Source organism: Ammodytes marinus (assembly GCF_949987685.1).
Source record: "Ammodytes marinus genome assembly, chromosome: 5".
Classification (NCBI taxonomy): domain Eukaryota; kingdom Metazoa; phylum Chordata; class Actinopteri; order Uranoscopiformes; family Ammodytidae; genus Ammodytes; species Ammodytes marinus.
Genome location: NC_137234.1, coordinates 32,230,000 through 32,287,882, shown reverse-complemented (window position 1 = coordinate 32,287,882; position 57,883 = coordinate 32,230,000). Strand labels below are relative to the sequence as shown.

At 40.6% G+C, this 57,883-nt stretch overlaps 2 protein-coding genes across 4 annotated transcripts; both read right to left on the bottom strand.

Annotated features, from left to right (window-relative positions):
* Nucleotides 1-8,699: 8,699 nt before the first annotated feature.
* Nucleotides 8,700-23,563, bottom strand: calb2a (calbindin 2a; the record flags this gene model as incomplete). Of its 3 annotated transcripts, none has more annotated exons than XM_080028119.1 (11): nucleotides 8,700-8,816; nucleotides 9,709-9,780; nucleotides 11,679-11,732; nucleotides 11,944-11,983; nucleotides 12,125-12,180; nucleotides 14,232-14,309; nucleotides 16,206-16,262; nucleotides 18,507-18,587; nucleotides 19,441-19,530; nucleotides 19,616-19,692; nucleotides 23,470-23,563. In XM_080028119.1, the coding sequence occupies 11 exons, from the start codon at nucleotides 23,561-23,563 to the stop codon at nucleotides 8,700-8,702; spliced, it is 816 nt and encodes a 271-aa protein (XP_079884245.1). The 3 variants fall into 3 exon arrangements, with proteins under 3 accessions (XP_079884245.1, XP_079884246.1, XP_079884247.1); XM_080028120.1 differs by having other exon boundaries at nucleotides 9,712-9,780; XM_080028121.1 differs by having other exon boundaries at nucleotides 9,721-9,780.
* Nucleotides 23,564-31,155: 7,592 nt separating this feature from the next.
* pnp6 (purine nucleoside phosphorylase 6) lies at nucleotides 31,156-38,464 on the bottom strand. Its single transcript, XM_080028370.1, has 6 exons — nucleotides 38,344-38,464; nucleotides 35,405-35,574; nucleotides 35,188-35,291; nucleotides 32,535-32,710; nucleotides 32,255-32,445; nucleotides 31,156-31,693 (listed from the first exon to the last, which is right to left on the bottom strand). The coding sequence occupies exons 1-6, from the start codon at nucleotides 38,376-38,378 to the stop codon at nucleotides 31,497-31,499; spliced, it is 873 nt and encodes a 290-aa protein (XP_079884496.1). The 5' UTR covers nucleotides 38,379-38,464; the 3' UTR covers nucleotides 31,156-31,496.
* Nucleotides 38,465-57,883: the final 19,419 nt, after the last annotated feature.

Here is a 57,883-nt window from a genome sequence, read left to right as displayed (position 1 = left end):
ATGTGTTTAAGTCCAAAAATGAAACAATTTAAAACAAATCTAAATGTGATTAGGCTATGCCTAGCCTATAGGCCTATCTTTAATTAACACACCACACACATCAATAACATGTGTTTAATGATGACTTTAATGCTAAAATAGCAAGAACTGTGCCAAACTACATTCAGTAGGCTATACCTTTAGTTTCTGTTATATAACATACAATTAGAATTGTGTTCTTTAAAATGTGACAACTCTTGTCAAAATAGAAAAATTGGTCACATTTATTTTTCACATTTTGCATAATGTGTTAGCTACCCTTTTTCATCTTTATTAGATTACTTGACAAAATGAAAGGGGCACTATCAAAAAAAGCAAATGTTGACAATATTAAAATAAATAGACTTTCCTGATCCATTCAATATTCATGGTTAGATAGCCTGGCTTTCATAAATATACATTTTAAAAGAGAGGGAGGATCCACTGTTTGCTTTTGCGTTCAGTTGATTTTCAAACATTGAAGCAAAGATGGAGACCCAGAGATAAGGGTGACAGCACAGCTGATGGAGCTTATGCAGTCTTAGCTCACAGTTTGTTTTTCTGGCAGCCTCCTGATTCCAGATGTTTCTTAAAGCTTCTGGTGCTTGGGAGCAGCAGGTTTCCCTGGTCTGCTTACTTTGGCGCAGAGCACACAGTACAAATTATGGATTGGTCATAGTGCAATGTGTGGTCGGGGCTGCTCTCTCAAAGCTGGACGGTGTTAAACTGGCACACAATAGTGAGGTATTGTCTCTACAGAAAGTTCAGCAGTAAGTTAATAGCTTATAATGCTGCGTGTTTGTCCAGCACAGAGTGCAGATGTACAGAAGACACAGCATGCCAGTTTTCCTAGTTCTGCTGCTACTCCAAAAATGTGCCTATACACCCAGCGAAACCGCAATGACTAATCTGCATGGCCACCAGAATTCATTCAAGACTGGTTTAACATATTACAGGACTTAAAAGCTTTCTGGAAACTACATTGAATATTGTACTATTAAAAACATAGGACCACCCTTAAATTACTTAGCTGAATATATGTATTGAGCTCTTTTATAGTTTACTTCTTAAACTCCATTGTACTGATTAGTGGAGGAAGAGAAAGGTAGTGAATGTATATGACATCAAACTATGATGCAGCCTATAACCTGCCAGTACGTTTACATGCACAGCTATACTCCCATATTAACCCAGTGAAAGGAGAGGTAATTGATATGGTCCTTTTCTTCCTGTCACTGACTGCAGTTAGCAGTCCCTCCCCTCCTTCATTCCTACGTCATTACCACATGAACGCGCAGCCGTCTCTGTCAGATAGTGCCATGATGGAGAGAAGCGAGTCATCATTCAAAGGCACAGAAACCCGCCTCTTTGTGGAGCTCTGTCTCCCAAATTGGATAAAAATGAGCGGGATACTCAAATTTGTATCTGGCAATTACTGCAAAACTGAATGACTGAGACCTGTGTTACGTACTGCCCATAATGTTTATGTGATTGCTGTATGAAAGTGATTTAACACGTATATTAACAAAACAATATCACTTACTTCACCTTTAAGGTCATATTCCGACTAAGACATCACCATGTAAACAGCCGTTCTTGCTCACCTTAATCAGAATAAACTCATGTAAACCATAATCGGATTAGACAGTATTCTGATCTTAATCACATCATTGTGGCATATACACCTTAATCGGAATAAAGATTCCGACCAGAGCTTTTGCTGAATTTTCCGGCATTTGCAGCAGTTTGAGACCTAAGCCCTAAGTTAAACTATACAGTATACCAGAGTATGGACCTTAATCAGAATATGCTGTGCATGTTAACATAGTCAGTGTACTTTTTATTCCAGAGCAACAATGTTGTCCTTCTTCAGTTTGGTGTAGGGCTCTTGATGTTTGTTTTTAAATTATGTTATTTTATTAAGAATGAACATTCTTAAGAAGTGATTATATCATATTACGTCCAGATCAAAGGCCACAGTTGATTTAATTTGTGTAAGATTTACATAAAAAGTGCACTTTAGTCCACCGTAGATTTTCCTGGTGAATGTCCATCATCAGGGCTGCTTTTACCTGCCACTAGGCCCTGGGGCTGAGAGGTTTTGTAGGCCCCCCCCGGGCGGCGGTCTTACAATACAGATGCGTTAAAGCCATGTTAGTCTACACCACAATATCTCTATTGATGAAATACAAAATCACTTAAGGTAACATGTACTTAAACCCCCTCCTGGTCAAGTGACTTTTAATAACCAAACACACATGGTTGGTTACTGTGTTTTTCCAAGTTATTGAAGAGACAGCGGTGGGGACCCAGGACCTTCTAGGGGGGTCCGGGGGCATGCCCCCCCGGAAGAAAAATTTGAACCTTTTAAAGTAAAATGCATCAATCTGGTGCACTTTGAGAAGAAAACTAAGGCTAAATCAACTGTGTCCTATGTGAGCTATTTTCTGAAATCATTTGGAGACACAGAAATACCAAAAAGCAGAAACAAAAATATACAGGTTTAAAAAAATCCAGTCAGTCAGCATTCCAATTTTTTTTTAATAATCCCTTATCCCAAAGCTACTTCTCTCTTTGAATTCTTCATTTTGTTTTTAATGGCTCATCTCAATATAGGCCCTTGATCTGCGTTGCCCCGAACAATGTTATTTAAACAAAAATAACAAAAATGTACTGGTGAATGATAGGCCCCTTGATCTTCGTAGGCCAAAAATAATGTGATTTTTTTTCCTTTTTCTTTACTGGTTCATGATGGGCCCCTGATCTCTCTACGCCCCCCTAAGATCAGGGGCCTATCATGAGCCAGTCAATAATTTATTTAAATGACAATGTGCGGGGCCTTCTTAGATCAGGGGCCTATATTGAGACAGTAAAAAAAAAAAAAAAAAAAAAAATGTTTTTTTTTTTTTTAAGAGGCCCCTGATCCTTGTAGGCCCTGGGGCTTCAGCCCAGGTAAGCCCGTGCATTAAGGCGGCCCTGTCCATCATAGGTTTTTGCATGTGTCACTCTGCTTAAGCAAAATCCAAGGTCAAGCTAAATCAGCAGAGTGAAGCAATAACTTATTAAACATAACACTCTCTGTGTGTCACTATTTGATAGTGAGAGACAGTTTGGGTCACTCAAGGAGGTTTTTCTGCAACAGAAAATGTCAGTATTGATCATTTTATAGCACTTCCTTCACCTGCATCCCTTAATGAACCTCTTTTACATGTTTTTCAAGGAACATCCTATATTTGCTAGTTTGTAAGGAATGAACTTTTACAGACCACTGGGAATGTGAAAGGAATGTGTTCCAATACTGTAGTCACAGAAAACCTGGGTGCTCTTATTTACGTGGGTATGTTAATATGACTCTGGGTCACTGCCACTTTGTTTGGAATATTTTTACCTTCAGCATTAAGCCTTTTCAGTCACATTGGCTGTTGAATGATTATACAATGTAGGGCTTGTAATTATTGTTTTATAATGACTGAATAAATAATTACTACTATTAATACATATGCCTTATTTTTTATTTAAAATAATTAAGGATGGACAGAAATTCTGCTATGGAAGGTGAGTCATGTCAGCTAAGCAGAAAACCTAAATTATTATGATGAAGGGAGCAGTACTCTAGATGAGACAATGCTCCTGCAGACATAAAGACAAAATGTAAATCTTTCATTCGAACTCTCTTCCTGCTGAGATTCGCAACGCAGCCTCTCTGAACATTTTCAAGAACACCCTAAGAACCCATCTGTTCACCACGGCCTTTGGACTACAATATAATCCATCACGTTCCCACTATAAATCCTATTTTTTTCTTTATTTTCCTCATTTGTTTGTTGTTATGTCTGACTTTGCAGAAGGGCCGTGGGTCACTTGAAAGGCGCTAGATAAATTAAAGATATAATAATAATTATTATTTTTATTGTTTATTTTGCAAGCCTGCTATCAATAATGTGAATCATCCAGACACATGGGTGTGTTTTTCTTCTTCTGAGAATTCACCTTTTTTCATATTTTACTGAAAGGAATTGTTATAGATTGTAAAAACTATTATAATAATTTTAGTTGTCAATGCTGCTGTTTAAGTTTGTTGGTATTAACTTGTATCTGGTTATGAATGATGATGTACACAATGCTCAGAAATTAAAGGAAACTATTTTGCTCTGTGGCATGAATAAAAACACTTCGCCCAATTGATTCTGAGGTTGTATCCAGATCGCAAGAAAAAAAGTTTAGTGAATTTGAAAGAGGATTCGTTGTTAAGGCATATAGATGGCATGAGCTTCAGTCACAAAGATGCTTAGCTGTCAAGTGTTTCAACATGAACAGTGACTAAAGATGAGCTGCATTCAGATCTATGGGAAAGACATCAGCAAATAGTCGGAAATTGACTTCCACATTTGATGAGTGTGGTGCTCAGGCATTAATGTCATATAAGGAAATAAAGAAGAGAAACTCTTCATCAGGTTTAATGTCCATGAAAATGACGTGAATCATGAGTTATTCCAATCCTACCTTCAGTTACCAGATCTCAAGCTGATTGAACACCTTTGGAGGTTTTGGACCAACGTGTTAAACTTTGCTCCCCAACAACATGATAAGAAAACTAAAAGAGGGATTTTCTTTTGGAAGAATGGTGTTCATCACTCAAGTAGAGTTCAAGAGACTGAACCCATGCCAAGAAGCACTGAAGCTGTTCTGGCGACACCTTGTGGCCCAACACCTAACTAAGACAATTTATGTTTTTCTTATTTTATTTTATTTTTTTGTCAACCATATGTTCCTGTAGTAGGTGTGTGCACATACTTGTGTATAGTGTGTGCGTGTGCCCGGATGTGTGGGATACACAAGAATCTAGGTTGGAACATCCATTTTCAATCACTTATTTAATTCACATGAGCTATATTTAAAGAGATCATAAATAAAATACCAGGGTTCCTTTCATCAATGAATAAATCATGTCCGTTATCCTCTTATACTCACATTCTCTTCTGTTTCTGCCCTGCACACAACATAGCTTGCTGCCTCCAGTCTTTAATAGTTGGTTTATTACAGGGGGTTAGATGTATGATTAAGTGTGTTTACATGCACAACACCAGTATTCGGTCTACTCAGTTATTCACTTATTTAGTTTGCCTTTGTAATTACTGTTTTTAAAAAACCTGGATATGCTTGCCCCCATTGTGTGGAACCATGAAGACGATCTACAATGTGCTAGTGTTTGATGTCCTGAGGTAAACTCAGAATGTGAGTAAAGGACAGAAAATGGTGCAAATCAGTCAACACATAAATAATGACAAAAAATGATTCCCAATTTAAAATACTTGAACTTCTGAATTCAAGAGTTATATTCATGACTTTACCTTCAAATGCATGTTTTTAAATACAAAGTCCTGTGCCAAAAGATGTTGCACCATACATCATTTTCTAGTAATGCATGATAGCAAGTAATAGAATCAACTGTTCTGGCTACAGGAATAAAGTTAATAGTTCAAATAAGTGGTTAACTGCTTTTGGTGAAAGTCTGTCTTTTGATGTTAGTTTTGAATTATAATCATATAAATCTAGGCATTTGAGATACTCAGATTTATAACTGAAGAACAAAGTTCATCCAGCATCTGTTTCACAACAGTCAGATTTTAAATGTCAAGTCTACTTCCAGATGGTAGCAGAAGGGAGCGCTTGAGACTGCATCCAGGGATTGGAGATGTCTCCTGCCCTTTGCAGTGCTTTTAGTTCAGACTCTTCCTGCAGTCCCATGCACAGTTGATGGTCCCCTAGAAGACAATGTGGGAATTCTTCACAAGTTAGCAGCAACAGAGGATCTTAAGAAGTAACTGTACCTTTCTCCCTGCTGATGCTGAAAGTACAAAACATGGTTGGAACATGTGGAGATGGTTCCTTATTTCCAGGTGACTGACACAATGTTTTTGGGAAAAAAAGCACTAAGGTATCCACAGTTGTCCAATCTCTCAACAACTGCATCTTCAGCAAAGTGCTTAATTAGATGTGCCTCTTTACAAAATCTATCAGCAACTCCATTGTAATGAGAGTTGTAGTAAATTATTCTCACACCAATGCACCCACACCCTCAAGGAATTTTCAAAGCACTCTCCCCTGTTTGAAAGTCTGAAGACAACAGCTGAGTCATCTCTTTTCTTCAATACCAAACAGTAGCCTATTTAAAGATCTCACTTTGTCGAATCCTATATACTTTTGAAGGTGCTGCAGTTCGCTGTCAGCAGAGAAGGACAGACCTGTAGATTGTTGCCTACCTTCTCACAAAGCAGCTGCAGGTGGTAAAATATGTGGAAACTAAAAGCTTCAAAATGATTGTGTGCCCGTTTATGGATGCTAAATGGCAAACATGATTTAAGGTAATACAAAAGCAATAGCCTACAGAATCATAGAATTCTTATAGCTCAGCATTCAAGAGAGCAATCTGTACTGTATATTAGTCGTGCTTTAAACGTAGACTTTGTAACTTCTGAAAGAAGTATCTTTCCTTTGATGACATCGATAGATTACAAAACGCACCCTTGCTCAAGTCAGTACACTCTGGTATGAACATAAGTTTATGGTGGCTTATGTTAGCTAGGGCTAGCCAACTTCAGATTGATATTACTATGTCATTGATAGTATCAAATCAGTGACTTTAAGATTTTACATTATATGCAAAAGTTACACATTCTCACTTTAAGCCGTAAAAATACACAGGGGTTCGTATTTGTTCGATTATTATTGCAATTTTAGTAATAATGCACATTTCCATGTACATCTGTATTTCATAAAAAGATGTAAATGCTTCTGATTAATTGATGTGGGTTTGCACTAGCTTCAGTCAGATGGGAGCTTGTGTGCTTGCTGTATTATTCAGATGGCCTTAAAAGCATGTCAACTCGATTACAGTGGTTTTACGAGAAATAACACATCTTGTCCCACCATCACATCTCGAAGCAGGGAAAGCCTCACACCCCGGATTCATCTGGAAAAGATCAAGGCGCCTGGTATATGACTGTAATTTATGACATATATATTGGGGTGTCAAAATTGATCATTGTAAGGTTAAGGTTTGTAGTTTTATTTTAGGGTTAGGTTTAGGCTTTAATTAATAGGCTCTACATTAATATATCTATTGACATTTCAACCTTTAAGGACAATCAGTTCTTGCGTCATTTCTTTCCAAGTTTGAATTTTAATGTTATCTAAAATAATTACCATATTAAGGGCCTATTTAGCTTCAGTGTTTCATGTTATGGTCAATTACACTTTTCATGGCCGATGCTCTTTAATTAAATGTACTTCCCACAGAACAACCAAATGACAGGAGATAAACTGTGATTCCATTAGAAACTGATTTTAATTGTATGTAAACTGGAACTTTTGGTCAGCTTTTGTTTTTCACAAAAGTTGAGGTTTGCTTCACCAATTCAAAGAAGGGGGAGAAGGAAGAGGACGTTTTTTTCCCACTAGGCTGCCTCATGCCATTGCCAGTCAGTGAAGGCAATCCCTTGCAGTGCATACTCAGCGATATCACTCCACTTGTTTTTTCAGCCATTTCCATTATGCAACCGGGAAAGAGACATCATGCTGCAAATGCAGCTGTCTGAGTCAGTGCTGCAGGGAACTGGCCATTTCATCCAATACACTTGCAGGGAAAGCATTATAACTTTAGGTTGCTCAACACAGACAACAAACATCAATATCAGAGTCTAGTTTTAGTGTTTTTTCTAAACTTAATTTACTCTAGCTTTAAATTAAACACCATCCTACTCTTTGTAATTGCATAGATGGTTAATCCTTTGCCTGTACTGGTGTGTTGTAGGCGAGGGAGCAGTCAAAACCTAGGAAGCCTTGATAAAATAAACACGTTGGTGTACAGAAGGTCAGCACAACTGAAAGCTATCGAGATGTAACTTGGAGTGAATGACACAAATCTGAATGTAGTAGTATGAAGTAGAAATATTGAGACTACAAGGAAGTCCAGGATGTTATCCTTTTCAATGTAATATAAAACCAACACAAGCAGTTTTTCATTGACAAAATCATGCTAATATAATGTAAAACAGCTTTTATCTTAAGACATTTTTATTCATATTTTCAGATACAGTTTCAGCCAAAAAACATGTATTGAAAATGAAAATCATATCAATGGAATGGAACAAGAGGGCTTCAGGACAGATAGAGGTGGGGGAAATCAATACCAGTTCCATCAAAGACTAAAAATTAGATATATTATAACACAGTTTGTCTGTGCATTATGTTTGAATCTATTTTTTATCTTATGCAAAGTTTGAAGAGCGAAGGGTATGGAGCGTCAATGAAGCTGGGTTCAAAGTCCAGGAGTTTTCAACGGGTCTAAAGGTAATTTCTGTGGAATAATGTAGTTTGGGCTTTGTTGTTGTCAGGCACAGCACGGGCGGCAGGGACAGGGATGAGGTCAGAAATAGTTAAAGGCTTGGGGGGACAGTTGAGGAGGTCTCAAACAGGTTGTGGTTAGGGTTGAGAGGTCAGATTGCAGTGCGTTTATCATTCATTCTCAAGTTGTTGGGGAAATTATTGGTGGGAGGGGGTCTGGCACATGCACCTGGTATATGATGCCAGTCAGCTGGAAGTGGGTGTGGCCTGGGGAGAGCAGGGAGGGGCAGGCAGAGAAAATGATGATATACAACAAGAGGGCAGGAAGAGAGGGGTCACACAGTTGGCTCCTTGCAGAGGACGATTTCCAGCTCTCCGCGGTAGAGCTTCCCTCCGTCGGACAGGCTCATGATGCTCTGCTTGTAGGCCGGCAGGTTCTTCAAGTCCATCTCCTGAATGAGAGAAAGGGAGGTGTGACAGATAGAACCAGTTAAGATGAAGAAATCAACTGGGGAAATAAACCAAGAAGAAAAATACTGCTTTGTTTAGATCAAAACTAACATTAAAGCTGTACGTTTTTCAATTTAAAAAATATTTTTTTATATATAATTTTTCCACAATAACCATTCCACTTACAATGAACTGTCACTAGACTAGACTAGTCCTCTTCTCTACAGTTTTGAGTCTCTACTGGATGCCCCCTAAACACGCTTTGGAAAACTTTCGGCTAATTATTTAAACATGGCAGAGCAGTTAATAAAGAGACCACAAAATCCTGTTACATTGTTATATAGTACGGCTTTAAGCAAGCAAAATTCTATAAAGTTAGAATGTTTCAATGTTGAGGTTAATTAACCCTGGGGACCGTAAATCAAACATCTAGTTAGGTGGTTACAAAATGTATGAAAGTAGTTAAAACTGCTGGCCAATTGACCACTTAAGATTAATGTTGCTACAAATGTCAAGCTCTCCCTTTTCGATTCCTAAGATTGTGCCATTGGTTGAAAAACTTTTCACCAATTAACACATCTTGAACTAAGATAATAAACAGTTAAGAAGCTTGAGTCATTTGGTGCACTCAAAATAACTCATCACATGCAGCTTGTTCATTTGGCATTGTCATGACTTCTGACGCCATACAGGCAGAGAATGTAGTATTTTATAAGAGTTTAAAAATAATAAAATATAATTGTTGTTTTTTAGTTCTGTTTTTTTGTTTTTGTCTATGTTCTAAAATATGGGAGGTAAAAAGCTCAGAGCAGCACACATCATAGTGTAGAAATTAGGTTAGTGTTAGTGTGTAGAAATTAGGTTATCAGGTGCCTTACAAAAAGTACATCTCACCATTTTGTTTTTCTGGTAAAGGTCTCGTAGCAGTGCATCCAACTCCTGCTCATCAATGTAGCCATTCCCATCCTAAAAGAAGTTGACAGAAAAAAAAAATGTTTTTCTATCTCTAAACCAATAAGAAAGTACCGGAAGGAAAGAAAGGAAGGAGACTTGAAAAACATAATTGAACAGCAAGTGTTTAAACCACAACTCAACCATATGTAACTGCCCATCACATCTGATTTTGTTATTTTTCATAAAAAAATCAAGCATTTCTTTATTAAAAGATGCTTAGCCTCCTGATTTGCTAGCCCTGCTCTGCCGTTAAGCTTTATTCAATATTTATTGGCAGCCACTGTAAATGCACCTGCCAAATGGCCATTCATGAATGATGATTTGAAAAAACACTTCCTTTTCACAACTCTGTAAAAGGGGTTAGCTGTAAAGTCAATCTGGAGCCACTTTGCTAATGAATGAGTTATGTCCCGCATTAGTGTATTTGGCCCAATTTTCATTTTTAACTTTGGGAGATGCTTATTGATGTAAAGATAGACTGAAATCATAGGTTTTGGGGAAAAAGTGTGGTCATTTTCAGGATGAAAAACCAGTGACTCTGCAGAGAAATACCAAGTAGAAATCAGTCAACAAGCTGCGTGCCACATTTTCAAAGCCTTGCACAGATCGGGGCTGTGGCACTGTGAGCCATGTTAGTGTTCAGATGACCAGCCACACTTTGCCATGCTCACGATCTCTGGGCATCAGTGACAGCAGCTCTCTGTGTTTCAGCTGGAGGGGCTGAGCTCATAACAAAATGATGTAACTAATTACACAGAGAAATGGAAGTTCTCCATTTGCAGAAAGACTAAACGAGTATACCGCAGTGGCTCCTTTCATAATTGAACATTCAACCCTGTCCTCTGCAAGGGAGCTAGAACGATTGCTAGCCTTCAGTCAAATCCGAGACATCAACATGCACGCAATGGCACTGTGCTAAAAACACTGTACACTTTAGTTCAAAGGGAGAATTATACAATGTCAGTTACACTGGGACAACTGCTACAAATTTCACAAAGCCAAAAAAATGCTGTTTTGTGTTTGGTGCCAGAATCTTTTGGAGGAAGTAAACTAGGCTAAACAGGGGCTGGGTCCAGACTAGTATGTAGAGCGAAATCAAATCGCCGGTAGACTTGGCTGGGTTCACCCAGGCTGCAAGTGTCAGGAAGTGGCTGTGTCAATGCTATAAATAGGTTTCAAGTGAAATATTGTAGTAATATCCAAATATGCACACATTGAGTACAACATTCGCAAAAATGGATTCAGCATTATAAAAGCTAAAATAATGGCTGGTAGGCTACCTCAGAATACCAAAATCACAATATGCCATAAAGTGGCAGCTCTCTCCCCTGTAACTCTGCTCTGTTCGCTCCCGCCTTGCATCATATCGCTCCATGTAGTCCCAATTCGATTCCAATGCTAATGTGGAAAATGTGGCCACTCCAAAATCCTGGGCTGTTTACAAAGGGACAGGTGTGTCAAGCCTTAATCATTTCCCTAGGTGATTGTGGAGTGCCCTAGGTACAAAGCAATGAATTTGCATATTCATGATTTTATCAAATCCCACCACAAAAAAAGACACTGAGTCATCCAGACAACTTGACTCAAATACAAATTAAATTTATACAAATGTACCTCATCATTGTGGCCTAAGACTCATGGGTGTGGATTTATTGCTAACAAAATATGTTTTTCTGATTAAATGAATGATGAAGGTACCATTTTAGATCAGATTACATGGACAGACAATTCCAGTGCCCCCTTCTCTTAAGTATGGCAGACAAAATAAACCGTCTTTCCCAAAATTCAGCTGTCAACTGAAAGCTCATGGAAGAGAAGTTATCCCAAAAGTGATGCCAGAATTCATCTGTGTGCTTGGAAAGTAATAGACAACTATATTTATGTTTCATACTGAATACAATGCCACCTACCTTGTCATAGAATGTGAAGATGGCATTGAACTGTTCAGTGGTCATCTTGGAACCCTGTAAAAACCAGGTTTGTGTTGCATTACCAGGCGACAGTTTGCCAAATACCACAAGTCACAGTGAGACAAAACTTAATCAAAAAAGTTATGTGTTACAAAAGTATATAATAATGGCTGTACACCGTATTGAGTGTTCCAGTGACATTAATTGTGCATTTTGTAGCCATTTTGTTTGGCAAGAACAATCCTTTCTTTCAGTTGTTCCTTACCTGGAATTTGAGTAGGAAGTTCTCCTGCACAGGGAGCAGCCTGTGAGAGAGAAAGACTTCATTAGCAGACACAATAGTTGTTCAATTATTCAAGTCTGTGAAAGACGGTAAATTAACCTCAGCGAGCAATGTGAGTCAACATTTACATAGTGAACGAAGCGAGTAAAATTGCACACATTACCTTGCCATCTCTGACAGGCCCAACTTTCCATCTCCATTCAGATCAAACATCCTGAGCTACACAGAAGAAGCAGAGCAGAGATAGGAAGAGACAGAGGAGAGAGACTGAGAGGAAAGTTCTTTTCTGTGGGTACATGCTGCCAAGATGAAGGCAAATGTGCTCCCATGAGATTCATTTACTGAGACATGGAACGGATCCCCCTAAAGATTTCTACCTTTATTATAAATCCACAACCTATTTCTTCATAGTTGGTAGATGTTTACCGGAGTAAAGTGACTGTTAATTTCAATGTTTGAACAAATTCAGACAATTGATGGTGTATACATTTTTACATAGTAAGTAGGAAAGAACACAATGGATTTTGGCTAAATAAGATAATATTAGACCTCTCTCAAAGAGCTACAGATGGCCTTCTTATATTTGTACACAAAGGAATTGCAAATACAGTATATGTGGTATGAAGCTATTAAAGGTTCAGTAAGCGGAATGGTCAGTTTAGCTAACTTCCTGTCAGTGACTGCAGTTAGCAGTCCCCTCCCCCGTCCCCACGTCACCACATTTATACACTGTGGTCTTCAAGCAGCTACTAATCTATCATCATCTCAGATCCGAAAGTGTGATAAAACATGATAAAAACCATCAAAACAGACATTGGGAAGGATTTTGACCTGCTCCGCCATTGTAGGATACACATTCACCCACAGACATATGCATTCACCCATATGTCGCTCTGCACGTGCACCGGCAGTGAGACGGGAGCCGGTTGGTAGCATTCTCTCTTCTGATTGGTTATCAGTAGTGGGATCCCCGAAAAGTTTATTTGCCGATTACATGCAGAGCAGGTGACGGAGAGATCGGCTTTATGAAACACGCACACTATATAAGTGATCACTATATGAATAAAGAGCGATTCAACACTTATATTAACATAAATAAATCGCTTACTTCACCTTTAATTTAAAATGAGGCAAACTTTTGTTGACATAGAATTTTTGAGGACAGAATTCACATTTGAAGTGTCTTACAGAAGGCATATTAAACAGGTGTGCTGACTGATATGCTTTTATGCTACTCTCACAATAGCTGACGAAAGAAGACTGAGCTAAATTATTGAATTATGTTACAGGCTCAATTGTTCATTAAATTTTCCAAACATTTTTAAAAATAACAATGGGCTAAGTTGTTGATTAAATGTTAATTATTAATAGCCAATACGACAGGTCCTTTATCTTGTTGGGTGTGTACACGTGTAAGTGTTTGTTTAACTGTTTATTTAACGACTGTTCTGTTTTTGTTGCCCAAGCTGTTGATTGTGGTGAAGCAGAAGAACATTTTTCATATTATAGACAATAACGTTTGCTTACATTAACTGTCAAAATGTATAGGCTATATTCCCTGTACAAAACCGCCTGTCTTACCTGCGTGTCAATTAAAATTACTCATCATCTGCCTTCCTTGCAAGTTCTAATTAGAAATAGCATGAGTCCCTCTAGCAAATATTCAGCAGCAGCACCTGAATGCTTTTAACATTAATGGGGATTATTTGGCAAATCTATACGAACTTGCCAAATGAGTTTACCTGTATAGTTTTAAGCCTATGTGATTCTAGTGTGTAATAAAGGTATAAAGGCATAATAAAGACCAAATCTATGAGCGTGTTTACGATGATGCTTTAGAAAATCAGGTCAGGTCAGCTCTGGGGCTTCCAGGAAGAAGCAGATGTTACCGCATCTGCGCTGTAAACCCACAACCTGCAGGACATCACGGGTCACAACCACCCATCCGCACTGAGCTGCTGCCACCAACACCAAGGGGCCTCGGAGGAACTCCACGCCATGGAACGGGTCATAGACTCTGGGTAAAACAAACTTTAAACTGACTCCCTTTGCAATTTATGTTTTGGGTGACAATAAAAATTAAACTGAAAATGTTGATTCTAATGTTCCTGATACTGACTATCAAGTTCAATTAGTTGCAATGTGCACATGGGATCTTTCCTTGTGTGTGTGTGTGTGTGTGTGTGTGTGTGTGTGTGTGTGTGTGCGTGCGTGCGTGTGTGTGTGTGTGAGAGAGAGAGAGAGAGAGAGAGAGAGAGAGAGCGTCTTACTATGGTCTGTGTGTACTCAGTGAGCTTTTTGTCATCGTAATGTCTGTTAGCCTTTTCCAGCAGGTCTGACAGGAAGCCCTGGGAACACACATAGATTTGAAAGAAAAAAGAACAGAAAATTAGGAAGAACATGAAGAAGTACAGTATGGCATATACAGTACAGGGTTTGGGGGTTTTCACCGTTAGAACAATATAGAAACATTTAAATATACCATCTATTGAAGTCCTATATTAAATAAACCCTCTGCGGTCAGAGATTTTTACATCCTCCATTTAATGGTCAGAAATATGTAACACAAAACAGCAATCTCCTTTCTCACAAACTTGGAATACTGTAAAGGTGAGTCAATATCGGTTGAAAAAGGAGAAGCCGTAAAATGCACTCAACTATTCAATGTCAACAAAATAGACGAGTTAAAGTGAATTGTACAGTTTCGTTTCTTCATTTTTGGGTACCTAATTTTTTATTCAAGGTGGTTGATGAAGGATTAAAAGGAACACATTAAGAAAAAAAAGAAAGGAAATGTTAAAAGGATATACAATAGTAAATGAAAAATAGAAATGGAAAACTAAATCAAAATGCTGATAGCAGTATGTATGAATGTATCTTAATCTAAACAAATCTGAATGTATCTAAATCTAAAAGAATAAATATCAAATCAGATACATACATGTAAATGTTCCCTCTGAAATTCCCTCTGAAATTTGGTGTAGTAATAGTCTTTTAATTAAGTATTTTAACATGAAGATACTCAAGTAACATTATCTTAAATCTATTCCTTAAGCGCTTGAACATAACTAATATTTCCCATGCCTGCTAACATGAGGTGAGGCTCATGTCTGCTGCCTGCAAACTCAAATGCATTTTTCCATCCTTTCAAAATGCAACACCTGAGTAACTCATGTGCACCTGTCAGCTGGAACAAATGTGATGCCATAACAACCCAGGCAGCCTAATATGTACATGATGTGTGATCGCTGACCGCATTAATGTTCAACTCTGGAACACTTCCCTTTGAATAATTTGACACAACATTTCACAAGAGGTGTTTAAGTAAATAACATTTGTGAAATCTCTAAAGCATTTTGCATCTAAATCCTCAACTGAAAACAACACGGTCAATGGGGAATTTCCTGGGGGGCAACCACTTAGCTTGCCTCTTTGAAGGCTGCTGCCTTGTTTACTGGCCTACAGTATACATATAGAAAACACATTATATCTAGATTTTTCTGTAACAACAGAAATGTAAATAAATAAAGAAACAATTACAGGAAGTTTTAAGCTAGGTAATGTCTATTTAGCTTTATATGTAGTATACAGACGTGAGACCTATGTTAATATTCTCAACTGACTCGAGGCAAAACCGAATATAAGTTTGTTTTTCTAAAGTGTTGAACTCAACAACAACTTAGAATCTGTATGATAGCAGGGTACTAATCATAACACACAAAATTATAATTTTTGTCTCTTTCTTTCCTTATTTTATTGGTGCAAAACAAAATAAATCAGTAGAAACACTTTTACACTTCAAATTAATAAATAATATGGGAAATCATCAAGCATGATAAACGGGAAAAAAGGAAACTATGACAGTTGTTAAAATATGAGTAAAATGTAAATGATCACAGGAAAATACAGGGAATAAAGCTAAAGTAGGTAAGTAGCTGCTAAAGTAGGCCTAGCTCTTAGCTACTGCTATCAAATAGTTACAGTTTAGGGTATTTGCTCTGTTTGTGAGCAAGTCTTGGTGTCCTGATATACATTTGAATGTGTGTGGGGGAGGGGAAGGAAAGAAAAAAGACATGACAAAATAAGAATAATTATGACCACGAAAGCAAATGGATAAATTACAGATATTTGTAATATTTGTAAATAAGACATTGCAGGTTATGCTAGCCTTATCAAAAAGTTTTTATTTAAAGTCACTTTCACTAATAAGTTGCAGTGTGTCATTGAGGATCATATATATTTACCTTCAACTCATTTGCTTCAATGTAGCCGCTGCGATCTGTATCATATCGTCGCCATGCCTACGAGAAATCAACAAAGCAAAATAAATATTGGATTCAAAAGCAGTTTTCAGCACAGATGCAAAAAGTGCACACAGACACCCTTCTCCAGAGTGATTAACATTGCCCCCCCTCCCCCCCCCCCCCCACACACACACACACACACATTAATCCTCTCTGATCCAACGCCGGCTTGCTCTTTAATTGCTCTAAGCGTTCTCTCTGGTGCAGAGCAGAAATCGTTTCGGTGGGGAGTGACCACAAAGGCCTGGACCATCATTGTAATCAAACTCTTTTCAATACAATCCCATTCACAGGTGATACAGAGCAACGCTAGCGAGAGACATAGAGAGAAATAAGAAGGGGAGAGAAAGTCATTTTAATGAATGTTTTAATCTAGCAGCTGTCCCTGTCCAAAGAATGGCTCCTTATCAAAGATGGATGGCCTTCCCCCCTTCTCCTCCTACCATCCTCTGGGCACTGCAAAGAGGCGTTACAGTGGTGTTATCCATTATATATGAATCTGAAAATAGAAGGTTCTGCTTCCTCATTGTAACCCTTTAAAAACCTCTTCCCCCACTTCATCCTCCCTGCACCCTGCAACCAAGACTGATTAATCCTGCTCTCTTGTTTTATGTCCTAATGTTCTCGAACTCTGGCTCAACGACATTTCATTCACGTCCTCTCCGTTCCCGCTTTCTCTTGTTTGCCCTTTTGTATCCTTTCTCCACAACTTTTCTTTCTTCTATCCTCCTCCTCTCCTTTAATTATTCCCCTTCAATTTGACACAGTGGACAAGGACAGTGTCTTCCCCAAATGTAATTGGTTTCTAATTGGCTCTATTCTCTCACTGCAGCAGATCTAACATAAAATCTGCCATTTTCTTATCTTCTGAAGGTATTTTGTTGAATAAATGATTTCCCCTTTCTAGTACGTTTCAAGACACATCTTGCTCAGCCAAAGGCTTTTTGTTACTCTACAATTATTCATTATTCATAATCCAATGCAGCACTGAACTATACAGTACTTGGACATTTTCATATATAAAAATTATGGTTTCTTAAACTTACTGTATGCTTACAGTAACATTTTAATTTTGTCTTATTGCTCATTAGCAGAATTTATGTAGGTGCTCTGCTAACCGTCACTGTCTTGTTGGTAAGAAGACATGAATGTTGACATGGGATTTTATGATTATAAGTTATATATAAATGTTAAAATATTATTATTGCTTGATTGAGAGCTTGATTTGGAATCCGATTATCCTACTGCTAAAGGCCAGGACACCCCGGCCCGATAATCGCCGTCGTAGAGTCGGGAGGGGGCGGGGACACAAATCTGTTTGGTGTGTGCCGTGAAATCGGTCGTCGTAGATGTCGTCGGGCTTCTTTTGAGGCGGGCAGTCTTTCAGTTGGAGCAATTTGATTTGTGGAGGGCTAGCGAATCAGTGAAGCCCGGAAGTGAGGCGGGTAGCACAAACAGCTAACAACAGTTAGCCATCGTTTTAATGTGTTTGTTTGTTTCGTTCAGCGAGTACTCACATGCATCAACCCTTGTTGACTGCTCGACACCATGCTCGACACTCTCTGCTAAAAATGGTGCTCTTTATGGTCCATAAATATAAATACGTATTTCTATCTATGTTTATGGTCTAGAGAGCCGTCCCATCATTTCCGGCTTCCGTATTTTTTCGGGCCACAATACAGATTAGCGCCGCCTGATGTTATGGAGACATTACGTCCCATGCAAGCGCAGAGGGTACGGGATGTCAGCAGTCGGTTTGGTCTTTGCACTTTTTCGGCCGCGACGGGAAGACTGGAGCTCCCTGAATCGGCAGTCTCCATTTTCGGGTAGTCGGACTGGTGTGTCCTGGCCTTAATTCTCAACAGTAGAAAGAGACAAATATGGCCGCAGGATGTCTGCATTTTTCTATTTAAGATTACTCCAGTTTATTTCCCTAATTAGTACACCTTCTGCTACACAAAGGTCTTTGACATTAGCTGGTAGGTAAAAGAGAAAATGGGCAGGCTGTTACCCCTCCATGGTTGATTAACTCTGGTTTAAAAGTATGGTTGGTTGAGCAAGTAGGTCCTGACTCCTGACTGACTAATGGCATGTTTTCGTGAACCAGAAGCTTTTGTTCCAAAACTGTTTGAACTTATCAAATGTTTTTACATTCAGTTCGAGTTTGTCAGTACCAAACAGCAGCTTTGTATCAAATGAATATACTGGCACATCATTACACACTCAGAAACATATTCTTACCGCCATAAACTCAGCACTGGAGCTGACAAACTGTCTGAAGCAGAGCAAGAAGTTCTCTTCAGTTGGGAGAATCTGGGCCAGCTAGAGAGAGACAAGGAAATGTGAGTGGGGAGAACACAAGATGGTGGGGTTGATTTGCTGCGAGACAACAGATGGAGACTTTTGTCCGCAAAGCCTCAAATGGGAAACTCATATATAAATAATAGAGAGCTATAACCTCAGCTGGGCTACGGCCGAGTTAGGATTATTATTTTAATAATGGTTTTGGATGTTCGGGGTACAGCCTTTGAGCTGGATTTTCACTCCAACAATCGAACTGAAACTATATCTCACTTGCAGATTTTCCATATACTGGCAGATTTATTCATGCAACAGAAGCTGTCCTTCTTGCATCTCTGTCAAATCACAGTCCAAAAATAGTCAAATCGAGGGAGAGCAATATTCCAAACTGATGCTCCAGAGAGTCAAATCATAAAGACACTATTTATACATCAATCGGAGTATTGACCTTCCTCTCTGAAGCCTCTCATGTGCATAGCATCTGGTTCTGGGATTTTACTGTTACATTCTTTTACCAGTCTAGAATGCAAATCAAATTTTTTCAAACTTATTTTTGTTAAGTTGCTGTTTTAAAGCTTTATGCAAAGCTAAACAAACTAGCTGTCATCTTATGTTTGAATGATAGGTTTAAGAGTGATATCCATCTACTCATCTTTCTACTCATGAAAGTGAATTATGCCAAAGTATTGAATTTTGCAAGACGCTACCCCGCCCCCCTTTTTTTCAGTCTTGAAGCTAAAGCTAAGCTAAATGAACCCACTACTTGCTGTAGTTTCAAATCAGCTTATTGACCAAAATGACTTAGACTACTTCTTTCATTAAAAAAAGTGATTGTGATTCTTTCATTGTATAAAAAGCCCCTGAAAGGCCTTACCTCTGACATCTCAATCCGTCCATCTTTGTTCTTGTCAAACTTCTGCATGAACTCCTTCATCTTTTCTCTGAACTGGGGGTTTGAAGGGTCCTAGAAAAACATTTGTATTTAAAGCAAGTGAAATCTGAGTCTACAGTATGCATATCTGTGTTTGATCTCTAGTCCCTGAACTCACCACGCCTGCTCCTCTCCGGGCCATCTCCAATTCCCTGAAGAAGTTCTCCAGCTCCTTCCCCTCAATATATCCATTACCTGGGAGACAGACAGACCATGACATTGTGTTACAGTAACATACCATAAGGGTATTTTTTTCAGTTTTGCGGATATGCAGAAACCCCATCAGCTCAGATGTGGTCACAGTATCACAGAGTCAAACAGCTCGGTTTTGCCCCGTTTTTGATTAAAACATGAGCCTTTTACCAGTAACTCCCTTCCTTCCCTTCTTGCTCAATATATTGGGCTATTGACTGACACAATGCCAACTGATCACTCCTCAAAGGCTGCATGTTCACACAGGGTTGCACGCAAGGAGAAGCTATAAATGGAAAATGGCTTTTATAGGATTTGGAAAGCGCTGTTTCACAGGCAGCTTCTTTTATTCCACGGAGATCAATAATGCATCTGACAAGGAGAGAATATGGATAATAGTGCACTGTGATAGCTACTACCTGATGATAATGTAGACTTGTAAAAATGATAGTATTTTGTCATGAAGAACTGAAGCTTTGTACTATCCATCAGAAAATGTCTACTACTCATTTTGTACTGCATGCTATCAATCATTTTGACAAAAGTGTCACTTTTTTTCGTCAACACAAATTTAGCTTAGGGACAATAGAGTTGATTTTGGTCATATTTTAACCCTGTTCCCGGTGTTCTGTTACCCTGACAGTACCTATTCAGAGGACAAATGAATATGTCCGCTTCAGCCCAGGCAGTCGTGAAGCCATGCCAATATGCTTTGAACAAGCATGCTGAATAGACAGATGGCTCCAAACGATGTGACTAGATGCTTCAATAAAACCCTGGAAGGCTAAGACGCCTCATTGAACTCTAATTAAGATTATTATGCCATCCAGTTCCTCTCCCTTCCCTCCAACTCGTCATCTTCTAATGTAACTCCCTCTCCTTATCCATTGTCTTTGTTCTATACATTGACATGTGTGTGTGTGTGTGTGTGTGTGTGTGTGTGTGTGTGTGTGTGTGTGTGTGTGTGTGTGTGTGTGTGTGTGTGTGTGTGTGTGTGTGTGTGTGCGCGCGCGTGTGTTCCTTAGTGATGTTATCAAAACTCATGAATGAACACAAGGCTGTGCTGTTCCAATAAGTGGGACAGTAAAATGCCTCAGTGCAATCAAGCATCCCTCCTGTGGGTCTTATTGACATTTACCACTCCAGAGAGAAATAGCCTGCTTGGTAATTAAACCGAGTAAGACATGATTAACAACAAGGCAAAAGGCATCAAATGACAATAGGAATAGATTTACGAATAGATTATGCCGAAGTGCTGTCATACATTCAATATACGCACCATTATATGTGTGCATGGGAGCATCTTTTTCAATTAAATGCCATATGTACTGCTGTTTATTTACAGTATGTCCATATTGCAAGAAATTGTCCCAAATTTAGATCATGGTTTTCAGTCACACTTAATAGCAGTGCTGCTGCATCAGTGTGCACATGTAAAGTCAACACTAGCAGCTGCATTTACTGTAATGGCAGCCTCTGGTCATGTCCAGATAATTCCATTTAAATGTAAAATATTTCTTGATTTATATGTCAGAATGAGACAATCCTACTGACTTACTTTCATGTACTTTGGTCTTCCTGCATTAGCACTTATTAGCACTAATGCTTGCATCAACCAGCAAGATAAAAAGGTTCACAAAACTATACTTTGGGCCCAAAAACACTCTTTTGGGGATATTGCATCATTGAAGTCCTGGTAGATGCTGGTAAAGACGCTTTAATCTTCCACTAGTACTGGTTCTAAAATTCAACTCAGACACAGGGCAAACTCCCAAAGTGGGCCGCAGTGCCACCTAAGTGCATATTTAAAGCCTTAATAAAGTGCATTTGCCTTTCAAAGTAGAGTGCAGCCCTGTCTATTCAAATATTTTGAGTTGAGAACACTGCTGGGTGGATTTTGCTTGCAAGTTCAACATTTTCCATATCCAGGTTAACAAAGATCATTGACAGCAAATGCTCCATAATCAGCAAAAGGGACTGCATTTGTTCCTCTTTCAGCTTTGAAGTGACATAATTGAAAAAGGCTTGACCGAGATAGCAGAGAAAGATGAGAGAGGCACATAGTGGAGGAGATGCAGGAGGCACAATCCAGATGAGACTTGATCGTGGGCAAACAGGGGAATATGTGGTTTCATCATCTCTTGGTGCATTGCCTCCTGTGTATTTTTATCTGCAACTCAGAGATGTTTACTCAATCTGAGCAGACAAATGAGCTCTTCTATCTTTCAGCCGAGCCAATAGACACTCCCAGTAATGAGAGCAGGAATCAAACACTGTAGCCAAATCTGTTGATGCACACTGGTTGGATTTGATTTGCAAAGTAGTTCATCGCAGAGCACAATATGTAAAATGCCTCCGCAGTGGGACACCTGGCCGGCAGGGCAGGGCTCTCACCAGGCCAACAAGAATAAAAACAACAACCCATATGACAACTTTGTCTGCACATTGGCTCATAATGGAGGATCTGCGCTGACATTTGATTTGTTGGACTGAAGAGTCTGCTTTGGAAGAAGTGTCATCAGCACTTTCATCAGTTAACATGATTTCCCTTATCAACAGAGGAAGTTTCAGCAGACCATAAGTGAATTTAAATTACAGACCTTTCCATTATGAGGCTTGTGAGACTTTCAGGAATGAATATGATGTAAAAAAAAATCTTTTAAATAACAAAACTGTCCCATGTCATACTGTCACACTGAAACACAGACACATGCGCACAGAGAGAGATATCGTAAATAAATAAATGCTGAACCGACAAATCTGTATGATGAGGGGATAGATGAAAGAAGAACAGACACCGACCCGGAGTAAGACAGGGATGGAACTGATTGTGTGTGTGTGTGTGTGTGTGTGTGTGTGCGTGTGCGTGGGCGCATGGGGGGAGGGGGTTGAATAAATGAATATTAATGTTTTTGGACATCCCATCAGCTACACATTAATCACTTCCACTGTTGAGAGAGCCTGTCTGGCTGCACTTTTCAATAAGACCGTTTTTGATCGGAAACGGAAATCAATCCAATGGCAACGTCAGAACCAATTACGAATAGCATCCAAATGTCAATGATAATGTTGACTGTAACCCTAAAGAAACACTAATTAAATGATGATTGGATTATTAAATGCCACTTGAATTGCGCATTCAGGGTGTACTGCATGTAGGCTGAGAAGACATCTCTTGGAGCGCACTGTGCGCAAATAACGCTTAACTGACAGAGAAACAAAGGCTGGATCCACCTAAACTTTCGATTAAGACAAATTAAAACCATACCACTTCACTTGGTGTCGGGAGTGGTCCGTATCAAACATTCATTTTGAAAAACGTCGAACGTCGAACTTTTTTAAATGTTGCATCAGCACTTTAACAATATTATATGTTCCTCTTGGAGAAGTGATCCGCCTGTCGAGCGGGGAAAATGTGAATATACAAATACCAAAATGTCCTGTTAATATTCCTCAAAAGTCGCGACAGGAAGGAGTTTACAGAACGTTATATTACATTATTGTTATCCTTTTTTAAATATTCCTTATTCTCCCAAATCGATGCTCCAATGCCCCCTAACCACACACTTTTGCTACAATATTATTATCTGTTCATTCTATGCTTGATAACGGTTTTACTCTATTGCAGGAGGATGCAGTTCAACCTTTTCCCATGTATTTTCCTGCAAGATGGTTATTAACTGCAATTAAATGAGCTGCACTTTACAGCAGAGATACGTAGGCTAATTCAGTCATTTTTCAAGTTTGGAATAACTCTCAGGAAAAGATTATGTGACCTACCGTCAGCGTCGAAATGTTTCCAGATGTCGATGAACTGGGAGGCAGTGACCTCGGCCAGGTGAAGGTGAGGAGGCTGCTGTGCTTTGTTTGCCATGATGCTCTCGACGGATGCTCCTGCAAGTGAGATGCCAGAAAAATCCCCTTCTAACTTTTCTCTGTGTGTCCTGTTCAAATACACCCCACACTGTGGCCCCGACGCGCCGCCCGCCGCTTTTTAACCCCGGCGCAGGAGCGGCACCGCTGCTCTGCCGCTGGGGGCGCACTGCCACCCACAGCATCCGTCTGAGTCAGCCTCCCTGCGTTGTGTGTGTGTGTGTGTGTGTGTGTGTGTGTGTGTGTGTGTGTGTGTGTGTGTGTGTGTGTGTGTGTGTGTGTGTGTGTGTGTGTGTGTGTGTGTGTGTGTGTGTGTGTGTGTTTGCCTCCAAGCTTGATGAGTGGTAGGACGTCTTGGGCACTGCAGTGGACAGCCTGGTGTGTGTGTGTGTGTGTGTGTGTGTGTGTGTGTGTGTGTGTGTGTGTGTGTGTGTGTGTGTGTGTGTGTGTGTGTGTGTGTGTGTGTGTGTGTGTGTGTGCGCGTGTGCGTGTGTGTGTGTGTGTGTGTGTGTGTTTGATCTGGTATCCAATATGCATGTGACTTTTCATATTTCAGTAGGTCATGCACGTAAAATGCATGTGCGTGTGTGTGAGTGTTTAGAAAGTGTTTCTACATCTGTGTGTGTATCTAAGCATGCAGCCCCCATAGCCCGCCAGTGTGTGAGTGTTCACTGATTTAATTAGAACTCACACACTAATCACATGTCCCACACTGCCCCTAGCTAGCAGTGATTAGCCCACATAACAAATGTAAAAAAAAATTATCATAATAAAAAAGAAGAAGAAAAAGGGAGGGGGGCTTTTTCATTAAAGTCCACACTTTTGTGAATGGGTTGTGTGAGGTGCAAGCAAACATATCCTATTAGGAAAATGAGGATGGAAAAAAATGTACTTGTAAAAATGTCTCAGTCATACTGCAAGAGGTGAGATATTATTCAGTATGAAGTAATGAGACTGTAATGAGCAGATGAGGGTGAATAGGCTTATCCCTCGAAGCAAATTGCTGCTGTTGGATGAAATCTGCAAAAGACAGTTTTTCACACAGGAAGAATATGAATGATATTTTTCATTGACTCACACATGCTTTGAAAAACCCTTTGATAAGTAGCCTACTGGTTGTGTAAAACGAGCCCTAAATATTCACCTGACCCTTTTCGCAGACGAAGGAAGAACACATATGTATCTATTAACCAAAACGATGTCTCTATTCCATTCGAGTGTCCCAGTAAATAAGGCAAGGAAGTGGAGTACCTAAATCGAATGCAGTTGTTTTTAATTAATTAATGTTCTGCTATCATATGTCAAAATGTGTGATGTGACAGGGGCTTATTGAGGCGAAACAATAGTTTAAAGTCACTGAAGTCGTGAAAAAATCATTATTTGTTTGGCCACTGGGGGGCTATAGAACAGGCAGGGGGAAATTTGCCTAGCTTAGCATAAAGACTGAAGCAGGAGTTAGCAGTTGCAGCTTTGCTCACCCCAGAATTAAAAAAATATGCCAATTAAACCTCATACAACTATGACACATTTTTATGTTGTATCTTTAATCCAATCTCTTGTGGTTTTAACATGGATTACATGGTGTAATTACTTATTGACAAACAACAGTTTATCTATCTGGTAAGCACTAGCAGTATTAATGATCAATGAATCCATTTGTGAGCCTATCTTTAGTATTGGTCTCTGTACAGGAATAACCCTCTAAATAAAGAGTCACTAGAGCAGTTTCCCTCTTCCTGCTCCTTTCAGTCCTCATGCTGAGCTAAGCTAACCGCCTCCGGGCTCTGTCTCCATTCTTAACACAGACATCAGAGTGTAATCTTCAGATCTCACTCTTTAAAAGAAAGTGAATTGGCTTATTCCCATGCATGCATGTTGAACCATCCTATTGTGTCGATGTTCTACATATATTGGCCGCGTTTCCCAGAATCGTTAAGAGCCTCTTTGGGCTAAGTACTACTTTGGAGCGCTCTTAAGAACGCTGTGAAAGAAGAATGCGTTTCCCAGATTCCTTCTTAGCGAAAGTAGTACTTTCACTAAGATGGAACTGTACGACGGCGCTGACCCACTCTTTCAACCTTCTTAGCGACCAAATCGTCAGTGATCATGCCACATCAGGGAAATTTATTTCCTCCACTTTTCGAAATAATAAAAGAATGTTCAATGCGGACCTGGAGCAATAAACATAAACTAATAGTAGAGAAAAAAATGTTTTAATGAATTACACGTTTACGTTTTCCACACACATGTGAGTTTATAGTACTACACATAAAAAAGCATCCACAACCCTGTGGCATTTGACAGATATCAAGGAAACAGATTTAATTGAACTCAGCTGAACCTCATCCAGAGCGGCTCCACCTGCTATAAAGGCGTTGCCAAAGTCCGCGCGTGTGAGAAACCATGGCTGCAATACAACAGCCTCGCCGTGCACGAAGCCAGACGGTTTACATAGATGCATACGTGCGTCGGCACTTCTCCCCACTGGACGTGCTATCAGACCGGGCAGTCCAGGCAAAGTACCGACTGCCCCGGCCGTGCGGAGATCCAACGGCTGATCACTCTGGTGTCTCCACACACATGCAATTTTTCCTTCAGCCCGGAGATGCAGCTTCTGGCTGTGCTGCGTTTTTAAGAACATATCAACCTCTTCTGAGGTCCAACAACCCCCAGCCCCTACCCCTTTACCACCAGTCACCAAGCACTGATCACTAAACCATAAACCCACAACCACCACATCACCCATATAACTCTCAGGCCTGAAGGCTGAAATAAATAAACAGAACCAGCAGATGTAGGCTACATGTAACGTCCTGCACACTATGAGTATTGCTGCAGTGTCCGGGTGCTTTACCTGAAAGTCTGGCACTGGAATGCTGTTGAAAGGGCGCACTATACGCACACGTCATTAACCTACGCTTAGATAAATTACAAATTGCCTGGGACTTTTTGTTGCTATAGGTTTGACACTCTCATTTCAATGCAAAATGATCCACACAATACATGCTGAAAAGGAAACCAAAGTAGTTTATTGAAACCATATGGGGGAGGGGTTACTCCGCGCTGTCTTTACTGGGCGTCTGCATCACCTGCAACGAAGGGAGATTGATTAGTGAAACCTTCGCACTCTTCCTTTTTGTTTGGTTCTGGAACTCCTGCCACTTCTTCCTCACAGCACGCCAGTCACGCAGGCCACATGGGATGGAGGGGGACATATTTTCGGCTATGGCCTGCCTAACACGGTTCTTCACCGTGATGTTCTTTTTGCCCCTTGTTCCCCCGAATAAAACTGCCCGGTGCTGCCAGACCTCGTCCACTAAGACGCCCATCTCCTCCGCGGTAAACGACGGTGCCCGCTTGTTTCTTTTGCTGCCGCTTTCTTGCACTCTCACATGTGTGTGCCTATCCACGGGGTATATATGCGCTAATGGGCTTGATTACTACTTGGATACACTTGTTGCCACCCCCCCCACCCACACACACACACGATACATGCGTAGCCTAATTCCACCTGTGTGGGGGTGACCACGGGGCGCTGTGTGTGACTTATGCGCTGATAAAGAGGTGGGTGATCGATTCGCCTGGCATCAATTTATTCAGTTTCAGCACGACCGCGGTGGACAGCTCTAAGTACTTCTTTCGCTTCGTCTTAAGCGTTCTCCAAAGAAGGCACCAAAGAAGCCATCTGGGAAACACCCGTATCTTAACGCTCGTTCTTTGGCGAACCCTTCTTTCGACCCTTCTTTGGCCCCAAAGAACGATCGATTCTGGGAAACGCGGCCAATAACTGTTCCATCAAATGTTTCAGTAGTGGACGTGGCCAGTATAGTGTTTTGGGTAACACTTTACAATAAGGGTACATTAATTAACTGTTAGTTAATGGTAAGTTAATGCTCAATAAGCATTAACTAAGCAGTTACTATTAATAACTGCCTGATTAATGCTTAATGAGCATTAATTAAGCCTTAACTGTCTGCTATGCTTAGTTAATGCTTAACTAAGTTTTAGTTAACTAAGCATAGTAAATGCTAAACCGAGCATTATCCTACAGTTAATAACTAAGCATCTAAAGTTAGTTGATGCCTAATAAGCATAAACTACACATTAACTAACCGTAAATAGCATTAAATAACAATTAATTGATTAACCCTTATTGTAAAGTGTTACCGTGTTTGGTCATCATATCACAGCTATGAGACCTATGCGTATAAGTATTTTGTACTTTCAGTGCTAAGATTTTTATTTAAGATGCTCCACTAAACCTACTTGACATTACGATGCCTGTACATGCATTGTTGAATTTGACCTATCACGTCTTCTCAGAGGTAAATAAGTTATTTTCCAGATCCACCCTGCCCGCCGGTGCAGTGCTGACACGGTGCTGGCAGCTGACTCCTTTTGGGATGCAATGTGTGAAAGTCAGCAGACACATTCCCTCGCTAACGCTATTTCTTGTAAAAGTCACATTCAGTAACAGGAGCACTGCTGTCTCATAGACTGTGCGAGCTCAGGTACATGAGAGCGCATGAGACCGGCTTTTGTGTGTGTGTGTGTGTGTGTGTGTGTGTGTGTGTGTGTATGTGTGCTAGTGTTTAAGAGTGTACACTCAGCAGAGCAGTCCCGTTTTATTTCCTCAGCTTCTGTTTTCACCCTATGATAATCAACAGTGGACACTGGGCTCACTTGGCACAGCCACAATAGATAGATCAACATTACTGTACACATGAGGCCTGTCGCCGGCCTGCTGGGACTGCCGACTTAAACACACTTCATTCTCCTCTCTCATTCTCTTTAGTCCCTCCTATCGTCTGTCTTTATCCGGGCGCCCTGTCTCCCACTGCCCTCTATTCAAAGCAGAGTCGGCTATTTGCATCCTTCATATATCTTTGCAGGTGTCTCAATTTTCGCTGTGAGGCTGAGTTGTGAAGCATGAACGTGAACGTGAATGTAAATACAACCCAGCCCAGTATAAGCGTTGTGTTTGTGTTGTCGGGCTGCTTGGTTCATTTGTATTAATATTTCAGCTCCCCAGTGGGCTGCACCCCTACATTCTGTATGTAGATGAATTATGGAACAGAAAGGAACAGGGCACAGAACAGCCATTTCCACTTCATCTCAATCTCACTGCCTCTTCATCTGGTTGAAGTGTGTTTAAAGTGAAGGATTGCTGAACATAGTGAGAGAGCTTGGATGTTTTGGTGAGGTGTGTGTGTGTGTCTCTCTATCTGGCTTCTTTTCACAAATATCTCCCTGTACGTTGAGCCGCATGATCGTTTTCTCCTTGAAAACATCCATAATGATTGATAGAATGGTAATACACACACACACACACACACACACACACACACACACACACACAAACGCACACACACACACACAAACGCACAAACGCATGCACTCATCCCTGACAGAAAACACCAAGCATCCAAATGTCATCTGCATGTTTTTATTTGATTGCAACATTTGGTATGAAAATCCATTGTTTTTTGTTATTTTACAAGTGAAAAGGATTGTTAACTGAAACCTTGATACAGCACCAATGAAGAATAAAAAAAAAAAACAGACCGAACTGCAGAATAACAAGGAAACACAATGCAGACATTTGGATTGGAACAAAGCAAGTCTCCTTGTTTATCATGTATAGAGCAGCTCCCGATTTTACATTTGGATGCTGGCAGGTACCCTTCTGAGTGGGATTCCCCTTTAAGACTTTCATTAGCATCTCAAATGCATGGTGTAAGAGGTGGACTGCTGATGTAGGATTTATCTGGCCTTTACAGCTCTAATGAATGAGAGAGTCAAGGGAACCTGGCAGGAGGTTCCAGATCAGCGCAGAGAAGATTGAAAACTGCAGGCCCAGGTATTACAGTCCTCCCTGATGTTACAGTGGTGTGGTTTATCAATAAAAGTCATACAAATGCAATCAGTCGCAGAAAAAAAAACATTTATACATCACTACTGCTTGGCCAGATTAGCCTTTTGTCAGATTGTATTGTGCTTTTTATCGTGATAGATAAGATTATATATATATATATATATATTAGTGGTGGGCCGATAACGGCGTTAACGTGCTGCGTTAACGCCAGACTCTTATCGGCGATAAAAAAAATATCGCCGTTAATCTCTTATTCCTCTTATTTTAGCGCGGATGTATACCTGGCCGAATTGCACTGTAGTGCACGAGTCAGAACGAGTCCGACTTCGCACCTGTGTACCACATCAAACGTAACGTGCTCACATGGATGCAGCTAGGAAGCCGCCGGGTTTGCTTCAGGGAAAATGTATTTTTAAGAAGCTTCCCAATGGAAACCTCGACAAGACCAAGGTTGTTTGCACCTTGTGCAATGCGGAATTGGTTTACTGTAGGAGTTCTAACAGTCTGTGCTCTCGGAAGCGGCCGGGGCATGCGTGTGTGCAATGGGAGAGCTTTGTGTGGAGAGAAAAAAAAGAGGCAAGGGAAATCGCCAAAGCCAATGCATAGCCTCGACTCATTAAAGGTTGAAAATCACTGAATTACACAACATGTAGGCTAGCCTATGGCTTAAGGCTATGGAAATCATTATGGAAACAATATTTTTTTTTATCAGTGATAGCTCAGCTGATCTCGTTGCTATTGAGACCACGTCCGTCCGCTTTGTTTGACAACTGACAGAGCTGCCAAGTCTCACCCTTTTGGCCGTGAGACACACTCATATCAACCAGCTCACACTCTCACACGCTAGCCTACAACTCAAATTTCTCACGCGGAGAAGTTAATCCCCAAAATAACGATTGTTTTGCGGGACTTTTATTTTGACAGTCTTATATTGAAAAGCTAACGGACATGAGTTCCGTGACATCCTCTTTCTGCACGCGCGTTAACTTGATGCATTAGGTGTGCACCTGCACAGGAGATGAGCCCCTGGTCTGATGCGCCACCTGGCTTGAGAAACACGTTCTCAAAGACTTACTTTGAGTCATTATTTAGGAGCACACACATATTATGAATGAATTCAAATGAGCCATTTTAATCTAGATTAATCTAGATTAATTCCAAAATTAATCTAGATTAATCTAGATTAAAAAAATTAATCTATGCCCACCTCTAATATATATATACTTTATATAAACTAAATGATCTACAATATCATTAAAACTAAGAATCCCTTCATTATTGCACGGCATTGTCGGATACTCATTAAAATGAGTTAAATATCCTTTCAATATCACAAAATAAAGGAAAGTAGTTCCCAGTTGGTCCGTATGATCCTCTTTCATTACAAAAACAATTTCCTATTTTCTGTCATTATCAACTATAAATACGTGGATTAACATCTAAAACAATGCCAGAGAAGAAATGTTTACTCTAGTCCAGCTCAAACATGTCAAGGCCAACAAAAAAGTGCACAGTGTCTCTGAATACCCCTTAAGATAGCAAATTATGATATCATTGGTGGCCGTTGTATACATTTCTCTCATTGAAGACATATTCTGTATACTGTATAGCATGTGCTCATGAAACCAATGCAAGTACAAATAATGGAGGCTGTCACTCTAGCATTTGGTATCACACACAACATGTCAATGTGTCACCTACAGACACAAAGTTCTACTTTCATAACATTTCTTTACGCCTTCATCTGGTGGTTTAGCCTCTTACCACGCTGCTTTGATGAAGACTAGTACTCCAGGGTGTGTCAGTACACCATGACATCACTGGGTGTAGTTACAGCAGGTGTATACTTTTGACCACGCCCACCAATCACAGACAACGGTATTTCACCAAAAGGAAAACATAAAAAATAAACAAATAAAGCCCATTTCTGCCTTCTAATTACTAATTACTTGCTAGTTGCTGCTCTTTAAATTTCAACCATCATTACACATTTGTCAAAGATTTAACTGTGAGGCTGGAAGTTCTGGAGTTGTTTGTCAGCAGAATTGAGGTGAAGGTGCTAGATCTTGGTGATGAGGTTGCTGACGAGCCTCTGGAGGTCCTCGGCTCGGGTCTTGGTAGTCTGTAGCACTTCCTCATGGTTTACCCTGTCAGTGCTTTCATACTGTGTCACAACCTTGTTGGTGATGAGGGACAGACCCAAGACACGCAAGCCACAGTGACGGGCCACCACCACCTCTGGCACTGTACTCATACCTACATGGAGGGAATAACATGCCTTAATCACATCAATCAATCAATCAATCAATCAATCATCTATCTATCTATCTATCTATCTATCTATCTATCTATCTATCTATCTATCTATCTATCTATCTATCTATCTATCTATCTATCTATCTATCTATCTATCTATCTATATAGCACTTTCAAAAAAGTGGGAGACTTCTAGGAGCCCAAAATATATCCTGTATCTGCTGAAAACTTTCTAAAAACTCGCTTAATTTCCAAATACTGAACCAGAAATCAGAAAACTTTAGAAAACTTTATTGTCTGTCGTAACAGAAAATCAATGAAATTAACTAATTTATTTTCCTTGTCTCCATTTCTTTGGACGGCAAAACTGCATCCTGAAAATTCATGCCTTTTCTGCCACTAGCAGTTCAGATTCTGAGGCGACTACTACCTCTGAATTTGTTGTATTCATATTCACTTAAACCTCCTCGCTAAGCATCTCCTGTTGAAGATGTACTGAAGAGAAACTTTCCCACAACCCATCAGTATCCCTTTAAGTGAGCCTGAGTGAGCTGTACTAACCCACAGCGTCAGCCCCCAGCGTCTGCAGGACTCTGCACTCAGCAATGGTCTCATATGTCGGTCCGGCCACCATGCAGTAAACCCCTTCCTGCAGGAAGCTGTCGCAGCCCTGCTCCTCTGCTGTATGCCTGGCTAGAACCATCAGCTCCCGGTCATATGCATCCGACATGCAGAGGAAACGCACTCCAAATCTGGAATGTTATTAAATAAAATACAGTAAATAAGATATAGCAATACAAAGATTCACTTCAATAGTTCTGCCCTGAGGTTTGTGCTGTACCTTTCATCATTGGGGCCACAAAGCGGGTTTTCCCCTGCAAAGCCCGGCATGTTGATCTGATCTTTAATAAGCATGATGTCTCCCACATTGTAGCTGCCGTTGAGTCCCCCTGATGCATTTGTCACAATCAGAGTTTCCACACCCAGGAGGGAGAAGACACGAACGGGGTACGTCACCTGCAATGACAAACATGGCATCCCTCAGAGACAGAGCCTGTGGTATTTGTATTGCTTTGATGTACACCAGAATATAACCAGTTACGAGTTAGAAGATTGGTGTCACCTCGGAACAACAGAGGAGAAAATGCACCACTTGAAAAGCCAGAATTTTAAAAGGACATTCTGGCATTTTTTTATGTCAAAACACTGTAGGTTCTTATTCTGTTTTTGTTAACTGTGCATGTCTAAAGAAGTTGTGCTTCTGTACCTACCTTTATACGGCAGCTGATGGCCCGTAAACTACTGTTGTTCCTTCTCACTGCAGTCACATATGGAAATTGCTTTTTCTATGTCATATTTCCCTACAGCTTGAATGGCCTGTGAAAGTGTTTTTCTAGTTGGTGCAGAAGTTTTTTCAAGTAACCGGTTGCTTGATAAGGTCAGGGCTGTCATGTTGGAACATTGGCCTGTTTGAATCAAGTTTTGGATAATATAGTGATGGACTGTTTGTTGCAAGTGTACTTGTAGCCTTGTTAGATATGTAAGGCAAGCTGCATATATATAATAGCCATTGTTTGGCAGGTATTTGAGCAAAAAGTACAGTATTAAAAACATTTATTAAAAACAATTAAAAAAAGGTTTTGTACAGACCAACAGACTAACATTGCTATCCACAGAGCAATGCCACTAGTGTGGGTAATACAAACTGATTGTCGTCTAATATTCAGTCATCTTCTGTTCAGTCTAGGATTTTGTTCAGTTTGCCAAGAAGGGTTTCAAATCCATTACACAGGTCGCTTGATGTTTTTTTGATCCCCCCAACTGAGCCTTCAAGGCAGCGCTGCCTGGAAGGCCCAAACCCTAGCCTTAACCCTAACCCTTACCAGGCAGTGGTGCCTTGAAGGCTCAGTTGGGGGCACAACACACCAAACACCACACAGGTCAAAGCCTAGCACAACCACAACTTCCTACAAAATCATATTAGTAATATAGAATAGAATAGAATAGAATAGAATAGAATAGAATAGAATAGAATAGAATAGAATAGAAATCCTTTATTGTCATTGTATTGTTCAGGATACAATGACATTAGGAACACCATTCCTGGTTGGTGCATAACATACCAATGCATATAAAACACATACCACACACATTGCATACAGCCTTAAAACACCACGTCATACTGCAAAAAAAAACACACACAAAAAAACACATCGCACACATATATAAACCCATTACACAGTAGATGTAGCTTGTTAAAGGGCCAGAGTCAATAAATATAAAGTGCCAGTGTGCTACATATGATCTGGTGACAATTTTCCCCAGTTCGCATGGGTGCAATCTTTTTGAGTTCAGCTCAGTTTATGGTGATTCAGTTCGAGGCATTTCTGTCTAAAGTCCTAAGTGGATACAGGATGATCATAATGCATCTGGCTTTCTATTACTGTACGCAACTGGATTTTATGACTATGTGGGATTATATGGATAATTTTATGTTTATGGAACATCACAGTTTGTAATAAAATGAAACCAGAATAAAAGTGTCTCCACAGGTCAAAGTCCCCACATCAACACTATTACTGTCATCACTGAGCTGATCCTTCAACTCACATTGTATACTGCTAGCCAAAGGTTGAACGAGGATGAGATAATAAAGAAAAACATACATGTCCCTGAGAGCAATGGTTTATATATAAGGTTTGTAAAACTATAAGAAAGTAAATCCATGTGCAAAGTTCTAGTTACAAACACTTTAAGTAACAGGCCAACATTATTATTGAAACTTAATGGATGTTAAAAAGGAACTTAAAAAGAGAAAGGCATAAAACGAATCCTGTGTCTCCTTTTGTGACAAGAATAACAAGTGTTTGGACATGTCCATGGTTCAGAGATTAAGCTAACACTTACAGAAGCTGTGAATGTTTTCCTCAAAGTGACTTTAAAGTGCCTCAGTTATCCAGTATAGTAGATCATTCACATCAGCAAAGTTTCAAAGTGCAGAAGCAAGGTGGTCAGTGACAGAAATTGAGACCAAAAGCTCCTCACAAGGCAACTTAGTGTTGGAAGAAATTGATATGTCTCACATCTCTGCACCATCCAGTGTTTACATGCGGATATCATTCAAATTTAATTAACATTAATTCATTAATCATGTTATCGCAGCCTAATAGTAAATTAGACCATTGCCATGCAAATTTGTTAAGCAATCCTTTCTTCATCAACATGTGCAGGTCAGAATTTCTTCCCTTCTAATCCCGTGAAATATTTGATCATCTGCTGTATAGACTGCAACAGGTGGTTTACAGTTGTCTGTTACAAAGTTAGAATTTCCTCTGTGAGCATGTTAGCATGCTGACATTAGCATCTAGTTACATCTGTGCATACCCACACAGCCAATAGTAGACTGCCTGTAGGCTTTAAGGCTTGTTATTATTTTAAACTTATGTACAAAACCAGTTAATTTTGAAGGTTGTTGTTACCACACTAAAGCTCACCGTTTGCATGTTGTAGCCCTCGTAGAAGTGGAATCTCCCCTGCATGCACACAATCTCACGGCCCTGCAGTGTCCCGAACACCAGCTGACCAGCATGGCCTGGCACTGTCCAGCACATATACAGTATGAGAAGATACTAGCATGCACTTATGTACAGTTTCCAAACACCTTTAATTAGTCTTTGGATTAAAATGATCGTTTTTTCAGCGACAACTTACCAGTGCTGACAGGAAAACGTGGAATAGCTTTATACGGAAACACAGTCTTGTTACCCAGCAGGTCGGCCAAACTGCCTAGGCCTGAACCACAGATTATGGCCACTTTAGGACGCTGCTCTGTGTGTGCCAGCAGCCAATCTGCTGTCTCCTTACATTCTTCATAACTGTATCTGAAAGCAATGGTAAAAATATGAATTCATTTGGTTTCTAAACCAAAGCTATGATGTGTTAAAGCTGTTGCATCTAAGTTTCCGAGCAGCAGGAACAGGAATATGAACTCAAATGAAATCACAGCTAACATGAGGGAAATGTAAAAGTCTCTTTCACCAATAGAATAAGAATGTGTAGGGAAAGTACAGTGGAAGAATGTAATTAATGGAACAGATGCACTGAAAAAAATTAGCAAAATACTCAATTTGGAAACAACACAAAAACAACACATACACAAAACAATTGCATTGAGGAATCTATGGAAAGTAAAATGTTTTGACAAATACACTTCCTGAAACTAGCGCCATGCTGTCGCTCATTGTCATGAAACTATAAAATGTTCCTGTAACAACCGTATTAAATAACAGTCAAAAGAGCCATGGACGGGAGGACTCTGAAATAGAGGAGGAAAGGAATATTGTGCGAATTGTTTTTTTTATTAAACTGCGTGAATCACGTATGGATTTTTATTATGCCATATTGAGTGTACCAACCTAACTCGCAAAACTACATCATACAACGTCTGAAACACTCTGTTATTCTGGTTAGAAATGTTGTTGAGAGCTATAATTAGTAAATAATAATAATTCAAGGCTGCAGTCTTATCCAGAACCATCTGCACAAGAACAGAGCCTGAAGATTTTGTGCCCAATTTAGAGCTGCCATATTAGATGACAGCCATATCAGAATAGCCTTCGGTGTTCAATCTTCCCACATTTCACCCTTTTGGTATTATTTAATTTGAGCTAAAAAAGGAGCTGGCATATCTTTTTTTACAGTAAGGCTGTTTGTACCTGGGACTCGACAGGCAAAAGTCAAAGTAATGATCTTTCGCCATAGTGAATAATGCCCCAACCAATGCTCTGTGGTTTTCTGACTGGATGAGCAATACAAACTTCATCATGATAAAAATGAAGAATAAGTGTCTCTCTGTTTTGTCAGTAAATCTGTAAAAGGATGAGCAGAACACCCTAGAAGTAATCTATTTACTCTCTACAGCACAGCCACAATTGTTGTATATGACTGAATGCCTGTCAGTTGCAGAAGTTACCCCTCACATTGGTCTTCAGTTTATAATGGCAACTACACATAAACACACACAGTAACACTCAGGCGTACATACAGGTGACTGATTTAACTTATGCTGCTCTTTTGGTGTGTGATTCATAAACAAACCCGTTAGACCGGTGCCAGCAGAGGCAGGGAACAACTGACTGTAACTCTGTCAGTCCTTCATTTAACACAACTTAACTTAACTTACTTAACACAACAGATAAAAAAAAAAGTTTTATCTTATCTGTGAGTCATAAACCCAAGAAACTGAAACGAGCTGACGACAGCGGTGGCGTGCAACATATCTTATCAACCATAAAACATATTGCCATTTAATGTGTCTGTAATTATGCTGTAATATTTTATATTAGCGCCACTGAAATGTGCTCATGAGCAAGGAGCAAAGGGGTAAAACTTAATTGTGTCCTAAATGTCTCCCACTGATGAATTTCCGAATAGCTAAGTAGACTGTCCAAACCCAAAGCTAACGACAGAGAAAATAGTGGACATTTTGACAATGGCTAAACCTCCAACCTAACCTCAGCCACCTTTCATTAAACAACAATGTGTGATATTTTAAATATCTAGTCTACAATACCATTTCTGGCCTTGCTGTTTTTCCTGTTGTTTGGAAGCATTTACACAAAAATTATACCATGTAATGACGCTAACTATTTATATTTTTTTGTTAATAGCCTATGTGTGAAATCCCTCTATATTCATTAAGCAATAACTTAAACAGTAGCCTATACGCAGTTCATAACACAGGTCAACTCCCAGTCATTCAGCTTTGCAGTAATTGCCAGATAAAATTTCGAGCCTGTCCTTTTTAATTTCCCCTCATTTATTTATGGATTTTAAACCTGTAAACCTGTTTTTATTTTTTTATTTGAATCGAACTTCTTGTTTTTCAATAGCCTGCAATTTATTTTTGTCTCAAATACTGCTTAATTTTGTGTTTAACTAGGCTTATCTGTCAGCACATAGGCCTATGCCTCTATGCCTAAGCAACAGGAAGTGAGCTCGTGGGCTCTCCCCTCTCTGGAGCTCGCGGACCAGCCAGCGGCTCGTGGAGCTGTCCGAGGTGCTGCCATAACTTTGTATTCAAGCACCAGAGCAGATGATCGGAGCGGGACGGGACATGATGGGCTGTCAGCCACGCATATGGCAGCTATTTCGCAGCACATTCCTAAAACTGTCCGGACTGGTTAAGCTCTGAGGACGTCAGTGAACAAGATAAACAAGACTGGCGTCATAAAAGCATGTCTGCAACAAAGATAAACGAAAGGAATTGTTTGTGTAAAGAGAAAGCAGACTTCAAAGTTACCTCGTATGGCTACCACCTGTAACATAGCCTACACAATTAGGCTACGTCAGAGAGAGGGGTCATCCCGGGAGGAAAAGCCCCGGTAAGGCTATGCTACTAATCCTCAGAATAAAGCTTTCTTGTTAGTGTTAGGCGTTCCAGAAGAATCCACATAGCACATGTAGGCCTAATATGCTATAGCTCTAATGTGTTTTACAAATGTCACTAGCGAAATGCTTTGAACACCTCTGGATGTAGTAGCCTATAGCCTACCTTAATAGGCCTATAATTAGGCAACAGGGTAGCCCTGACAACCATGAGGTTCAATTCCCTCGGGTCCACCACCAACATCCAGCATTATCGGTCTTACCTGCACTGGCTGGAGAAAGAGCCCTCCGCTTCCATATCTGGTGATAATGAGTGGGATCAACGCACTCACAAGACGTTGTTTGGGTATTTGTTGACAGACGCTTCCCGTGCTGAGCTGGCTGATGGAACTGCTGATGGAGATTCTGCTGCGCCGGACGCAGTGGCGGAGGTCATGCTGCGCGCCGACGTCATGACGTATACAGGGCGAAGGGGCTGGGCATACGCGGAGTCCCGGTCCTTTTGAACCACACAATCCAATTTTCTACCAGGCTGGGCAGCTCAATGATCCGTTCACTAAGGCAGAGCTCGGAACAGGGGGAGAAACAATGAGTGGGCAGCAGAGGGAAAAAGCAAAAATGCAGCATACACATTTTTCAAAATGATCTTGCAAGTCACTGAGTTTGGTTAAACATAGCCAATCAAACTCAGGGAACTCGTGTGCCCGAAATTTCTCTCTCTCTCTCTCTCTCTCTCTCTCTCTCTCTCTCTCTCTCTTTCACCCTGTCTCTCACACAGGCACACACACACACACACACACACACACACACACACACACACACACACACACACACACACACACACACACACACACACACACACACCTGGCTGGGCAACTATTCAAGTATTCAATTGGGCAGGAAGAGAAAGCAAAAGTAACAACAGCTGTAATAACAAGACTGCATGTCAGAGAAAACTATAAACCATATGCCAATCGGCATAAAGGCCTGGAAGGTTAATACTGCAATTTCCTGCCTTTTCCTCATGCCCACTGTGCTTTCAAATATCCCTTGTTTAGTCGTGCACACACGCGGCCGGACACACACACACGCGGACACGCACGCACACACACACACACACACACACACACACACACACACACACACACACACACACACACACACACACACACACACACACACACACACACACAAATACACACTGTGGTCATTTCATGTTGGTTTACAGCTTGGCGTGAGTCAGATTGGCATTTAGTATCATCTAATAAAACTGACTCTTTTTTGATTGGTTTCGTGCATAGGTCACAACTAGTCACATTTTCAAAACTATTCACACAGTCAGCAATACAGAAGCCAATGTGGTCCAAACTGTGGCTAATTTTTCACACAAAATTTTTTGTATTTTCACACAAAATGCATAACTGTAAGTGACCACATTTACCAAAATACAAAAGCTCTTTTACCCATGTTTATTATAGCCTACTGTTTTTAAAACTCTTTTTCTGCTTAACCTTATTGAAATGTATTGAAGATCTTCGAAGAATATTACGAATATGTGAAGAAAAATACACGGCTAATTGCAATTTCAGCTGAAAGCACAACAATTGTGCCAGCAGAGGATAAACATTGAAGGGCAAGAACTCTCCTGTTTTTGTAGTTATCTTTGAAAATGTGGCATTGTTCAATCGTGGCATAGAGTTTTGAACAAGTGGCTTCGGTTGAGACCAATGCACCAAAAACAATGTCTATGTCTAGTCAATGTCTGAGTGGAACTATGTCTCACTTTGAGTGAAAGAGGCAAGACAAGTGGCTTTACTTAGAGAAAAGGTCAAAATCATTATCTGACATACACTCACAGGCCACTTTATTAAGCACACCTGTACCTGTTCAGTTGCTTGTAAAAACAAATAGCTAATCAGCCAATCACATGGCAGCAACTCAATGCATTTAGGCATGTAGACATGGTCAAGACAACATGGTGAAGTTCAAACCGAGCATCAGAATGGGGAAGAAAGGGGATTTACAGTAAGTGACTTTGAACGGTGCACGGTTGATGGTGCACGGCAGGATGGATCCATGGTTTCATGTTGTTTACGCCAAATTCTGAACCTGCCATCTGAATTTCACAACTGCAATCAAGACTCATCAGACCAGGAAAGATTTTTCCAATCTTCTATTGTCCAATTTTGATGAGCCTGTGCAAATTTTAGCCTCAGTTTCCTGATCTTAGCTGACAGAAGTGGCACCCGGTCGGGTCTTCTGCTGCTGTAGCCCATCTGCTTCAAGGTTAGACGTGTTGTGCGAAAAGAGATGCTATTCTGCATACCATGGTTGTAACGAGTGGTTATTTGAGCTACTGTTGCCTTTATATCACCTCAAACTATAGTCTGCCCATTCTCCTCTGACCTCTGACATCAACAAGGCATTTTTGTCCACACAACTGCCGCTCACTGGATATTTTTCCTTTTTCGGAACATTCTCTGTAAACCCTGGTTGTTTGTGAACATCTCAGTAGATCAGCAGTTTCTGAAATACTCAGACCAGCCCGTCTGGCACCGTGAACCATGCACGTTCAAAGTCACTTAAACCCCCTTTCTTCCCCATTCTGTTGCTCGGTTTGAACTTCAGCAAGTTGTCTTGGCCACGTCCACATCCCTAAATGCATTGAGCTACTGCCATGTGATTGGCTGATTAGTTAGGCTATGTGTTAACAAGAAATTGAACAGGCATACCTAATAAAGTGGCCGGTGAGTGTAGGTCTATATTAGGCTATTGTTAAAGGATAAGCATATGCCTAGGCCCAAAAAAAGGGAGAAGTTAACAAAAATAGGCCTATTTGCTTCCATTAGGCCTAGCCTACAGTACATGCCATAGGCTAGCCCTACTTCTACTCCACTAAGCAAGTGTTGTGGACTAGCATAGCCTACTTTTTTACCTGGCTACAGCTTTATTTCACAGATTAAAGGGGCACTGTGTAATATGACACCATCAAGAAAGTTCTAGAAAATTCTAGAATGCAACGCTCCCTGGGTAACCAAACCCCTTTTGAATAATAACAGAAAGATATATCTTCTATAGGCCTACTATTTGTTAAATGTTTATTGTTGCATTATTGAGGAGAGCTTGGAACACAAACATTTAATTGCCAGCTATGACTGCTTGCCTGTTATGTTGTGCATTTGACGAATAAACTAACTTGAACTTGTAAGTCTATGGTTTATCCAATACAAGTTAGATTATTTAGAAAAAGGATGAAATAGAGGAAATTCTATTTTTTTTTATACGTTTCAAAATAACCTGGCTGTCTCAAACCCTGGCCATTACAAGGGTGTTGTCCTGACACCGGCAGACACCTCAAAAAACGGTAGGCCTGGGCCTCTAGCCAATCAGAAAACACTTTACAGGGAAGCCCTTGAGGTGTGTTACCATAGCAACAAAGCACAACGGAGCGGACTGAGGGTTTGTGACTGACTACGGAGAGCTTAATGTAGCGTTAAACTGCAGTTAATTAATCTACTGAGTGGTAATACTTACAAATTTGTTTCCACACACAGATTCAAACGGTAAATCTACTTAAACCTGAAGTGTCGTAGGGGAAGTGTTTGTCCAGGTAGAACATATTGAACAGCCTAATGACAGGGTGATTGAAAACCTCGGCAACGCCAAGTATTTGATAATTACGGCGAATTTATAGCCTAATAATGTCCTTGCATATTCTAATAATAGCTAAGTAATTATAAATAATTTGTCAAGTTTAAAGTGAGCAGGATACATTTTCTCCAAAAGTAATGAGGATGCTTTGAGGACTTGTTGCACTTCACTTTATTTGCTAAGGAGAACTAACCTTGATAGCTACTGTTAGCTTATAGCAACACATCGAGTATGACCAACAGCTTTGGTAATTGCATATTTAGTCTAAAATACACACTTATTTGATATCCGTTATTATTATTTGGAGAATTTATTTAATTTTCTTATTTGTCCTACATGTCCCTTTTCTCTTTTTACAGGTGAACTCACTCAAGAGCAAATCTAAAATGACAGCCATTCAGTTTCCCACAAGAACAAAGACCAAATTGTCTTTGCCATACAATCTCGTTCTAAAGGAGGACAAGCAGAGGAGGAGGGTGAGGATATGGCATTGCATTTGCACCTTATTGCTTCCCTCAGCAGTCAGCATAAATAAAGATCATGTCGTGACTGCAAGTTGCGCAACTCTCTTTCCTCAAGATTTGAAAGGGACCAATTTCCTGTGAAGCATGTTTTGGACATTGTCCCATTCTTTTAAAGAAGCCGCTTGAAATGACAGATTGTCCTTATAATTACCTTGGCTTCTTTGAGGGGGAAAAAAAAAATCAATATTTGACTGCAGTCTTTTTTTTGTGTGTAATGACCTCTGCTCAGCATTTTCAGGCCTCTGCTCTCTCCCTGGCATTTTTTTTACTCTGCCAAGATTAGGAAGCACTTTTACTAAGCTTTTTCTTAGGTCAAAATTAGATTCCACATAAAACAGATTAGCTCTCCTTACAGTTAATTTATTTAAAATTTGGTGATAGCTAATTCATATGTTGTTTGAAAAACCTTGTTGTCATTTCTGTCTGCAAAGTAATACATGTTATAATAATAACTTATTAATAGTATTAGTAAATATCCGAAATATCTCCCACACACAATATGACCTTTGTATTTCTCTACAAAAGGTGGGTACTCTGGGCTATTTTGCCAGCATTTCTTCATGTCAACAATAAATTATTATATTTTAGGAGAAGTCATCATCAAAAGAGAAGCGACATTATTTCACAACTTCACTCTTTTCTAAAGAATTGTTTTTATTCAAGCAACTTTGTTGTCTCTGAATAATAGAACAATAATTACTGGCACTCCCGGCACGCACGCACACACACACACACACACACACACACACACACACACACACACACACACACACACACACACACACACACACACACACACACACACACACACAAAGACACGCCTCTGCTACATTATTCATTTAAACTTTAAGCTAAAATCCTTTACTGACCTTACCTTGAAGTAGGCTAAGTGCAGTTAGATGTTTCTTTACTACGGGTGTGCTGATAAAGAGGTGCCAGAGGATTGTGTGTTGAGATTATATTAACCACAAAATGCTGCAGAAAGGGGAGAATATAAACATTCTCTAAGCTCATGTCAGCAAAGCTGTCAACTTAAAGTGTTCAGTTTTGTGTATAACTTTTGTGCTCATTATCTTTTTCCCCCCATTCCATCAGTGGTAACAGTGCTGTGGTTCTTTGTCATTGTTGAATTACAGTTTTTTTCGATCGCTAAACCACAGTGGGCACAACTGTAGCTCAATGTGCAAAACTCTAACTACAGTCTGCACTACCAACAGTCACTGGAGCTGAACAGTTCCCTTCACCTGCAAAATAGGCTCAGTGCAGCAAACACTATGAATTGTCCCTGTCACTGTCACTCAGAATATGCTCAGAGTACAAACACTAGCATCAAACCCCAATACATAAATTACAAACTTTTAATCTTTACAGTTTGAATAATTTTAGTTATTTCACACAAATTACGTAATATTTTCTTTGATGAAAGGGTGAAATTCTTTCACATGAAATTGTTTATTTTATAACATACCAGTTTTTTTAGGAAAACAAAAATAAATGAAAATCAGAAGTTTGCTTCAATAGATACACATTTTGTATATTTCAAGGAAAACATTTCCAAATGTAGTATTTATCTGTGTAAATATTCTATAATTGTAATACAGAAATCTATCCTGTAATGTTGTCATTTACTGTAAGGATGCAACTCTAAACTGTTTGTTTGCTGGAAAATTCGTATTACAGATGCAACTTTAGATTTTTGCAGATTGGGTTGCACTCTCAACCCTGCCTCTCTCATTGAGAGACCATGATTCACAACAGGGTCTATCAGTGTAGCCCTTACTGTATTTCATCAGACATCTCAGCTCTATGTCTTCTAGGTCTTCCTCCACACATCCACACTCTCACTGCCACTCTTCTCCCTCCAACAACCTGTCTTCATTGGTCCATTTACAAAAAAAAATATATTTTTGAGTTTTCTCTTTATACTGTATATGTTCACTAACAAGTCTAAAACAAGACACCTTCTTAGTGTTTCAGTTGAAATTGCAATCTGCAGTGTTTGAAATGCACTAGGCATTAATTCTGTTTTGAATGTGTGGTTTACAGTTGTGGCAGTAGTGTGTTAGCGTTTGAAAAAAAGTGCTGGAAATCCACAGTGTTGTGCAGGTTGTGGTTAAGCCATGAAAAAGGTGTGTAGAGTTTTGAAAATTGTGTTTTATCAATGAAAAACGAGCTAGAGTTTGGCCCGAATGAACCGCTGCTCTGCATACTGTTGTTAGAGTTTTGCACTTGTCGCTCCAGTTGTGCCCACTGTGGTTTAGCAATCGAAAAAAACTGTAAGTGACAGTTAACATGCTAGCCTCTGTTGTGTTTTTGCAGATCACCCCATCTGAATACACCCAAGAGATGTTACAGTCTACAGAGGAGCGCTTGGCTAAAACCAATGAGGTTCACCCGCCCCACATCCTGGAACTTCTTGACATGAGCAAGACTACGCATCACAAAGTAAATGCTAGTCAATTTCATGATGCCTCAATAGCTGAATAACCTGTTTACTTTCACTATCCGATTAATAAAATAAAATACTTTGAGAGGAAAAATGGGTGCAGATGGCACACTGATGGTGAAACGTTACACAATCAAATCAAATTGAAATCTGTTTTATTTATGTAGCCCAATATAACAAATATTAATTTGCCTCAGTGGGCTTTATATTCCGTATAGCAATATGACATCCTATGTCCTTAGACCCTCAAATCGACTGAGGAACAACTCAGAAGGCATAACTTTAATTAATGATAAAACTATTTAAACATGTCATTGTGTGATATGAGCTTGAAGCACACATTTAAAGAATGGTCTAACTGTGACAATGACAACAGATTACAGCAAAAGATAAAAGTTCTGTATAACCACTGCAGATTAATTTCAGTTACTGATTTTCATCTTCATGAGAATAAAACCCTGGGGACTTTAATTTAACAAATAAGTCTTCAAAAATAATTGAAATCTATATTTGATTTTGACAACCTTTCTGCTTACTAAATGACTTCCAGGCCATGAACATACAGTGCTGTTTGAAAGTTTGTGAACCCCTTGAGCATTTTGGAATTTTATTGTGTTTAACCATTATTAATTCATTTTTATCAATACCAGTATTTTTTATATGAAATAACAAAGTTTTGATATCAATTCAACATTTTTCTTTTCCAGAAATCAATTGTTAAAAGAGATAAAACAAATTATTTGCCAACTGTTGTATGTGCAAAAGTTTGTGAACCCTGAGCTGCATTGCTTAAATAGAGCAGGTTAACACAATCAAGTGGGCCAAATTGATTGATGAAATAGACCATTGTAATGAGAGATCTTTAGGGAAGAAATTGGGTGGCACTAGATAAAACAGAGATAAAACCAGGTCAGTTTAGGTTCACCAAACTGAACCCATACAGGTCAGACATGCTAAAAGGGAAAAAAATCTCAGAGGATCTCAGGAATAGAGTTTTGATGTTGCACATTTGTCTGGGGACAGCTATAAATTCATATAAAAAAAATTGAGCTCCATCGGCCCACCGTGAGGCAAATCATCTACCAATGGAGAGCTTTAAGAGTGACTTAACATCTAAGTGGACTTCCTTCAAAAATATCCTCACAAGAAAAGTGATTTTTCAGGAGGGAGAGAGAGAGAGGGAGGGAGGGAGAGAGAGAGAGGGAGAGAGGGAGGGAGGGAGAGAGAGAGAGGGAGGGAGGGAGAGAGGGAGGGAGAGAGAGAGAGGGAGGGAGGTAGGGAGAGAGAGAGAGAGAGGGAGGGAGGGATGGATGGAGGGAGACAGAGAGGGAGGGAGGGAGAGAGATACTATAATAAGGGATATAACTACTTTTGCTAAATGTTTAGAATGTTACTTAAACTGTACCCTGCGAGCATTTCCATTGAATATCCACACTCTAGCTCTAGTTACCATACTTAGTTCAGCATCCCCCATACTCCTAACGGACTGTAGTGTAAACTGCGTGACCCATCAATAATCTGAACTACACCAGCCACTTTCACCCTCTCGAGTCACCTTTAGAATTGCTTGTTGGACGAGAGAAACGGTATTATAAAATAAAAACCTTGAAACCTTGAGCTCCTATGGTTGGAACTAACTTTTGTTTTATTTACAGTAATATATTTACATGAAAATAATTAATTATAGACTTATCGGAAGTTTGATGTGTCAAAAAAATTACAACAAGGCATTCAGCCTCATTATTACATTTATTCCCTCATACAAGCATGTGCTGTCCGCTAGGGTCATTTACATTGTATCATAGCTGCTTCCCCTTAGTCAGCAGGCACTAATTGATGGGCAGAGGGCAACCAATGTGACAGAATGTTCTTTACTTTTCGAGTCAGAATTTCATAGCGGGCTTGAAGTCAAATGCCACCAAAACTTTGTGAAATGCCTATTTAAGGATTTGCCCTCTCATCATAATTAGGAGAACCTAATTTTTGCATTTCACACTGTTAAAATGTTCTGTTGGCATGTCAAATATGCAAATGTGAATATTAATAACCTCCACTGAGACCATTGCCGGTGATACGAAGGGGCAAAGACCAGCAGGATCTTTTAAGGTCATAGTGAAAAAGGTTAACATACTTACAGTAACAACAGTAAGAAAAACAGTTATCTTCACTGTATTTCCCTATAGGAACATGGATGGTATGAGTAGGCTACTGAATATGTTTAGTTTTTTTTAGGAAACACATAGTGGCGTTGACTCTCTGTGACTGTGTGTGTGTCTGTGTTTGTGTGTGTGTCAGTTGTCTTTGGTGGATACAGATCAGCCGCTTTTCCAGCCCTATCCATCTGAGCTGGTGTTTCAGAACTTCACTCCTACACAGACCTACAAGTTACCTCTACTGCTCCTCAACAGTGACAAGGTGTGTGAATGAGTGATGACGAGTAAGTAAATAGAAACACAAACAACATGGCCCATGAGCTAATGTTTAAATGAAGTAAAGCTGTGAAATGGAACAATAGAACGTCCAGCCCACAGACAGCTTTGACCATAGCAGCAGAACAAAAAGGAACATTTTGTGTGTGTGTTTGTGTGTGTGTGTGTGTGTGTGTGTGTGTGTGTGTGTGTGTGTGTGTATGTTTGTTTGTGTGTGTGTATGTATGTTTGTGTGTGTGTGTGTCTGTTTGTGTCTTTGGTTGTGAGTTGTGTGTCAGGAGACATGGAATGGTCATGGGAGATCAGAGGAGTTTTATCACTGAAAGTTGAACATCAGTTATAATAAATAAATAATTACTGTTTTGTCAAGGTTTCACGACAAGTGAAGCTGGAGCCGCAGGACTCAGAGTATTTCCATGTGGTCGGTCCAGAGGAAGCAGGTAGCAAGGTTGCACCAGGAATGACTGCGACTTTCACTGTCTACTTCACCCCGCAGGAGAACAAGGTACTGGACATGGTGGGGGGTCAATAATCATACACAGAAGGCTACATTCAGGCAGCACATTGAAATATCAAGGTAACCTGATGAAGCTGATTTAAAATTTAGATGAGATGATTAGATGAAGCTGTAGGGTAGCAGAGGAGAGGATGTGGGTAAGAATATAAAATTAGAGAGGTACAGTGGTACTCTTTTGGTACAGTAATACAGCAAAAATATATAAATTTAATAGATGATACATAATCAATGACATTGGCCGCGTTTCCCAGATTCGTTAAGAGCCTCTTTGGAGCGCTGAAAGAACGCTGTGAAAGAAGAATGCGTTTCCCAGAGTCGTTCTTAGCGAAAGAAGCTCTTTCACTAAGACGGAAGTGTAAGATGGAGCTGACCCACTCTTACAACCTTCTTAGCGACCAAATTGTCAGTGATCATGCCACGTCAGGGAAATTTATTTCCTCCACTTTTCGAAATAATAAAACAATGCTCAATGCGGACCTGGCGCAAGAAACATAAGCCCCTTTTACACAGCCAGTGAAAGCCGGGAATATGCCGGCCTTTCGGCCCTCCCCCCAGCTGTGTAAATGCGACAGTTGCGGAACGAGGGAAGAAAGGTGCGAGTGATCGTTCCGGGAATTTTACTACCTCGGGGGGTAGTAAGATTCCCGACACGATCAGTTCCGCCTCTCTGTTTAAATGCTCCAGCTTGTTGTTGCGGAACAGGGGGGCGTTTGACGTTCCATAGTCTACGTTCTAAACATGCGACCATGTTAGCAGTTGAAGGACGTCGGCCTGATGTCCCGTAAAAATCACCAAATAAAAGGAACGGTGTATAATCTAGCTGATCATAAGGTCCGTTGCTCAATCCAAACCCCCGCGCTTCATTTTGCAGAGTGTATGAGTCTATTTCTGCCCAGGAGAAGTTGTACAATGGAAAGCTAGGCTAGGCTAAGTAAGGGATAAAGTATAGCGAACGGGTCACTTGCTAGAAATAAAGACCGACAAGCTGAAGCAGGAGCCCGACGCGCAGCGGAGGGCTCTTGTTCAGCTTGAAGGTCGATCTAGTAACGGGGGAATAGTCTGCTCGCCCCGCTAGACTGTCTGCTTCAGCTGACTGAAGGCTCCGGCTCAGCTGTTAACCACAGAGCTACTGTTTTGCTAACACATTCCGCCGCCGCTGTTATTATCCTAAGTCTGAGCGTATATCCACACTTTATTTCTGTCTACAGTAACGTGACTTCACACACTGTGTGTATGTGTATGTCTGATTGGCAGATCGCTGCCCTCACAAAGAGACTCGCTCACAACCAACCTGTCACACACACACACACACACACACACACACACACACACACACACACACACACACACACACACACACACACACACACACACACACACACACACACACACACACACACACACACACACACAGAGGTGAAGCGGTCGGATTGATTTAGTCAGTTTGGTTAACTGTCCCAGTGATGTTGGACTCAGCGCGTAGCGAGATCAACTGGCACATCGTGGGGACAGTAAAATACGGCCCTCTACTGCAAGCTCCAGCACTTCTGCTCTCAATTCACCGGCCATTGTTGTTGTTGTAAAGCAGCTGACCGGCGCGGCGCTAAATGTTTACGTCACACCTGACGCTGTTTACAAGCACCTCTTTCATTCCGGAGCGCTGTGTAAAAGGGACTACTGATGCGCCAGCAGGCCGGCGTTGCTTGGTTCTGTGTAAATAACACAGAAGCAAGCAAAGCCGGCATATTGGAGTGATGTTGTTCCGTCAATATGCCGCAATCTCTGTGTAAAAGGGGCTATAGTCTAATAGTAGAGAAAAAATGTTTCTAATGAATTACACGTTTACGTTTTCCACACACATGTGAGTTTATAGTACTACACATAAAAAAAACATCAACAACCCTGTGGCATTTCACAGATATCAAGGAAACAGATTTAATTGAACTCAGCTGAACCTCATCCAGAGCGGCTCCACCTGCTATAAAGGCGTTGCCAAAGTCCGCGCGTGTGAGAAACCATGGCTGCAATACAACACCTTCTCGCTGCGAACCAACAGCCTCGCCCTGCGCGAAGCCAGACGTTTTACATAAATGCATACGTGCGTCGGCACTTCTCCCCACTGGACGTGCTATCAGACCGGCCCGTCCAGGCAAAGTAACGGCTGATCAATCACTCTGGTGTCTCCACACTTCCAGAGCAACCCGCTGCAATTTTTCCTTCAGCCCGGAGATGCAGCTCCTGGCTGCGCTGCATTTTTAGGAACACATCAACCTCTTCTGAGGTCCAACAACCCCAGCCCCTACCTCTTCACCACCAGTCACCAAGCAAGCACTGATCACTAAACCATAAACCCACAACCACCACACCACCCATATCAACTGTCAGGCCTGAAGGCTGAAATAAATAAACAGAACCAGCAGATGTAGGCTACATGTAACGTCCTGCACACTATAATTTATTGCTGCAGTGTCCGGGTGCTTTACCTGAAAGTCTGGCACTGGAATGTTAAGGAAGTAGTGTTGCATACAGTAGCCTATGTGGGAGTTTAGTGTCCACGTTTCTGAGGTGACCATGTAACAAGTGGGAAATTAGCGGAAAAACGTGCTGTGCTGAAAGGGCGCACAATACGCACACGTTTTGATCCTACGCTTAGATAAATTACAAATTGCTTGGGACTTTTTGTTGCTAGGTTTGACACCCTCATTTCAATGCAAAATTATCCACACAATACATGGTTGAAAAGGAAACCAAAGTAGTTTATCGAAACCATATGGGGGAGGGGTGGCTACGCGCTGCGTCTGCATCACCTGCAACGAAGGGAGATTGATTAGTGAAACCTTCGCACTCTTCCTTTTTGTTTGGTTCTGGAACTCCTGCCACTTCTTCCTCACAGCACGCCAGTCACGCAGGCCACATGGGCTGGAGGGGGACATATTTTCGGCTATGGCCTGCCAAACACGGTTCTTCATCGTGATGTTCTTTTTGCCCCTTGTTCCCCCGAATAAAACTCCCCGGTGCTGCCAGACCTCGTCCACTAAGACGCCCATCTCCTCCGCAGTAAAAGACGGTGCCCGCTTGTTTCTTTTGCTGCCGGTTTCTTCCATTCTCACATGTGTGTGCCTATATCCACGGGGGTATATATGCGCTAATGGGCTTGATTACTACTTGGATACACTTGTTGCCACACACACACACACACACACACACACAGACACACAGACACACACACACACACACCCGCACCCACACACCCCCTCACACACACGATACATGCGTAGCCTAATTCTATCTGTGTGGGGGGGACCACGGGGTGCTGTGTGTGACTTATGCGCTGATAAAGAGGTGGGTGATCGATTGGCCTGGCATCCATGTATTCAGTTTCAGCACCACTGCGGTGGACAGCTCCCACTAAGAGCGTCTTTCGATGCTTCTTTCGCTTCATCTTACGGCTCTCCAAAGAAGGGACTTAAGACGGCATCTGGGAAACAACCGTATTTTAGCCCTCCTTCTTAACCAGACCCTTCTTTCGAGCCTTCTTTGGTCCCAAAGAATGATCGAATCTGGGAAACGCGGCCATTATATATTAAAATGGGTGCACTTACTTTGCATTTATATTTTATGCGGAAATGTCTGTCAATGGCTTAGAAGGTTAAGGGTCAAAGGTGAGGCAATAGGTTACGCCAGCACATTCCTTTGTCGTCTTATTTAGTGATACTGTGGCTGAAAGTTAGACCTAAGAAGCAAATGTCAACATTAGTTGTAGCAATATTATATTAAGGTTACATAATTGTCTGGTGTGTCATCATGTCAGCTTTTGCAGTGTTCACCACACTAACTGTTTTTAGCAGTGTGGCTCTAAGGCTGGTAAAGACAGTCTGTCAGTGATTACCATTGGTATTAACATTTTGAGAATGCTGGTGTTACTATTCAACTTAAAGCATCACTATTCCTTCCCTTCACACAGCTGCCAGCGGTGCTGTACACTCTTAGTTCTGTTATTACAGGTTCTGTGGTTTACACACGTTAATTAGAAGAAACTAAAAACAAAGGTTTAGTAGCTCATTTACAATTAAAAAACGGAGTCTGATTGTGATTCTGCTTCAATAACATTTGGAGTGTTTCACCAATTTTTTCATTTTGTTCATCAAGGACTACCACCACAGACTGGTTTGGGTGACAGAGAGAGAGAAATTTGAGGTCCCAATCAGCGCCTTTGGGCCACGTGCAATTCTTGACTTTCGGGACCAGTTCCATTTACCTGTCTGTCCTGTGAAAGCCTCCACACAGAGGACTCACCTAGTCCGCAACATAGGAAACAGCGAGGCCAAGTTCACGCTACACACCCTTAGGTGAGAGTCAGTACAAGTGGATGGGCTTTTGTGTACTGTGTTTGAGTGATTTAACCTATTGTATTTTTTAAAGCTGTAAAATGATTACGTAATTTTACGGATAAATCACAGGGTAGTTGTGGGTTTATCATGAATAATCACACGATTAATTATACCATTCGAAATCTGCCCAAGATTCAATTATTTTTTTTGGAAACAGTTCATTTGTGCCAAAGCCGACGTTATGTTGATATCGCTCATTAATCATGTGTCATCATTGTGTCCTCCCTTGCTCTGATCAAAGCAGAGAATGTTTCTTTCCCTGTTGCTTCCGACAGCAACTGTCGCCCGCAACACAGACGTGGCCGTTTAAAACATAGCGTGCTGCTGTGTTTGGCCGCTCGCAGCTGCACACTGCTTTCACATCCAGCGCTGATCATGGGTCGGCCATAACGTTAGAGCGACTTTGGTGCAGACCGGGTGGGATATACGGGGCGGGTGATTCTGCACTTGCGTTAATTGCATTAAAAAAATGAATGCATTAATTCCAGAAATGAATCACCCTGCGTTAACGCATTTTGACCCTAATATTTTACTGTCACAGTTATCATTAAATACCTAATAAATACTCACATCTCTTAGCTTATAAACATTTAATTTACACTTGTATGCATGCACTCACCCAGAATCACAACTTGACTAGTCTGGTGAAACCAGCCTGAACTTGCGCGCTTCACATTTGTCCCACCCGCAGATCAGCCTAGACTTTCTCCAATCCCCGTAGGGAGGAGCCCGTCGTCGTTGGTGCATGGCAGTCCTGATTGGTTCATGTAGTCAGCAATCTAGCCTCCAGTCAGCCCAGGCCCTCCCACTTTCTTTCCCTTAGCCCCTGATTGGTTCTTGTAGTCGTTGACGTCAACATGGATTGATGAATAAGCAAATGAAATGGCTGGTCTCACGAGGCTAGATTGAGGACTACACAAACCAATCAGAAGCTGCCTTCTCGACATCAGGCTGGTCTCATCACGTTACAACTTGACAGCAACAATTATTTGTCTTTCACTTTACTTGTTTTGGTGAAAGGTACACATTTAGTAAACATTTACTTTAACTATTAATTACAACTACAAATTATTTTGAACATTTGTGTTTCTTCTGCCAGTTTCTGAATCAACATTGCACCTTAGCTGTTGTAAAACCATACTCCTTATGGTCTGTTTTTTAATTCCATCCTGTGAATTTCTGTTTTATTCGATTTTATTTCAGGCCTTTTTCAGTGACGCCCTCTTCTGGAACTCTTGATGTAGGCAAGAGCATGCAGGTGACTGTGGATTTCAACCCCATGACCGTAGGAGACCACAGCCAGGAGCTGCTTCTGCACTACCATAGTGGTGAGAAATATTTAGGCCTCTAAAACTAGTGATACAAAAAACTTCAAAAGTAGCTAAAACCATAAGACTGGCTTTTGATAACTAATGTTTCCCGGAGCTGTAGGGAAATATTGACCTAATCAGCACGTCCAGATTTATTTAAATATTTTTAATGACCTGACCCTTACCTGAACAACTCTTTTGTTTTGTAACATACAAACATGAATCCAAACTGTGAGACTTTAAAGAAAGTGTTGCCTCAACAAAGTGCATTGTTATCATGTTTCATTATATCTGTTATGCAGTGGTGTAGTCTAGTTTTTTGTAGTGGGTATACTGTGATGATTCCCTCCTAGCCTCTTCTTGAATATGCAGCATAGCATTTGTACATTAAACATATGGCTTACACCGTGTTAGTTCACAATTTTGTTGTTTCTGCATTAGGTGCAGCAAAGGCAAAAACATTTTACACCTTAGCCTGCCTTTAGAAACACAGAGTTTAGGATTTCTATTCCCAAATGAAATTGGGGGGAGTATGGGGGTCTCCCCCAGTTTGCCGCCTTCTGATGACTCTACAATAGAAAAACACAAAAATCAGTAAGTCTGTTCTAGATCCCGTCCCTTCTAGGGGGGTCCAGGGGTATGCCCCCCGGGAGATTTATTTTACCTTTTTTAAGTGAAATGCATGAATCTGGTAGCCTGGCATTCCCAGACCTGCCACTAGGCGCTGGCAAATTAAATTTGCTGCGCCTGTTGGTCTGGCCACGCTCCGTTGAAGCTTTATCAAGAAGACCAGAAATCTGGGTCTCACGTTTCAATTGGTTCTATCTAATATGGGCGCGCCAGAGCCCTTTATATGGTACTCTGGGGAGGACGTAACCGGATGACGACAGTGACGTGCATGCGACGTCGAAGCCGTGATAGTAAACATCAAAGATGGCTGCGGACATGTTGTGTGAGTTTGAGACTGCTTTGGCCTCGACCCTTAACGATTTGGAAGACGGCACTCAAATCTTTCATTAGCAAGTAAGTGGAATGTTCTGTTTTGCCGACCGACAACGGCAAACGTTTAATTTAACAGTTTAACAGCTGTTCGCTAAAAGAAAGGGGCTTACGTCACCTTGTGCATCGCTCTGATTGGTTGTAGTGCTATCCAACTGCGTGCAGTGGCATTTGAAATGCACGAGTAGGAGCCGCCCCCTGAGTTGGAAATTACTATTGATCGTGGCCAGACCCTCTATCGTTCAAGATATCAGGGTATGGATTTCCAGGCTATGAATCTGGTGCACTTTGAGAGGAAAATTAAGAGGCTTAATCTGAAGATTTGTGTGAACAAAGAATTTGGAGACACTGGGTCGGGTGAATTAGAAGCTATTGAAGAAAGACACTTGGATTTTCCATAAAAATATTAATTTAAAATAAAATATTATGCAGGTTCCTCTGGGATGGGTTTGGTGCTCTTTTTCTTTTATGGGACATATTTCTCTGTAATATAGTGAATGCATTTAAATGCAGTGAGAGGAACGAAGCAGTAGAACTCTGTTGTCCAGCTATCTTTTTTTCTACAGACAAGGCTGAAATAGGCTATAGACCAGGGGTGTCCAAACTTTTTTCACTGAGGGCCACATACAGAAAAATCTACGAAGGGCCGGGCCACTTTGCAAAAATAACACATTTATCAGGACATGTAGCTGCTCTGATGTTTCATAGTGTTTTCATAAATTGTAATCCTTCTTCACGGCAACACTTTACTTGCACATTAAACAGATACATTTCCCCTGTTGTTAAATGCCATTGATACACCCAGTGTTTTCTGCTTTTACGTCCAATGTCCAGCTGGGTGAAAATAGTAGCCAGCTGAGATCCCGACCCTCCTAGGGGGGTCCGGGGGTATGCCCCCCCGGGAGAATTTTTTTAAGTTTTTAAAGTGAAATGCATGAATCTGGTGCACTTTGAGAGGGAAATTAAGAGGCTAAAGCTGAAGAATTTTGTATGAAAAAAATGGAGACACTGTGTCAGATGAATTAGAAGCTATTGGAGAAGGACACATGGATTTTCCATAATAATATTAATTTAAAATAAAATGTTATGCAGGGTCCTCTGGGATGGGCTTGGAGCTATTTTTCTTTTTTGGGACATATTTCTCTGTAATATAATGAGTGCATTTAAATTATTTAAAAATTAAAAGGGCCATATTACATTATAGGGGAAGGTGGGGTGATTTGTGCAACTTTTTACTCAAAGTGATTTTAAAGTGAGGCCTTGACAGTTATGTCTCCAACTCAAATATGTACATATATTTCAGGATGTTGTGCATCCCTGGCAATAAAAACTTTGGATCTGGAATAAACTGTTTAAGAAATATAGCTTTCGGAAAAAAAGTTGTCTTGTCGCACAAATCACCCCACGTAGTGGGGTGATTTGTGCGTCATTTTGTCACAATGACAAAGTCACCATCATCATCTTTCTGGCCATCTGAACTCTCATCAGTGGTGTCGTTAAGTGGAATTGAGATGTCACTCTCTTCTGAGCCACTGGCACAACTCTCAGAAATGTACTTTGCACTAGTTGCTCCGTGCTTGTGGAACCAACTGCCACCTGACAAATGTGATTCCCCCTACATTTCTGCCTTTAAATCAAGGCTCAAAACCCATATGTACACCCTGGTGTTTCCTCCCCATTAACCTCTGCACTACTTACTTACCTCTGCACTACTATCTGTGTTTATGTGGATGTATGGGCTTTACGTCTTTTATTTTGGTTATTGTTATTTTACCTTCATTGTTTACCTACTGAATGCACTATGTACAGCACTTTGGACAGTGCAAACTGTCATAAATGTGCTTTTATAAATACATTTTACTTACTTACTTACTTATAACTCACCCAGGCCCTTGCGCACAAATCACCCCATCCCCAGAATTTTGGATAATAGGCATGATGCAGCAATTTAGGGTTGACATCGTGCTAACTATATAGACTCAAAGTGTAGCATACCAAAGCACTAAAACATGTGTCAAATGTTTTCAAACGTGTCTATAATTGTTCAGACACAATAATCAAAAAACCTTGATCATGGAAATTTTACTTTGAAAGGCAAAACACAGTTTTTTGAGCTTAAATGTGCTTATATCTTATTCCTTGTGTCTCCCTTCTTTACAGGATGAGTCAAATGGATGGCTCTTCTTAAATATGTGGTCACATTTCCAATTTCTTCCACGGTTTTCTAGAAACAAGGGGTTTTGCAACTTCCAAAATGCACAAATCACCCCACCTTCCCCTATTTTTAAAATGTGCCACGGGCCAATCAATCAGTTTTGACAACCCTGCACTAGTGGGTTAACAAAGAAATGCAAAAAAAAAAAAAAAAAAAAAAAAAAAAATTTTTTTTTCAAAGGGCCATATTACATTATATCTTTAAAATCGGCCGCGGGCCAATAAAAAGCGGGCCGCGGGCCGCAGTTGGCCCGCGGGCCGTAGTTTGGACACCCCTGCTATAGACTATACACAGTGCATGGGCAACTGAGGGCAGTCCGATTTCCAATTTTGTTTTAAATACACTCAATACACACTGTGCATGGACGTGAACGTGACGTGATCAGTTAACCTCGGATTACCTCCCAGATGAACTGATTAAATTATTAGGCTATTAACTATCTAGACCAACACATTGTATTCCAAATTTTTTTGTATGATACATTGCCTCGGGCCGGCTCTGGTTTTCTTTCATGTTACTCAGTGCATGAGTTGACGGGGTGAATCAATCGCCACCTAAGCCAAAACTGCACTGATGATCCGATCTTGAAGTGCTCGCAAAAGTTAATATGAATTTCAAACCGGTTATGCAAAACTGATAATATTACTTTTTCCTCATTGGGAGAAAATAAGTCCCTGCGCGCTTTTGGTGTGCTCCGACAGCACCGTGCGCGTCTCCCGAGGGGACTACTGAGCTGAATGTTGCGTCGCGCTGCCAGTATTTTCGGGTTGGACATCGCCCTTTCTTTTACCCAACAGTCCACAATGAAACGGGCCGTGGGGGTATGCCTGGTCCCGCATATCTATTATAAGTCCGTTGCGACTTCCACAGGGACACAGCGCACAGGTTGAATTTATGAATGAATGTATGACAGTTGAGTTCTGTCACTTTCGAAATTGTTACGTGTCATTTCGCATTTCTAAGTGGGCATACGGAAATGCTGGAGCTTTCTTAGTGGGTATACTGCGTATACCTGCGTATCACGTAGACTACACCACTGCTGTTATGGCCTGGCATACATGCATAAACAACAAACACAAGCTGGTGCAATAAGCTGTGCATGGTCTCCTTTCTCGTTGTCTTCTTTTTGCTGTTTGATTTAGTCCTAACTCTTTGTTTGCATGACTGTAATTGCCCATATTCATATGGCTGCTTTTGGATTCATAGGGATCCTTTTGCGTTGGATGTAGCAGGTGTGAAGATACTTACGAGGTGCTTGGGGCCATTAAGTTAAATGTAAAATAGGTAATGGCAATGATTTGTAGAATCTATAACGTCCTTA

Excerpts from the sequence above, each read along its gene's own strand:
- pnp6 (XM_080028370.1), bottom strand. The coding sequence starts at position 38,378 with ATGGAAGCGGAGGGCTCTTTCTCCAGCCAGTGCAG. Across the intron at positions 35,575-38,343 it reads TCTTTCTCCAGCCAGTGCAG|ATACAGTTATGAAGAATGTA; the intron begins GTAAGACCGATA and ends CATTGCTTTCAG. Across the intron at positions 31,694-32,254 it reads GCTGGGGGCTGACGCTGTGG|GTATGAGTACAGTGCCAGAG; the intron begins GTTAGTACAGCT and ends CCCTCCATGTAG.